Source organism: Alosa sapidissima, chromosome 18, assembly GCF_018492685.1.
Source record: "Alosa sapidissima isolate fAloSap1 chromosome 18, fAloSap1.pri, whole genome shotgun sequence".
Lineage (NCBI taxonomy): Eukaryota > Metazoa > Chordata > Actinopteri > Clupeiformes > Clupeidae > Alosa > Alosa sapidissima.
Window position 1 is genome coordinate 23,706,379 of NC_055974.1, and position 72,089 is coordinate 23,778,467.

General features: G+C 43.7%; 3 protein-coding genes across 7 annotated transcripts in view; 2 read left to right on the top strand and 1 right to left on the bottom strand.

The window, feature by feature from the left end:
- Window positions 1-32,981: 32,981 nt before the first annotated feature.
- On the bottom strand, window positions 32,982-48,797 carry ccnb3 (cyclin B3). Of its 2 annotated transcripts, XM_042070360.1 has the most exons (14): window positions 48,628-48,797; window positions 47,984-48,098; window positions 47,730-47,810; window positions 47,586-47,645; window positions 47,001-47,107; window positions 46,403-46,601; window positions 46,030-46,107; window positions 45,689-45,787; window positions 43,438-43,530; window positions 43,161-43,298; window positions 40,794-40,949; window positions 37,046-37,195; window positions 36,641-36,771; window positions 32,982-33,480 (listed from the first exon to the last, which is right to left on the bottom strand). In XM_042070360.1, the coding sequence occupies exons 2-14, from the start codon at window positions 48,059-48,061 to the stop codon at window positions 33,414-33,416; spliced, it is 1,437 nt and encodes a 478-aa protein (XP_041926294.1). In that variant the 5' UTR covers window positions 48,062-48,098; window positions 48,628-48,797; the 3' UTR covers window positions 32,982-33,413. The 2 variants fall into 2 exon arrangements, with proteins under 2 accessions (XP_041926294.1, XP_041926295.1); XM_042070361.1 differs by lacking the exon at window positions 47,586-47,645 and having other exon boundaries at window positions 48,628-48,794.
- A 109-nt stretch (window positions 48,798-48,906) lies between these two features.
- si:dkey-171c9.3 lies at window positions 48,907-54,839 on the top strand. 3 transcript variants are annotated; one of them, XM_042070357.1, is made up of 5 exons: window positions 48,907-49,257; window positions 50,442-50,541; window positions 51,218-51,298; window positions 51,548-53,647; window positions 54,400-54,839. In XM_042070357.1, exons 2-5 carry the CDS (start codon window positions 50,503-50,505, stop codon window positions 54,640-54,642), a joined length of 2,463 nt encoding a protein of 820 aa, XP_041926291.1. In that variant the 5' UTR covers window positions 48,907-49,257; window positions 50,442-50,502; the 3' UTR covers window positions 54,643-54,839. The 3 variants fall into 3 exon arrangements, with proteins under 3 accessions (XP_041926291.1, XP_041926293.1, XP_041926292.1); XM_042070359.1 differs by lacking the exon at window positions 48,907-49,257 and having other exon boundaries at window positions 50,266-50,541; window positions 51,117-51,298; XM_042070358.1 differs by lacking the exons at window positions 48,907-49,257; window positions 50,442-50,541 and having other exon boundaries at window positions 50,802-51,298.
- A 7,396-nt stretch (window positions 54,840-62,235) lies between these two features.
- Window positions 62,236-72,089, top strand: part of LOC121690414 (tumor necrosis factor ligand superfamily member 10-like) — a 24,211-nt gene continuing 14,357 nt past the window's right edge. For both annotated transcript variants that reach the window (XM_042070950.1, XM_042070951.1), the window contains exons 1-2: window positions 62,236-62,559; window positions 71,530-71,679. In XM_042070950.1, the coding sequence (XP_041926884.1) occupies window positions 62,365-62,559; window positions 71,530-71,679 (345 nt within the window). In that variant the 5' untranslated portion in view covers window positions 62,236-62,364. The remainder of the gene's footprint in view (window positions 62,560-71,529; window positions 71,680-72,089) is intronic.

The following is a 72,089-nucleotide window of genomic DNA, read 5'->3' on the forward strand; positions in this document are numbered from 1 at the left end:
GCGTTATGTTTCGCTGCTGTGGTATTTTCAGTGTGAGGTGAAGGGTAGCCCAGGCCTCTGGTGCTCCTCTCCACTGTGTCCAGCTCTGAGTTTATGCTGTCCCTCGGTTCTGGTTCAAACCTGTTCTGAGCCCATGTTGTTACGTTCCTGATCCTCAGTAGGAGGTGTTTCTGGGTCCTGCAGTTCTGGATTAACCCTGTTCTGAGTTCACACTGTCCTGCGGTTCTAGATTAACCCTGTTCTGAGTTCACTGTCCTGCGGTTCTAGATTAACCCTGTTCTGAGTTCACACTGTCCTGTCCTATTTCCGTTCGGTGTTCATCTTCCGTCCATTCTAAGTACAGTCTCAGGCTAACTAGAATATTCTTCAAATTATATTTCTTTCAAAATGTTGACAATTCTGCACTCAATATGGATATTCTATAATATATGACTGACAGAATAATACACGTTTACTTTTACATGGCGTAGGATGTGTCAACCACTGTCAACCATCACATTAAAATCAATACAACGCAGGTTCTGCCGGAAATAGAAAACCGGATTTCTGAATGATGAAGTGTCATGGCAACACCCATTGTTGGGTCATGAGTATGGTGGATTCCTGATCATCAGTAGTAGGGGCTGCTCCTGTGTCCTTCAGGGGTTAACCCTCCTCCTCACTGGCTTCTCTCTGGCCATCTGGCCAAGCCAGCACTAATACCCCCAGCAAAATCCCAGCCAGACCACTCACAGATAGGCTCACAACACGCACACACACACACACACACACACACATATTTCATGAATACATGAATACGCCATGACCCAAACTCTCTGTTTCTCTTTGTGTCACACATACGTACACACACACACACACACACACACACAAAATCCACAAATATCCACGAGTTCTTCAGGAAAAAAGCAGAGACTAAGGCTATTTATTTATTTCCTCCCTGGAAATAAATAAATAAAACTGCATGTGCCTGATGGGAAAGCATGCACAGCAATGAAAGGTTGTGTGTCAGAAGCACATCGAAGAGGCACATAAATGGGAGAGTGCAAGGCTGTGATCAGCAGCAGTTTAAATAATCGCTGCTGATCTCTCTTTTCAACACACAACACAGGTAAAACAGAGAGAGAGAGAGAGAGATCAAGCTCCTGGCAGGTATTGATCAGGCTGCAAGTCTGTGAATGAACAATAGACCTCCGTGGTCAATTTATACGTCTGCTGGAGCTTAGCAAGAGATTTAAAGGGACACCAGGCAAGCCTAATGCTTTTTGTCTACGAACTCCCCCTCGCTCGGTCTGAAGCTCTTTTCCTTTTCTTTGCGTCTTCCGTCAAGGGTTTTCGCTGTTTCTTCGCCGGCATTTCGTTAGCCTGCCTCTGTGCTGTAAACTGATCCTGCTTCGGTCGGCGAGTAGGATACACCGAACTTGCAAGTGGGATATTCTTCCTACAGGCAGTAGGGGCGGGCGAGAGAGCCTTCATTCGCCCCGTAATGAGTCATTTAACCATATACCAATTTACGAAGATGATTACACGAAAACGAAAACACGTTTTCGTGAACACGAAAACGTTGCCTGGTGTCCCTTTAAACACACAGAGAGAGAGATAGCACACCAGGGTTGGACACTATACACACACAGGCTTGGTGCATCTACCTGCAAAAGACACAGCGGCATCTGGGGACCATTTTTGGGAGCCCTTTGTTTGTTTGTTTATTTGTTTGTTTGTGTGTGTGTGTTTGTGTGTGTGTGTGTGTGTGTGTGTGTGTGTGTGTGTGTGTGTGTGTGTGTGTGTGTTCTTTGAGAGGTGGGGGTATGTATTTGGGTCCTGTAACAATGTTTAACTGAACTTCACATTGCATACCCTATCTCTATATCTCTATATCTCTATCTCTATAGATAGATAGATAAATAGATACTTTATTGATCCCCAAGGGTTCACATTGCACCCTATCTCTATCTCTCCATCTCTAGAGTGTAACACAATGGCATGGGTGACAAGTTGATACAGCAGTATATACACAAGCCTACTCCAGCCACTGCAGAGGTTTTGTGGCATTTACTTAGTGTGTTTTGTGTGTGTGTGTGTGTGTGTGTCAGGAGGAGGAGGTACTGTAAATTCACTGTTATTAAATTAATCAAATGTTTGGGTCAGTAAGAATTAGTCTTACAGTTTGTAAACACTATCATTTACTGTCTGGTGACACACCAATGACAAGTGTGTTTCTCTGGACTTCATGGTAGTTATGATACTGTGTAGCTTGCGTAGCATAAAGACTTAAGCAACACCTTCATATATTTCTGCGGCATTCAATTCCAATGGATAATCTTTACTCAGAGGGCATTCAGAGGCTTTCTCTGTCAATGATCAGACTTTGATCAGACATCAAATTAAATCTGTGATATCTGTGAGCACACTTAATCAATACATAGAAATTACATGATCTCTCCCTCTCTCTCCACACACCCACGCATCTATCTATCCATCCCTCCACCCACCCATCCATCCATCCTCTGAGCTCCCATTCCTCTGCCAATAGGACTCACAGACAACTTGAGATTTGTGGCGCAGTTGCAGCAGAGACTTTCTGATGAAGAGACACAGCACTCAAAAAATCCTCCATAGAAATGCAGTTTGTAACGCCAGTATGGCAATTATAAGTCTACACATATCCCGCCCATTCCGCATCAAAAAAGTCAACATGTGAATACATCGTGCCAATCATGTGGTGTGTTGTGAATACATCGTGCCAATAGTGTGTTGTGATCTCACCGCTGGAGCAAGGTTGGTGTCGTGAAGCCTTGTCGCGTCGTGCATGCGCATTTCTGCCAAAATAGATGCCCGATAAGTGCCCAAAAAGTGTTACAATATAGCCGCTGAGTGGAAAGGACTCTGGGTGCAGTATATCAGTACAAGGGTGTTTGATATACACTACTCACAAAAAGTCAGGGATATTCGGCTTTCGGATGAACCTAAAATCCACTACAACCCTTACAGGTGAACTTAATGTGGCCTTTTCTAAACTTTTGAATCCGCATGTCCAAAAGTTTAATGTTTCAGTACTTTTTCACCCAATATCACCAGATATCCCTAACTTTTTATGAGTATATGTTATATGATGCTGTATGTTATATGACATATAATATGTAATTTTGGCCACTCTTCCAATCAATCTGTCCATTCCACACCTAGTGGTCATTAGATTCATTGCAGTGAGTCAAAAGGAGAGTATGTGATAACTGCGAAAAACATTTATAGCAAGTATATTGGCTATATCATTGAGATATAGGCAAAATTTAATTGATTGCATGTGTCTTCCGAGTGATAATGAGATTATTTATACGCAATTATTGAGTCTTTGAAATATGACCAGGGACTCGCATCTAAAGCAGGCTAACAACCATTGTCACAGTTTCATTACCAGGGATTAGTATCCATTTATTTCCAACCATAAACCTCTGCAAAAAAAAACAGAAATCCTGACCCCTTAGTATAGCCCATATAGCCAGGTCCTTCAAAAGCTCCACAAACCCACCCACCCCACCCCCAACTCTACCGCCTCTCTCTTTTATTAAAACTCCATATCATCGGAGACATCTTCAGACATCCCAAGGTGTCTGTGAGATGATTGATGACATGAGGAAAGACGTGGAGAGGACTTGCGTGTGTAGACATGATGTGATGGGAGTGATGGACTGGGTGTGCTGTTAAAGCCATGTTGGGGATCGGAGGCGAGAACGCACACTCTGGAGGGGAGGGGGTTCAGACAGGTCGTGGTGCGTGTGTGTGTGTGTCAGACAGGCCAATGGTGTGTGTGTGTGTGTCAGACAGGCCGTTGGTGTGTGTGTGTGTGTGTGTGTGTGTGTGTGTGTGTGTGTCTGTGTGTGTGTGTCAGACAGGCCGTTGGTGTGTGTGTGTGTGTGTGTGTCAGACAGGCCGTTGGTGTGTGTGTGTGTTAGGGCTGGGATAAACGATTATTTTTTAAACGATTAATCTAGCGATTATTTTTTCGATCAATTAATCTAACGATTCATTTTTTTAGTCCGATTCGATTTCGATCCGATTCGATTATCGATTATCTCCCTATTAATTCACTAATAGCAACTTATACATGTTTATTTACATATCTGAATGAAAAAAACATGAATTCTTTAACATTGCAATATATGTTTATTGCTCTTAAGATTCCAAAATAAAAGACTATACAAGTGCAAAGTAATGCATTCTTAGTCAGAGGTAGCATTCAATAAAGTTCAGTAGTGTATGTCTAATTGAGTGCCTGTCATTTTAAGACGTTCGTGTGGGAATCCTTGCAATTAACATTAACACAGTTAAAAGGCTGCTGATGTGTGGATGCAATTCATAACGTAGTTAGTTCAAATAACGGTTCGTACTTCTCCTTTGGACAAGCACTTTTGAGTCTTGGAAAACACTTTTCCATTTACATCGGGATTTTGCAAACATTCAGAGTCAATAAAATGAGCCCTGCATAACGAATACAAGCAGCTGCAAGTAAGCATGCTAAACTTGACACCCAAACAGTATTCTAACGTTAGCATTGAGATACAGCTTGATTGCATACTGTAACTTAACTTAGTTTAGTCTCCTCAATGTACTATGTTGTGATAAGACCTTAGCAGAGTTTACTTTAACTTTAATGCAGCAGTTTTGAACAAATTTGCGCAGCATGGTCACGATGCTAAGCGGATTTAATAGCAATTTAGCCTACTGTGTTCTATGCAGTGCTTCTATGTGGCAACAACAATCCTTCAACAATCACATGCAGAGGAGGAGCAGCAGGCTCGTTACGAGAGAGAGCGGGCAGGGCGAGGAAAGGCTGTGTGAGTAAAAAGTGCAGCTAAATGAAATTATTTGATCTTATCTTTAATTTAAATAGTAGGCCTACAACATAAAACATCAATGTGTGGTGGCCGGTTTTGATTTCGTGGGGCCCAGCCACAGATGGAAAACACTGAAGGTGTAAAATTAAAAATATTTAGCAGCACACGTTATGCTTGACGAATCGACGCTCATATTTTGCGTCGACGTATTTTTTGCGTCGACGTCATCGATTACGTCGATGCATTGTCCCAGCCCTAGTGTGTGTGTGTGTGTCTGTGTGTGTGTGTCAGACAGGCTGTTGGTATGTGTGTGTGTGTGTGTCAGACAGGCCAATGGCATGTGTGTGTGTGTGTGAGACAGGTCATTGTGGTTAGAGTGTGTGTATGTGTCAGACAGGCCGTTGGTGAGTGTGAGTGAGTGAGTGTGCGTGTGTATCTGTGTGTGCATGTGTGTGTGTCAGACAGGTCTCTGTCTGACACTCCCCCAGCCACGTCCTAGGAAGGGTCGGAGTTTCTGTTGCTTTCTAATTGGAGAGTCTGGCGTGACCTTGCTCCAGTACCTCAAGTGATGCCTCACAAAACACTGACTGATCGATTTACACCTGCAGGCAGAGACACGGAAATTAATTAGTAAATGTCTAAATAACCCTTATTGAACCTGAGTGAAGTTAATTTGTGTTCATAAAACAAAACACCGTGGCCGTTTGAATTTTATTAAACCAAACAGATACAAACAGCAGACTAATATGATGATGAGTCAGAACTCATGGCAGTTTGGCCAAAATTATATTAGATTAGATTAGATTAGATTAGATTCAACTTTATTGTCATTGTGCAGAGTACAAGTACAAAGACAACGAAATGCAGTTTGCGTCTAACCAGAAGTGCAAAAGAAGCAGAAAAGTGCAATGTGATATACAAAGTATAGGCAGGTGGTGCATAGACAGGACAGTAAATATAGTGCAGTGTAGACAGTAGTATACAGTTGATTTACAGAAGGTGGTTTAGAGTAGTATAAATTACATATAAATATGTGCAGTGTACTCCAAGTTAAGTACAACTCGTGACAATAGATCATATATTAACAGGTGTGCAAAACCTTTCAACCTTTCCCAAAACATAAGAGACGTAACGGATGATAAGGGGCATCACCCCAGGGCAGGATCTCACTTAGAAATGTACATTTCTTTGAGTGGTGTTCATGCATGTGAGATATATGTGTGTATGTGTGTTTGTTGTGTTATGGTTCTCTAAACTACTGGATGCCTAAAATTTCCTTCAAAATGAATAGAATATCTATCTATCTATCTAGAATTAAGAAACAGTGTAAACCAAGTGGAATCACATGAACCTATTACACTTGCTAGCTAGCATGCCTAAGAGACTAACAGCTACCTGTGTGTCCAATTAGCTGCTTGCCCCAACTGCCCACAAACGAGCAGAACAACTGAGAGCTTTTAGGCCTTTCGCTACTCTCTCTCTCACAAAATCAACATCATATTTATCCTTCTCCTCATCAGACCATCTCCATTAGTCAAATATTCCGTTCACCTTTCCCTCAACCTCAGCGTTCCAGTAAGTCGACGCTCCGACTCACTTGCTTCCAGCCATCCATAAGTGCGTTCATCCCAATCATTCCTGGACAACTCGGAACATTTCTTTCTTCCATAATCATCCCAGCTTTCCCTCACATGACTCCTCTGGAAAAGCGAGAGAGGTTGATCATTTCAACTGAAGTTGTACTAAGCAATGATGACTGACAGCAGAGCAGAAGACTCATATAATCAATCTTGCCAGCTGGCCTTCTCAATCAGTCTGAGGGTGTGTGGGTGGAATTAGGTAGCGAGCATCGATGGGACTGCCTCCCATTGTTACATCACAGACCAACCAAAGGCAATTGGACGGGCCAGACATCATTATCCTATGATCCTGCTTTTAAGAGAACCTTCAGAGAGGAAGGACAGATCACATAGCGAACCTTCAGAGAGGTAGGACAGATCACATAGCAAATGCACTTCTGGGCCAATAGTTTAGGTTTTAGGACACTTACCTTACAGCTGAAGGGTACCCAACCTCAATCAAACCTCTGATGGAAGGTTGAAGTGTCAGACACTGTACCTGTCCTTGCGAGTCCTTGCTTTCAGTGCTCTTTGAAGTAGCAGACTGCTGTATAATTGCCATTTGGGCCTCAAGTGGGTGACTCTCAACAGGACAGCTCATGGAATAGAAAATTGCTCCATTACTCTGTCTGGTCTTTGGGAGTTTTGAATAAGGGTACAACATGTTGAACTTAATCGCCTCAATCTGATGCCTGATATTTTCAGATTCCAGAGATGACCTATGACCCTCTCATGTATAAAGTGCATGCAGCTAAAAGTGGCTGCTCTTTCAGAACAAATTCTCTCCCTCAACACCCCTCTCTCTCACCCAATCTCTTTCTCTCACTCTATCTCTCTTATTTTTCATCTTGTTCTTTACTCTACTCCCCACCTCTTTCTCTCTCTCTCTCTCATCCACCAAACCCACATACACACATACTCTCTCCCTCTCTCCCCCAAACACTCTCTCCCTCTCTTACCCAAACACACTCTCTCTCTCTCTGCATGACTGCACCTCCCTCCCACCATCCCCCTTTCCGTGCCTCTGTGTGTGTGTGTGTGTGTGTGTGTGTGTCCTGTGCAGAGCCAGCCGGCCTGATGAGTCAGCCATTAGTGTGCCGGCAGAGAGCGGAGCGGAGCGGAGTACCACCTCCTCTGATTGGACACGCGCGTGATGATGAAACCACGAAGGCCCGCTAATGAGGAAATGAGAGGGGACAGCGGAGGAGAGGAGAGAGGGAGGGAGGGATGAAAGGCAGACGGGAAGAGGAGAGGATATGAAGAGGGGAAAAGGAAGGGAGGAAAGCAAAGATGTGAAATGAAGACTGAGGTGAGAGATGAGAGGAAAAGAAGAAAGGAGAGAGGATTTTGTCAGAGGAGCGAGGGATGAAAGAAAGGAGTGAAGAAAGAAGAGAAATAATTCAGGATGGGAAAGAGAGAGATGAGGGATGTGATGAGAGATGAGCGGAGGTGAGAGGAGAAGTGAAAGGACGAAAGAAGAGATCATTTGAGGAAAGGAATGTATTGAGCAAGGAAAGATGTGGAGAGAGGACAGCAGAGGAGGAATGAAGGGAACACAAGAGAGACATGAGGGATGAGATGGACAGAGGGCAGAGAAAAGAAAGGAGAAATGATTTAAGGACAGGAGGGATGAATGAAGGAGAGACGTGGAGAGAGGACGGCAGAGGAGAGAGGAAGGGGGTGAAAGGGGGCTATCTGTATCTGTAGCCACTATTGTGCCTGCTGTAGGTTTCTTGGTGTTTTATGCCCCCAACGTTGTCTTCAAGGCAGCGCTGCCTGGAAGGCACTAGGGTTAGGAGTAGGGTTGGGGTTAGGTTTGGATTAGGTGCCTTTAAGTCAGCGGTGCCAGCGCTGCCTGGAAGACGACATTGGGGGCATAAAACACCATCGAGCCCTGGTGTAGCCACTATCATGCTGTAGCCACTATCATGCCTGGTGTAGCCGCTATCATGCTGTAGCCGATATAATGCCTGGTGTAGCCGCTATCATGCTGTAGCCGCTATCATGCCTGATGTAGCCGCTATCATGCCTGGTGTAGCCGCTATCATGCTGTAGCCGCTATCATGCCTGGTGTAGCCGCTATCATGCCTAGTGTAGCCGCTATCATGCCTGATGTAGCCGCTATCATGCCTGGTGTAGCCGCTATCATGCTGTGGCCGCTATCATGCCTGGTGTAGCCGCTATCATGCTGTAGCCGCTATCATGCCTGGTGTAGCCAGTTCCATAGTTGATGGAATTTATGTAATTATTTCAGCAGACGCTTGGCAAACGGAACGCTTCAGTTACATGCCCGACGTTGTCTCCCTATATGTCCAAGAAAGCACAGGTATGGTACTGTGAAAAGCTCACTAGTTGTGCTCCAATCTCTCTCTCACTCTGCCCAATGCTGTGGCAACATCTCCCTGTGTTGGGACTTCCGAGCTTTGAAATTGTCACACACTTACACACACACACAGAGCATCAGTGATAATCTCAACCAGTGGCACTTTTGTGGTATATTTTTTGGCCTTTAATATGATAGGACAGTGGAGAATGACAGGAAGCGAGTGGGAGAAAGAGTCGGGGGCGGGATTCGGAAAGGACCACGGGGCGGGAATCGAACCCGGGTCGCCGGCGTACGGCGCAGGTGCCCCAGCCAGTCGTGCCACAGCTGGGGCCCAGTGGATCTTTTCTAACTCAACCCACCATGTCTCTCTCATCACTCCCCCACTTGGCTCTCATTAGTCCACAGTGTCCGCTCGCTCTCTCCCCTCCCCTCTCCTCTCCTTGTGTCCTTGATCTCAAACACTGATGTTGATCCCCCTGAAGGGGCCATGACTCAACCAGAGCTCTCGGTCTGTCTGTCAGCCGTTCGTTTGTTCTCTAGAATTGGCTTTGTGTAAATAGATGATGCTTCTTGTCTCCTTTCATTTTGTTTTTCTTGGCCAGCCACTGGTGTTAAAATGTATTTCACAAAGCAATAAAAAGAACGTTGCTATTTCAACCAAAAAAGTGTAATATCCCTTCAAAAAATTATAATAATGTTGCAATATTTTCAGTAACAATCCGCACACCAGTCCCCCTGTGTGTTCAAATCCAAAATAGAATGTGTACCGAACGTGAGGGTTTGCCACAAGAGTAAGACATGACATAAATTAAAGAGGAAGTTGTCATACGTCTCCTCCGCTAGCTTCCTGTGTTTCCTGTGTCCAAACAGTAATCTCCCTTCAGACAGATGAAATGGGCACTGGTTCTGACATAATGGTACGTGTCTGGCCCCTCAAGACTCTCCTATATGAAAAATTCAGGGGCTGCCGCTGCAGCCTGTCTGTGCCACTCACGTTAGCATTAGCGCATGTGTTCCTTCATTCTGTCTCCTGTCGTGTTTCACATGCCAGTCTGTCGAGCCCAATAACGCACAGCTGCTGTATAGAAACAAACTAGCGGGCAGCAGCGGAGTGGACCGGATATGGGCCCGATCCAGACCAGATCAGGGCCAGACTGCATTCTTATCGAGGAGAGGAGGACCGGGAGTGGTGTCAACACCATTTACAGACAGGCACACTTAAGGGCAACCTCTGCAAGAGATTGGCTGAGGAAGGACAAAGGTATGTTTTTTGTGTCATATAAGTGTGTGTGTGTGTGTGTGTGTGTGTGTGTGTGATCTGAAAGCACATATGTAGGGAACAGGAGAAGAAAAACACAACTAAATGGAAAAGGGAGAAAGATAGAGAGAGAAAGAACGAGATAGAGAATACATTTTGCCCGAATCAGATTGTCTCCCCTTAGAAGTCCGGACGGATTGTGAAAGTGCACTAATGATGTCCCAGCAGACCGCACAAGCCCAGCCTGTGCTTCTGGTTAAAGCACTATCTGAAAAGGTCACATTTTAAAAAGGGCAGGACTGGCGAGGGCTCCATCCTCAAGACACACTTCCACAGAGAGTCTGGCATAACTTCACAACTCCAATAATGTGCTTCGACTCTCTCCCTCCCCCCACCCCCATCCACCCATCCATCACCACCACTTTCTCAGCCGTATACCAACCCTTTTCATAAAGCCCAACTGCCATCCATATTCATAGTCTCCTTTCGCCTTGACGCTTTTGTTGGCACAGCCAACAGTGTCAGTGTCTTCTTGTTTCCCCCCTCAGTAACTTCAGAGAGTTTTTTTTTTTTTTTTTGCGGGACCTCCACTTAGAGAGTGTAACAGTGCATGACTTTAAAAGTTCTCTAAAAGTTTTGAACCTCTTTTCTGGGTTCATAATAACAAGAAGGGAGGAACGGGGTGCAGCCGCGACTGTAGCACGAGGAGAGCAGCGCTGGAAGATTCAGGGGGTCCCCATTTAAAAGGTGGGTAAAATGAAGAAATCTACCAACAAGCAGGGGTGTCGAAATGGGGCTAAAAGTGGGACTGATTACCAGGGCCCCTAGGGGAGAGAGGGCCCTTGAACATCTGGAATATGAGGGGGGGGGGGGGCATTGGGGCCCATCAGGACTGGACTAGGGCCCAGGACCTCGACCAGGACCAGGAACTCGAGTCGCGATTCAAAGACCGCTGTTCGCCAGCAGCAGCATCCATCTTCTTTGTTTTCAAGTAGCAGGAAATTCACGCGGAACCATCGCCGACTCTATACACAATGTGATTGGCCTGATAGAAGTTTTATTTTTCCAGCTTGCAAGCCAATGGAGAGTTGCTAGACTAGTAATCACTGAGATGTTGCAATATTTTCAGTAACAATCCGCACACCAGTCCCCCTGTGTGTTCAAATCCAAAATCAGAGCAGCCTAATAGAATGTGTACTGAACGTGAGGGTTTGCCATAAGAGTGAGACATGACATGAATTAAAGAGGAAGTTGGCATACGTCTCACTTAGGGATGTAACGGTATGAAAATGTAACCTCACGGTTATAGTGACCAAAATTATCACGGTTTTCGGTATTATCACGGTATTTCTAAAAGTGTGTTCAATATGTTCAGAAAGCACTGATAGGCCTACAGAAGCTGAAATAGTTTCAAAAAGTATCCCGTTCACTTTTTTCTTCATGTTTAATTGGCTATGTGCTTATAGCTGAACTTACCCTACCATGACTTGGAGTTTGATATTTCTGTTATTTGGATGCAATGAGTGAGACCAAAGTAAGCGCTCAAAATAAAACTTTAGGCTACTGTATTCCCCTGATAACGTGAGTGGAATGGATTTAATGTGGACGCAAACATAAAAAGACGCCTTTGGTATAAAAAAAAGCTCTTCAGTTTTCACCAGCAGATATACACTTTTGCTTTTGATGTCTTGATGTTTTAAAGAGATATTCCACCATTTGGGGAATTACTCTCATTTTCCACCTCCCCTCGAGTTAAACAATTGATTTGTACCTTTCTCCATGTTCATCCAGCCGTTCTCTGAGTCTGGCGATACCACTTTGAGCTCCAGACTATCGGTAAATGAAACGTGGTGATTTTCTAGATTTGATATGGAACTATACTCTCATTACGGCGTAATAATCAAGGAACGTTGCGAACGTATCATGAGCGCAGCAGCACAATGATATTACGCAGCACCTGAAAATAGTCCCCGTAGGCCAGGGGTGGGCAAGCTGCGGCCCGCGGGCCGGATCCGGCCCGCCAAGCACTTTCATCCAGCCCGCCGAGCATTTCATTTGGTTATCAGGCTGCTCGCTATTTTTTCCTGCGATAGACGGCGTTGGTTAGCTTTACTGCAAACTGCTTTTCACTCTCCTTAGAGAACGTTTACAATGTCAATGTCAAAACATCATGTTAAATAGAGAGAACATTATGTTAAACTAAGTTAACTCTTAGTTATCTCCTTTGCAGCAGATTTAACGTGAACATTATGCGATCCATTTAATTGGGAACGTGTCTGCACTCACGAGAGGGAGAGAGAGCCGCAGGTTCCAGCTGGCTTGTCATTGTCGATCATTGATATCTCCTTATAAGAAACTGTTAAAAGGAAATCATGAAGGCAACAGTAGTTCCCACTACTGACCATTTAAAAACTGTGAGAGGACCCAGCCGTAGGTACAGCACTAGCCATAGCGGAGCAGGCAGAAGATCCTTGAGAAATAAACTTGAATTAAAGCGACTGTCTTAAAGCGACTGCACAATTTATACATTTGTTAAACAGCATAAAATTAACAGTATTTTTAAGTAAGTAATATTTTAAAATTAAAATAAATACTTTTCATACTAAATTATACGCTATAAAAAATGTGTTTGTGTGGGGGGGGGGTTGTTGTGCGGCCCGTCGGCCAATTTTAAAAACCCTATGTGGCCCTTGAGCCAAAAAGTTTGCCCACCCCTGCCGTAGGCTGTAACTTCCAGCAACAAGTTTGAGCTGCAGCAGATTATTACGCCAGATCTTAGTCACTTTCAAGCGTGATTCTAGCGGGCGAGATGCTAATGAAGCTGGTATCCTGGCACTAACGGAGACCTGGCTGAACGACACCGTTCCTGACAGCGAGGTACGGACCCTTTCAACAATAAAAACAAAAACAATGCTTGAACGTTCTATTTGGGCCCCAATCTACTTCCTCTGCATTAAGATAACATATGGAATGTTAAAACGGAAGCCTTCTGGGGCCAACTATGATGCTGATAATGGAACTCTCTTGAAAGGGTCCACAGCTTACAAGGATATAAGGATACAAGGATACAAGGAAGTTTATTGTCACATGCATATAGTTACTGGAAGTAAGAAATGCAGTGAAATTATGTCTGGTGTCAGCCTATTTGTGCATTAATGGGGGGGGGGGGGGGTAAAAAGTGCAGTAGAAGAGGGGTTTAGTAGATTAAGTGGCAAGGGCTGCATAAAAAAGGTGGGGGAGGATTGGGATTGGGTGGGGGGCACCAACAAGGAGCACCCAAGAGCAACAGGGGCAAGGAAAAACTCCCTTACCAAGGAAGAAACCTTGGGCAGATCCACGGCTCAAGGGGCTAACCCAACTGCCAGGGGTCTTGGTGTGTGTGTTGGGGGGATGACAGGGGAGATGGGATAGTGTGCTGTGTATGTGGGGAGAGGGCAGTGTGCAATATGTGTGTTGGAGAAGCTTCCTCATGAGACAATGTGCTGTGTATTGGGGGGGGGCAGTGTGCTGTAAGTATGTTGGGGATGTGTGTTGGAGAAGCTTCCTGATGAAATAATGTGCTGTGTATGTAGGGGGGGGGGGGGACTTACTATTGCAAGCAGAGTACTGTATGTAATGTATGTGAGTGATGACAGTGAAGATGTGTGTGTGGGCGGGAGGGGAGTGGAGCAGTGACTGTGTGTGTGTGTGTGTGTAGTGTGTAGGTGGGTAGGTGGGGGCAGTGTGCTGTAAGTATGTAGAGGATGTGTGTTGGAGAAGATCCTGAAGACAATGTGCTGTGTATGTGGGGGGGGGGGGGTGTGCAGCAAGTATGTAGAGGAGTGCTGTATGTATGTGAAGTGATGACAGTGATGATGTAAGTGTGTGTGTTGGGGATGGGGGTGGGGTGGGGGGTGGGGGGGCAGAAAGGCTAGGCAATCAAGGACATGGGTAGATGGAGGAGAAATCAAAAATAATAAATAAAAAGTGTGCAAAAGTTGGAGAAAGTCAGATATGTGTGTGTGTGTGTGTGTGTGTGTGTGTGTGTGTGTGTGTGTGTGTGTGTGTGTTTTGACGTGTGATGAAATAAGAAAATAAATAAAAGGTCTGTAGCATAGGGAGAGGGATGTAAAAGTGCTAAAAGTCTTGTAGGTGTGTGTGGGTGTGTGTGTGTGTGGGGGGGGGGGGGTCATGAGTGCTGAGGAGTGAATGTGTGCAAAGTCAGTATAGTGTGAGTTCAGAGTTCGGATGGCCTGGGGATAAAAACTTCTCCTGAGTCTCTCAGTTCTGGCTTTGTGACTACATAGGCGTCTTCTTGATTTCAGCGGTAGGAATAATCCATTGTTAGGATGAGAAGAGTCCTTCAGAATCTTTTGGGCTCTTAGGAGTACTCTTCTGGAATAGATATCTTGTAGAGCAGGGAGTTGAGTTCTTATAGTACGTTCAGCTGAGCGCACTACTCTCTGCAGAGTACTACAATCTCTAACTGTGGAGTTCCCATACCAGGTGATGATGCTACCAGTTAGAACACTCTCAACCGCTGAAGTGTAGAAGGCCTTCATGATGGATGTAGAAACTTTGAATTTCCTTAGCTGACGAAGGAAGTAGAGTCGTTGTCTGGACTTCTTCAGAACATATTGAGTGTTAACAGTCCATGTTAAGTCTTCAGTAATGTGGACACCAAGGTATTTAAAACTTGTGACTCTCTCTACAGGTTGCCCGCTGATCATTAGTGGGGTGTAACTGTAGTTCTGCTGCTGCCTTCTGTAATCCACTACCATTTCCTTGGTTTTATTGATATTCAGTGTCAAGCTGTTAGATTGACACCACTGTGCCACCTCATCAACCTGATCCAAGTAGAACTGTTCATTGTTGTTACTAATCAGGCCCAAGATCACTGTGTCATCTGCAAACTTGATGATGGAGGTATGACTACTGTTGGCTTTGCAGTCATGTGTGTAGATGTTGTACAGCAGTGGACTCAAAACACAGCCTTGGGGAGCACCAGTGCTGATGGTTAATGAGTCAGATGTCAGACCCCCCACTCTAACCACTTGTGAACAGTTGGTGAGGAAGTCAAATATCCAGTGACACAGGGTGGTGTTCAGTCCTAAGGCCTTCATCTTTGTGACCAAGGTGAGAGGTACTATCGTGTTGAATGCTGAACTAAAGTCAATGAACAGCATCCTCACATAATTCCCATTCCCCTCCTCCAGGTGAGTTAAGGTGGTGTGCATGAGGTTTGAGATGGCATCCTCTGTAGACCTGTTGGCTCTATAAGCAAATTGGAGGGGGTCGAAGGAGGCAGGGAGGGATGAGCAGATAATGTTTTTCACAAGCTTCTCAAAACACTTCATCACTGTAGACGTCAGGGCTACTGGGCGGTAGTCATTCAGACATGATGGACTTTTGTTTTCGGTACTGGAACAATAACAGACTGCTTGAGGCAAGTAGGAACTGTCTCTTGAGCCAATGATGTGTTAAAGATATAAGTGAACACAGGAGCTAACTGAGCAGCGCAGGATTTCAAAACCCTGTTAGAAATTCCATCCGGTCCAGTAGCTTTTCTACAATTTACCCTCCTAAAGGCATTGCTCACATCGACCTCAGAGACACAGAAAGGTGCATCCTCATTTGCTTGACAACTTCAACATCTTCAGGGCGGACCGGACTGGGAATTCGGGCAAGGAGTGGGGTGGGGGGGGTCTGCATGTACGTTAACAACAGATGGTGCAACAATATCAAAGTTCATGGCCAGGTATGCACACCGAACCTGGAGATGCTGACACTGTCCATGCGCCCCTTCCACCTCCCAAGGGAATTCCCCACCATAGTGGTCAGCTGTGTTTACATCTCGCCCAGTGCGAACGTCACAGCAGCAGCTGAGCTAGTTGTTAGCACCGTTATCAGCATGCAGGCGAAGTACCCCGATGCTCCGGTGTTCATTATGGGCGACTTTAACAGCTGCAGGCTTGACAGTTCACTACCCTCCTTCCAACAATACGTGGACATTCCAACAAGGAGGAAGAACACACTGGACCTGTGTTATGGGAACATTAACAACGCGTACACCTCCCGTGCTCACCCGCCACTCGGTTCTGCAGACCACAACGTCATCACCCTACTTCCGCTCTACAGACAGGCTCTGAAACGAGAGAAGCCTGAGACTTACAGCACCAAACAGTGGTCGGAGGACGCCACGGCAGAGCTGCAAGGCTTTGCATGCACAGACTGGAGTGTCTTTGAGGGGAATCTGGAGGAAAGGGTCCTGTCATCACTGATTACATACAATTCTGTGTTGACACAATCATACCAACAAAGACCATCAGGACATTTCCGAACTCTAAACCCCGGATCACTAAACACATCAAACTCAGAATGAGGGAGAAGTGGGAGGCCTTTAGGAGGCAGGACTGGACTACACTCAAATACATAAACCGGCAAATAAAAAATGACATTTTCAAGGCTAAACTCAAATACAAAGACAGACTAGAGCATGAATTCAGCACCATGAACACAAAACAAGCCTTTCAAAAAATAAGGACACTCACAGGACTGAACAGTAAACACAAACTAGAGGATAAATCAGACCCCAGCTCTTTTGCCATAGAATTAAACACCTTTTACTCCAGATTCGACACAGTGGACCACTCAGACACCTGCAGGACTCTACTGGAGGCCATTCCCACCCTGGAACCAGACCCCCAGGTCCCATTTACAACTGAGGACGTGCGTCAGCAGCTGAGAAGATGCAAGCCTGGGAAAGCTCCGGGTTCAGATGGCATCCTTGCCCGGGTGCTAAGGGACTGCGCAGCTGAGCTCTCCCCTATCTATTCACTGTTTGCCGAGTCATACAAAACCGCTACTGTACCAGTGCTACCAGTGTTGCAATCACCTCAATAATCATGAAATGCCTGGAAAAACTGATCCTCAGAACCCTCCTCCCAGTTGTCAGCCCACAAGCTGTCAGGATAAGTACATTTCACATCACCACTCACCACAATTAACACCGGCGCCCCGCAGGGGTGTGTCCTAAGCCCCTTCCTCTTCACACTCTACACCAATGACGGCGTCAGTCCCACACCCATCACCACATACTTCAAATACTCTGATGACACTGCTGTACTTGCACTTCTCAATGACAATAAATCCATATCTGCATACCAAGACTCCATTTCCCATCTCACACAATGGTGCATTGACAACTACCTTCAGCTTAACATCAGTAAAACCAAGGAACTTGTAATCACCAACACCAGAACACCATCTGACACAATCCACAAACCCCACCTGCATCAACAACGATACCATAGAAATAGTTGAATCTTTCAAATACCTTGGACTCACCCTGGACAATAAACTCAGCTTTGAGCAACACACCACTGACATACAAAAACGCAGTCAACAGAGACTCTATGCCATCCGTAAGCTCAGATCACGGTCTGTTGCCTCCTGTCACCTGCTCCTCCAGTACAAAAGCATAGTCCAGCCCATACTCCTCTACTGCCTTCCCTGCATTTTTCAACATGCTAACTGCTGCCAACAGAAACAGACTCACACACATTACTCATACCGCAGCCAAAGCAATAGGCCTCCCCACCCCTAATCTATCAGACCTCAACAATAAACTCACCAAGAACAGAGCAAAGACCATCGCTCATGACCCCACCCACCCCCTCAATCCCTTCTTCACTCTGCTTCCATCTGGACGCAGATGCAGGGCTATGGGGTGGAAGCGAGTGCGTTTTGGGAAAAGCTTTGTGCCCGCTGCAATAGCAGCACTGAACAACAGGTCACAGCGGTGATGGATCACTGTGCCGCCCTCATTCCTTGTGTAATTGCCAACTGGTGGTGGTTTCCTGTTTGTATCTGTAAAAATGTGATGTATATGTGCTGTATATGTGCTGTTGTGATATATGTGCTGTACATGTGCTGTTGACATCTATGTGGGTGGGGTATGTGGTGACAGGGTGGTGGGTGGTGGGTGAAGGACCGTAACTGTGTGTACCTGTATTTCATGTTTGTGAGGCTCGTACGGTATGTGAAAACAAATTTCCTATGTAAGGACAAATAAACTAACTAACTAACTAACTAACAAACTAAGTAACTAATGGTCTAATCCGATTCAACTCGAGGGGAGCTGGAAAATGAGCGTAATTCTCCAAATGGTGGAACATCCCTTAAAGGACAACAGTGAAGGGTGTACAGAGTATGACATTGGCATTGGCATATTGCAACCACAAAGAGGAGTATTTCATTCCATGTATTTGTCAAACAGGCTGGACACGACACTTTAACAAGGGCTTAGATAGAGGCTGTGTTGTGCACTGACTCAAAACTCACGTGGGCAGCAGAAGGAATCAAATAGAAGCACAGGCTTTCATTTCTTCACAAGCAGACAATGAGCTGCATCAATCACTAGAAACACAGTTGGAAGTCACAATAAGCAGGCTAGAATGGATCAGCGGAACTCTGCGTCAAGGACAATTTATCTCTGTGTGGGGAGGTTTCTAAACGGACTCTGTGGGTGCTCTGATTCCGGAATGACTCAGACAACGTTGTCCCTCTGAGAGAGAGACGGAGAGGTGACTCAGAGGCCGGGTCGGGCTGATGCGAGCCACTGTCTCTCTCCTCTGCCCAAGTCTCGTTATGCATCCTAACAACCAGTGACAACTAGGGTTTATGTTTTTGTTTTGAAAAGTGATGCAGCTATTTCACCCCCATGAACACCCCAATCTCCAAAGTGCAAATCACATCTCCCCTGACAATCATACCTCACGCTTTGTGCACCCTACCACACACACACACAGACACACACACACACACACATGCAAGAATACTCACAGCTCACCAAAGACGCCACAGGGGCTGCCGGTGGTGGTGGTGGTGGTGGTGGGGGATGCATGGGGTGCATGTCCCTTGTTAGCCCACATCGTTTTGGTCAGTGTTCACATGTTGCTCTGCTTGATATGAGGCTGAGAAGGACAAAGACTGGAGGGACAGGTGGGGGGGGGGGGGGAAGAGAGAGAGAGAGAGAGAGAGAGAGAGAGAGAGAGAAATAGACAGAGGCAGGGGAGAGAAAAAGGGAGAGCGAGAAAGTGAGGGTAAAAGAGAGGGAGAGAGACACTGCAAGAAAGAGAGAGAGAGAGAGAAAGAGAACAGGGGAAAGTAGGAGAGCAGTGCTGTTTGAGAGTAAGACAGTGGAGGAGTGTGGGTAAAATACCAATAGAGGCGAGAGCTGGAGAAAGTAAAGCCAGACAGAGTAGAGGGATGAGAGAGAATGACAAGAGGATGAAAAAATAAAGAGAGGAGTGGATGAGTGGGAGAGAGAGATAAAAGGACAAGGGCAGGCCACTTGTAAACAAGATGCAGAGGACCAGCAGTCTCTCACTGATCAATAGAGAGGATTACTGTAGCCACAGCTGGACAAGGAGTGGGGGCTGCCCCTCACCTCACCTCACATACACACACACACACACACACACACACACAACACACGCACACACACACAATAAAAGTGCGGCCATACAGTGAACACTCACACACTGTCACAAATATACACTTCCACGCTCGCATACTAAATCGTACAAATCCACACATCCACACTCGCATGTATGCGCACACACACACACACACACACACACACACACACACGCACATACACATAGCACACATGTTTGTAAACACACACAAACACACATCCATACATATGCATAGACTTAAGTCATACAAATACACACACATACACACACACACACATGCACACACACGCGTGGAGGATTATGCAAGGCCATCCTGTTTGACCCGTCCTTATGTGGCACTGCACGCGTGTTCTCAGTGACATCACATTAGCCATGGGATGAAGCACTGCGATGACCAGCTGATCGTACATGTAATTAAGACTGCAGATTAAAGCTCCAATCCCACCGCAAAGACTAGATTATCAAAAGAGCGAGGTGAGAACACATTATAATCACTGATACTTTAATCATTTCAGTGCTAATCTACGGAACACTGTACTGACCTCAAATGACCTCTAAATCAGTGGTCTCCAACATGGTGCCTGCGGGCACCAGGTAGCCCGCGGGACGGCTATGAGGCGCCCCCAGCGCACTTTCTAAAAATAGCCAACAGGTCGCCTGCAGATCACGCTCTAAAAACACGCTCCATTGTGAAGTTTTCAATAGATATTTAAGTCTAGACCAGAACCATTTTAAGAATGTATGTAGCCATACATCTGTAACATTAAATTGATATTGGTGATACCTTACAAATTGTAGCTACGTTAAATTTTAGCCTTTGGCTCCAAATCCGTTTCCCATTCAATCTTTAAACAACAACGGAAGCGGAGCGCATACACGCTGCTCGCACGCATAGACAGTAAAGGGGGAAAAAACTTGCTTGTCTGGTGTAGCCAATGGAAGCATATCTTTGCAAAAGTTCTGTGGCCATTCCATGTTCGTCAAATACGGTTCTTGCATGATTGTTCAAGGACTGAAAAACAATTGCTTTAGCTCACAGGCCTTTTCTCCTCCGTAGGCAACTGCCGTATAATAGCGCTGAAAATGTTGTAGCATGCATGACTGAGCAGGACTGTGCATTACCCTTTTTTGTCAGATCATGGATCATTTCAGGTGTGCAATAACTTTAAAAGGAGTTTTCATATGTTAGGGTGGTGTGGGCGATTACTATTGAAATGTTAAAACCGAATTGTCCACTGAAATCAGAACTTAAAGAACCCCTGAATTCATAATGGTGGGTGGGTATAAATTGGGTACAATTTGTAAGCCAAATTATTAATTGCACAAAAAGATAGTTTTCTTTGTAAAAAAAAAAAAAAATAGATTAGATTCCCCATGCAACCTTTGAAATGAACAAACTGAACAAAAATGTTGGTAGTGTTGCATAGGTTATTGATATTAAATTTGAAAATACAGTTGCTTAATATATAAAGACGTATAGGCCTGCACAATATTGATAATTTAAAAGTAAAAATCACATAGGCCTATTATTTAGGAGGACTACCCTCGCAAAAAAGGGGTGAGGGTATGTTTGTTTTAAATGAGTAGCCCTCCATATGATTTCGGGTCTTCAGGTAGCCCTCATTCCCAAAAAGGTTGGAGACCCCTGCTCTAAATGATGTTAGCATTCATCATGTAGCTTACGCTGATAAGATGTAAAACATTTTTGGGAAGTTACTGGAATCAGTTGAATTATTTGTCATTTGGATAAAAATAAAGTTCAACATAATTAGACACTGATAGAAAAGTATTTGTAAGGGAACAGGAAATGTATAAAACAGAGGTGGGGTGAATAGAAAAGTATTAAAAACTTCAGTTACACACACACACACACACACACACACACACACACACACGAAAGTATTCACAGAGCTTGATTATTGGTAAAATTGGTCTGGTATTGCAGACACACAGAGCGACTCAAATAGACATACGCAGCCTGTAGCAGTGGCAAAACAAAACAAACACAAACTCACAGCAGGCCCTAAAGATCTAATCTCCAGCAGTCGCAACTACCCTCCAATCACATCCTTCCCCAGAGGCATTACACGCTTTCAGACATACGTGTAAGACCGGAGGTTCTGCCGATGTTAAACGGTGGGGCCGTATATCTGAACGACATAACCGGTCATATGGAAGTCTGAATTTAGCCGGTTGTTCTACTACTCCCCCCCTAGTGTTTCCTACGGACATTATGTAAATGTGCTGTGTCTGAACGAGGAGTAGAACATGCGGTTAAAATTCACACCTAGTGAGAGGGCGTGTTGGTGACGTTTCTTTTGTGCGTCCATGTGGTTAGATCTGACTTAAATGCCAGTGTTATGATGGAGTGGCATAATGCTGTCCAGAAAATCTCCGACCTGGAAAGATGCAGACATCACGGAGCTACTGTCCATGAGGGCATACAACATTTTGATAGAACACATGAAGCGAACGGCAAGAGACGTTGTAGCCTACAACTGCATGGCAAGGCCAAACTAATTCAAAAGACTGAATCACCATAAGCAGAAGGCGCTGAAAAGGCAGTAGCCTACAGCGACGTCGTTGACGACAATAACAGCAGAGCCCGTCTACGGACATTCTCTGATAACAGGAGTATTTAATAAATTGTTAGCCAACACGGTTTTCTGTTCATTGATACCTCGCTGAGCTTGCTGATATTTGTTGAGCATATATGCCTAGAGAAAATGAAAACGAAGAAAAGCCAACTTTGTTTCAAGCTCCTTACGTACAGTAAATGAAAGACACATGGGAAGAGGATGCTCAAATAAACCATGAAAAAACGAACAACTTCACTGTTATGTTAGTATTTTGTTTGTTGCTTAAAAACGTTGTATGATGGCCTTGAAGTCTTGAGTTAGCCTACTGAATTGGCTGGTAGCCTACCATAAAGTTTGTACATGCTCTCTCTCCAACGCAAACCAGATGTGGGGTTCTATAGCCAAGTAATTCTGGTAGGCTATAACGCTGAAAACAGATAAATGTGTTTATTCGAAGCACACATACAAATACTGTTTGCTTACTTGACTAGCCTACTTCAAGTATTAGCCTACGCACAATAGATTTCTCTTCTTTAGCCTACATAATGCATAGGCTACACTTTGTAAACAAAAAGCAGCTGTGACAGGCAGCGGCCGCATATATTCTGCATGATATCTCGCATCTTGTGAACTCTACAAGCCCCCACCCCTCACTCGACAACCACACGGAGATTCTGTAATGTGCGTATGTCGTTCACACATACGTCCGTATAAGGTCAGTATTAGGTCCGCAGGTTAGCATCATATCTGAATCATCCGAAGGGTAGGACCTCCGTTTGACAAACCTCCGCATGTACTCTGGAGGTTATATCTGAAAGCGCTTATTACTTCACACCACAGAGCCCAGGAGACTTAGATCACTATCACACAAACACAAATATAGAAGACTATATGTGAGTGTGTGTGTGTGTGTGTAAGAGAGTCTTAAGTGTATATCTGTGTTTCTGTGTGCATTTGTGTGTGTGTGTAAGTGTATATCTATGTGTATATCCATTTGTGTGTGTGTGTGTGTGTGTGAGAGAGAATCTTAAGTGTATATCTATGTTTCTGTGTGCATTTGTGTGTGTGTGTGTGTGTGTGTGTGTAAGTGTATCTATGTGTATATCCATTTGTGTGTGTGTGTGTGTGTGCATAAGTGTGTGTGTGTGTGTGTGAGAGAGAGAGAGAGCTAGAGATAGAGAGAAAGAGAATGGAGAAAGAGAGTGATGGAGGGAGGGAGGTGAATGACACTGGCAATCAGGACAGACCACTGAGGGTGACTATTACAATCAAAAGGAGCTGAGAAAAAGCCCTCAGCCTCAATCTCTGTCCTCTCTGATGGAGTGAGGACGATATGCTTATCGGTCTGCTAATCACCGAGGCATGGAAACGACTCCAGACAAGGCTGCAGGAGGCTGCTGAAGAACCCGGAACACAACAGAACCCGAATCTCGGAACACAACGGAACACGCATCTCGGAACACAGAATATGGATTATGGAATTTAAATGCTTGACAATAAAAGCCAGCCCCATGAAGATTCCGGTTCCATTTAATACAATCTGCTAAAATGAAATGTGTCTTCTATTTGTAGGGTACTGATGTGCCTGTCCTAGAGTCATACATCATACTGTGCTCTGACAAATGAGAGATGAGTAATGTCTCTCCCAGGCGTGGGAAGGTGGGTAAGAAGAGAACAGGGTCTCTCAGATCACAGCATGATAAGCTGCATCTGCATGGGAGGGGGGAGAGGTTGCTCATTAACATCAATTTCAAGCCTCTATTAAAAGGCTCTCAGTAAATGGCTGCATGGCAGCACATGGTGAATAGACAGAGTGCAATCACTGAGGTAGGACACACACACAGCAATGAACCAAGCCATGTCCTCCACAGAACACGCATGCACTCGGATGACCTTTGCTTTAAACCTTTGCATTAGTTATAGTGAAATTGACATGATTTTCTTACATGTACATAGACACACACACAGTCGACATTCTCATATATATTTAAAAAAATCTTTGATTAAAACTATACTAAAATATATGAAACATATACATATATGTGTAAACTACACTACTGTACAGCCTTCATAATACCAATAATACTGACAGTGGCAGTTTTGACATGCTGCGATATAGATCCATCTTACCATACACTCCTTTACCAAAGAGCAATATGCTGATAAGCATTCAGCAACATATTCAGCAGTATTCTTTCAAAACTCAATATTCAGCCCAGGCAGGCAACACCTACTCATTTCTGAAGGACAAACACATTAGGGCATTGTAATCTACTGGCATTTAAGGAGATAAAACTTAATGATCGGCTACATCTTCCATCCAACACGTTAACCATCCCCGGGACTGGATGAGTCACCGGCATTAACAAATCATTGGTCCGCTCACATCACACATTCAGTCACGAGTCCAATCCCTCGCTCTCAACTGAAGGCCAGATTTAACACTACTAAAAGGAGAATGCTTTGGCCTAGTGGTTGTTTGCTGAAATCTAATGTAAAGGAACCCCAGGACACAAAACCCATCGGGAAATAAAACATGGCTCATGCACCACACGCCTTCCTCTTAAGGGGAAGCGGAAACAGGAGCTCACTATCTAAGCACTGTGGGGGGAGGAAGAGTGAGTGTCCAAGAGGAAAACAAGATGATGAAATATCTGGCACCTACGAAACAGAGACATTTCTCACTTTGCTTGCAACACTTGTTCTTGTTCTTGTTGTTTTTAAATCTTCATCAACTACTTACTTACCTTATACTAGTCTTTAGATTCATTCTGGATAAAAGCATCAGCGAAATGAAAAGGTGCCCAAAGTGAATGTGACTCTAACGAAATGATAACACCGTAGTCACAAAACAGACCATAGAATGAAAACAGACAATCAATCAACCAATATGAGGAAAACAAAATCAGGGTTTGCAGCACTAGAACTTTTTGAACAGATGGATGCTTGAAAAATATAGAGCACAAGTCTTCAACAAGATGAAAATGATATAAAACACGGGACATGAATACAACAGCTGATTTACCCTTATTTTGTTCCACTCAAATTTGCCCAAAATTACAGCTTCTTTTCACTGGTAAATTTAGATGACATCCTCTGCCGTCAATGGCTCTTTGTGACATTCTTCACACTTGTCATATCAAAATGACAGCAAATTATGGGCGCTTTATTCAACTTCTGTGAATGTCAGGAATGGGTGAAGACAAATGACTAGGGCTGTCAAAATAACTGATTAATTTCGATTAATTAATTTGAGAAAAAAATAACTGATTCAAAGGTCATACGGAATCGATTAATCTGCCCTAATTTTTTTATTAGTGCAGATTAATCGATTCCGTATGACCTTTGACCCCGAGCCGTTCTAGTCAGTAAAAATTAGACTGTAAAATGAAGGAGAGAGAAGAAAACGTGCTGCCTGGATCATTGATTGGAACATTTACTTTTAAAAAATGGCCTGATGGTGTTGATAAAAAATAAAGTGTTGAAAGTAAAGTCCTCTGCAATGTCTGCAGCAAGGAATTTGCATATCACCGGAGTTCATCAACTCTATAGTCGCACATCAATGCAAAGAAATAAGTGTTGACATTGAGGGGAGTGTTAATTAATTTTCATTGTGTCCCCTAGGTTATATCTGTGGCCTGAAATGCCTTGTATGTGAAAAAAAAACTTCTTCCCGAAGCACATTTGAATTTATTTCCTCAGCATATTAGGTCATATCATAGATTATTATGGCAATTATTTGAACAGTGAAAATAATAATAAAAGAGTTTTTGAACTTTAATGTCACTAATGCTGACTATTCCATGATTCAGTTGAATTTAAATATTTAAAATACCTTCACAGCAAAAATTATATATGCGATTAATTTAAATTAATTTATCACAGAGTATGTAATTAATTAGATTATTTTTTTTAATCGATTGCCCTACAAATTACATATTCATATTTGTATACATTTGCGTAGACGAATGTAAACAGGAAATGTAAACAACATGGAGATCTACAATTTCCACCCGGGATGAATAAAAAGAGAATTTGCATTATGTGAGAGAAGAAGTGTAGTAGATCTTTGCTGATCAAAGCGAGTGGCACCCTGGAAAACAATTAAAGCTAGTCTTTGAAGTCTACAACTTCCGTTCCTTTCATTACAGTTTTCTCAGTTGCTTTGGTGATTTTCAGAAAGTCTTTTCAAACTCATTCTTCTCATTGTTTCGAGAGAAAAAAAACAGCAAATGCTTTCGCACATCCATCCATTGCTTGTGTACAATTGTCTGCCGTTTTCGTTTTCAATTGAACACCTCCAAGTCAAAAGAGATGGTGGAGCACATCCAGAAGTGCAGACCCCCTGTGCTATACCCGTCTCCATTAGGGGGGTCATTGCCAACATCCTCTGCGTTTTTTTTATTGTGGTGTACATCCTTGTTTTGTATTTGTCACAAAATGTGTAAGCCAAAATTTCCTTCAGGTGGATGAATGGATGGATGGATGGATGGAGAAATATCAAGGCTAAGCATTTTGACATGAACTTTTCATTCCGATGGCACTGACATGTTGATTGGCATAAATATTTACTTTTGAGACATAAACTAAGCTTTTACAGCAAATTACACACTTTTGCAGGTAACCCACTGTGTGGTGCAATTTGCACAAACTGTTTCGAAAAATGCATTTACTGTTGTGCAAATGTTAATGATGATTAGACAAATTCACCCAAGTGAGAAAAATGGCCATCGTTGAAAGTTAAAAGCAGCTGAAATTAAGTCAAGTCAGGGCTAAGGTAAGGACAGATGGGATATTTAACTTGTCAAGAATACAAAAGAGTAGGACAGACAGACAAAGTGCCAGTGAAGTAGCCTAATGGAACATAAAGCAGAGAATAACTTTAGCTTGCTCGAAACTAACTGAAGAATGATGAAAAGCAGGGTTTAGAGCAAGGACCATTGCTATGCCTGAAGTTATCAGAAACTTCCAGCGACATTGTACATAATTATCTACTTTAAAATCTTAAAAGGCATGGGGCCTAAGAGGCACTTTACCATGGAAATGCAGCATTCTTTGTCGGTTCGCAAAAAGGGTTTTTCATAGCAGACATAACACACTCTATTTACATCTGCCTATTTATTTCCCTCAACCACAACAAGTTCAGAATGTTCTTGAGGTTCTGGGTTGCATTTATTTCCTGGGAGGTCACCAAATATCCCACTGCAAGACCGAAGGCTAGTTTGAGCTCCTGACCCTTGCTGGGATTTGATTGACCGTAATGAATGGTGATGTCATAAGTGAAGGTCAGCCATCTTGCATCAGGTTTCAGCCAAGGACAGACACCTTTGGCAGCTTGTCACCACCGGCACTCCTACCCACAATGACGAGCGAGGACATGTCCTGCATTTCAAAGGCCTTTTATGGTCCGGCCATTTTGTGATTTTGGGCAACAAAGGTGAAAGGTAAACAAGTGATGGTCACCTGTTATCAGGCTGTTGGAAGATCATTCCAGACAGATGGAGGCTTCTGGGCTAAAACTGAGCCAAACGGGAACAAGGTCTAACAAGGTCAGCAACAGCAGCACATTGCATTATAGCACTTCTCTGTGGGGAGTTGGACAGGGTCACCCCACTACAACCACCACCAGAGGGTAGCACCTACCTGCATAATGTAGACCTAAGCTACAACAGCCATCTTGCACCAAAACACTTACCAGGTATAGGCTACCAGTTTGAAGTGGACAGCGATTGAATCAATCGATCCGCCGATTAGACTAGGGGGATGCTTAGGTGGCACGATGGAATGTGGCAGGTTTAGAATTAAGACAGGACACAGGGAAGCCCCTGATCTTGGAATAAACTTGGGGCAGCCGTGGCCTACTGGTTAGCGCTTTGGACTTGTAACCAGAGGGTTGTCGGTTCAAACCCCGACCAGTAGGCACGGCTGAAATGCCCTTGAGCAAGGCACCTAACCCCTCACTGCTCCCTGAGCACCGCTGTTGTTGCAGGAAACTCACTGCGCCGGGATTAGTGTGTGCTTCACCTCACTGTGTGCAGTGTGTTTCACTAATTCACGGATTGGGATAAATGCTGAGACCAAATTTCCCTCACGGGATCAAAAGAGTATATATACTTACTATACATATACTATACTTGATCTTTGTGAAGACAACCAGGGGATCTTTTATGACCTGGGTGAGGTCTGGACCTCAGTTTTTACGTCTCATCTAAAGGATGGCCTTTCCTATAGGCTAGAGCAGCGGTTCCCAAACTTTTCCCACCCGCGTACCCCCACCACCCGACACATAAACACATAAAAACGTAACGCATTCTATAACCCCCCCCCCCCCATTGACAATATTTGTCCGTTTCCTGGTTAGGTACGTGCATTTGGTTAGTTAAAAAGTTATGAAAAGTACCCTGCATAGTAGCCTAACTACATCCACATACACACATACACATATATCTTATAATAGGCCTACAACAACGCCTGACAAGGATGTATTCATTTGGACAACATTAGGCTATAGGCCTACAGCCTAGAAAGGCTAAACTTAGGCTACCTTTAGTTTGTTAAATGTAAAGCCTAGCTTAATGTTACCTTTCTTGCCCATCTGAAATAACTCCTAGCTTTGCTCCTTCCCTCCTTTCTGTTTTTGTTGTTTTCAAAAACCTGTTATATCCGCAAAACTTTCCCCCCCACGGACCATCCAACGCATTCAAAAGTAACGCATTCTATTAGCTATTCCAGGTGTCAAATTTAATTAGCTGCCCTTTTTTTCATGAACACATACAGAGTTTATAAATGATATCCTTTAATTTTATGTTTCCATATCATTATGACCTGATTCGAAATTATGTATTTATTCATGAATTAATTACAAAAGATTTAAAATGTTCATTTTACACCTGTCCGCCATAGCCCTTTTCAGCTCGCGTACCACCGGGGGTACGCGTACCACAGTTTGGGAATCCCTGGGCTAGAGTCCCGCATCACTTCACTGGGACTTTGAGATTGTTCTGTGACCACCACAGAGAAGACTTAACCTGACTCTCGCCAGATGAATTTCGTTCCGCCTAAGAGTGAAGCTAGGCGGAGCTAAGCGGAACGAAATTCATCTGGCGAGAGTCAGGTTAGAGAAGACTAGCCCCAGGCCAAAGATCTATTTGCATACGGAGAGGAGAGGAGAGATGAAACATGAGGGCATCCTATGCGGAAGTAGCCTAGAAATCTAGACGCGCCCCTAGCGGCAGCAAATTACATTTGGCTACTCTAGCAACTCTCCATTGGCTTGTGAGCTCCAGAAATCGAAACTCAATCAGGCCAATGAAATCGTGTATAGAGTCGTTAGGTGAGCTTAACATAGGCTAATGATTGATGGCAGAGTTGCAACGGTTTGGCTTGAATTCCCTGCTACTTGAAAACAAATAAGATGGATGTTGCTATTGGCGAACAGTGTGACACGAGTTAAGCTTTTATTAAGTTGGCAAACGTTTGAACTAGCCAACTAGCTCCGCTGGTGGGAAACGCATGGGACTCATAGCGCTGCCGCTGTCCTATTGCTTGCAGAGGGAATTTGATAGACAACTGATTATCCCGCCCCTCGGACTGAGCACTGCGAACGGTGAGTGCCCAGACCCAACATTTTAATGTGTTTTGTTCACACATTCTAGCCTATATTAAGTAGGCTATTTATTCATGTCTCAAGAAATATAAAAAACATTACCTCATTATCAGGATCAATACGTAGGAAGGGTCCATGTTCATGATATTTTTAGGCTTTGGTATAAGTTCATTTTCTGCAATTTGCGTGTCTGTTTATTCTAACCCATGCGCCGCGCCATCAGTAGGATAGCCAGGGGTCGGCAACCCTCAGCTCCGGAGCCGCATGCGGCTCTTTGATCCCTCTGATGCGGCTCAGCTTTTGAAATTAATTAATGAGTATTTAATTAAAATGTATTTTATTTTAGTTCTATTTTGTTTTAGTTTTAGTTTAAAATGTAATATTGTAAGTCTATCTGAGTAATTTAGCCTATAACTTACCTCACTTGACTCCGTAACTGTAGCTGCACAAATATTGTTACATTCGCGGTTCGTTGCCATGTCAATATCAAACAAAATCACCGATTTCCCTCCATTTCAGTCACGAGAACACTTTAATTGTGATTGTTGATGTGTGCGCTTGCTGTAGCCTAGGCTAGATAAGGAAAATGCCAAAAAGGAAACGTCAGCGACCACAGCTTGCGAGCGCGAACACAAGGCTGAAATGGTAAAGTTCATCCGAAGACTGATTCTGAAAACGCGAAATTAACTGCCCGTTATAGCCTATATCGCACACTGCAACGAGTTAGTATTGCTGTGTTAACCCTGTTCGGTTCCACTTGCATGTGAGAAATCTTTCTCACTTATGAAAAATATAAAGACAAACCTGCATGCACTCACGTTTGGGGGCCATTCCGCGCAGGGCTGTCACATCCATAACGCCAACACAACGCCATGGTAGGCTATTTAGTTGGCGTTATGGATGTGACAGTTTTGCATGGAGTTGCCCTTACATTACATTACATTTAGCAGACACTTCTTGACCAAAGTGACTTACATATGTCAGCTATATTAAGGGATCACATTATCCCCGGAGCAACTTGGGGTTAAGTGCCTTGCTCAAGGGCACAACGGTGGAAGCCGGGAATTGAACCGACAACTTTCAGGCTACTGCACGCTAGCCCAGCTCCTTAACCACTACACTACCACCCCCCTTAAATGGTGACAGCCTCAATTCTTGCATGACACTTCACCTCACTGAATATGAGCCAGCCAGACTCATCCCAACCTGCAAAAAGTCATTTCAGGGAGGTATCACGAACCCCCCCCAAAAATAAAATAAACTGTAGCCTACTTAAATACAGATTAATATGTTCAATAATGTCTAGTCAGTACACCAAATAAGGAAGGCATAGAAATTGTGAAAATAAAATATGCAGATTTTGGTAGTTGGTCTTTTCATGTAGCCTTGGCCACTAGCCATCTAGTGCCAATATGCACATGAATTGACACTTGTTAAACTCACCTCAACATGTCTTTTGCCATCATTTAACCCGCCATGGGCAATGCTAAAGTCACTGTTACAAACAGTACAGCGTGCAAGACTAGGCCTATCATTATTTTTTACTCTTATGAGACAAGGGTAGCCTACACTTTGAAATGGGTCTTACATTTTCCTTTTTTTGAGGCACTGACTCTGCCATGACGCTCCTGTTATACACTGAACTGATTAATTAAATTCGGGAGAAAAGAGATAAAAGCCCGCCTACACTGGAAACTGATTGGTTGATTTAGCGAAACAGAACGCTCTCTGTCTTGGATGCGCTCAGGCACACACATACCACCCCTCTCCCTCTCTCCCGTCGTGTGGGCGCTACACTCACATGCGGTCTCGGAGATTGTATGTAATTTGCGGGCGTCAGGGAGCCGATCAATATGCGGGAGACTCCCGGAACTTCCGGGAGACTTGGGATGTCTGCCAAGGCCATCACCAAATCTAATCTCTGGTAGACGAAAATTGAGTGTTGTGTTGTTAACTATGATGTTACTTTGCATACCAAAGGACACTGGAAAAATAGGGGGTGTTTAGCCTACATGGGAAGCCTACTTCTGTCATTCCACTTTACATTTCAAGTTACTTGCACATTAAAACTAGTAGAAAATGTAGGCTATTTAAAAATCCTCTGTTGAATGAAAGTAACTGTACGTTAAATATCCAAACTTTTTCTTGTAACCGTTTTTATGTGGCTCTTCTGAGATTAAAAAAGTAATAGGCCTACATTTGGTAAAAGTGGCTCTCCAGGCAAAAAAGGTTGCCGACCCCCCTGGGCTAGGCTAATTCTTAAAATGCGTGAGTGAGACATCAGTCTCTCCTTCATTCCTCCATCCTCCTATCGTTCCTTCACAAAAAATAATTAGGAGGGGTTTGGACAGAAGGAAGGACAACAAGACAAATGATCTGCAGCTAATGTGATTGGAAAGGCTGGACCAATAATTTCAGTTAGTGCCCGTCGCGATGCAAACGTTTAACAGTCGAGTCTCCAGACTCTATATTCACTTCGTGAAAATTTGGATTTCTCCAGACTATCATTCAGAAGCTTCTCCTGGACCTACAAAGATGATACTCCGTAATGCCTGTAGAGCATGGACAAAGCAATCATCAGTTAATCAATGAAAGATGTTCACAACTCAAGCATCAACTGATGAAACGAGAGAAATGAATCAACAATTTACTGCTAATAAGGGACAGATTTGGCATGAAGGTGCCTCTGACACCCATAGGACCTAAACAGACATTTTGGCAAGGAATTTGCTCCCTAAAAACCAACCCCATTCCTATCAAATCCTTGAGTGGATTTTAGCACCCTCTCTCTTTAAATCTACAGAAACACAAAACCCTTTAAAACTTGACTCTATACAATCACATAGGAAGATTAAAAAGATGGATCAGCCACTTCCCGGTCATCTTTGGTAGGCCTAGTCTGTGACTGTGGTATGCCATAGTAAGGTGTTATCTGAAGACAGGGAAGGTAGTTTGGGCAAGTGGGGTCTAATCATGCAAGACCTGACCAAAGATCCTTGATTACTAGCTCCGCTTTAACCCTCTCTGACCTGACCATTGTAAAATGCCTATAGCCACAGTCAAAAATACTCACTTAACCTAGCGCATTTGGCCTTCAACGGCGTCACATAACCTACTACAACTTGGCTTTAACAGCCATGGCAACTGCACAGTCTGTTTTTATGACCTCATTTTAAACATGTCACTACATCGCCACCTTCTGGTTAAACTGTGGAACTGAAGAAAAGGACAGCCTATTCCCACTGAGCAGAACACTTGTTTTTTTTAAGTCGACCACACAGAACACTTTGACATAACCAATTTTAAAACATGCATAAAAAAAATGGTTTATTTCTCGAACAGGACAATTTTCACACTAGAGTGAACATGATCAACTGTACAACATATAAAAAGACAAAACAGAACACAAGGAACATTATATTATTTGAAACGACCATTTGAGAATTATTAGAATAATTACAGCAACTTTCCATCACACTAGTATCTTTTAAAAATAGCTCACTGTAACAATTTTTTCCACGTCCTACAAGCTTACTAGGATTTAGTATTCTGAACCACAAAAAAACAAAACAAATGCATATCAACATCAGCACAAGACATATACAAAAAAAAGCTTTTTTTATTTTAAAATGGCTTCAATATACATTATAAATAGAGTTTTATTTATTTTACAAAGCTGGGGTGTGATCCACAAGTCCTCTCCTGTAGCATTGGAATGGGGGAGTCACCGCATCACTGCAGGAACTGCTCCAGCTTCTCCAAACTCACAAGTGGCATTTTTGCAACCTCAAAGAACACTCTGTAGAGAAAATAAACATATACACAAATAGATAAACAAACAAACAAATCAAATAACAAAAACAACCAAGAGGAGGACATTTAGACAAACCAATCTAAAGGGGGAAAAGGGGGAAGAGAAACAGAAAGTCTGATATGATGAGCTTCCACCCAATGCTACCCCTCTGGCTTCAGTACAGCCATCTGTAGCTGACGTGTAATAAGTTCATGATGAATGGGACTCCTAAAAAAGGCCAAGCGCAAGACCTGTTTGATCCAAGACTTCAGAGGCAATCGGTCAGAATGTCCCAGCAAAAGAGGAACATGGAAGGAAGGAAACAAAGAAAGAAAGAAAGAAAGAAAGAAAGAAAGAAAGAAAGAGAAAGAAAGAAAGAACATGCAGCTGGAAGCAGTTAAGCAGTGATGAACACGATGAAAACATAACACAAAAAAGGAAAAGGGGAAAAAAGGTATTGATTCAAGGTGATACTTCAAGTGGTTGCAAGACCCTCGAGAAATGTGCATGGTTACCATTCCCTAGTGTTCCTGTGTTATCAAATTACAGACCCAATGATGACGACATGAGAACACGTAAACGCACACACATAAACAGTTGTTGCGTCATGGGAGAGAAATTCCTGCCCTTGGCTGCAATTCAATACCGCGTCTCCCGACAGTACTTTAACAAGGGCTTTAGTCTGCTCTGCCTTGGGGAACAAGCCAGCAGAGCTCCAACGGCTCTTATAGGCCTTTTCATTATTCTGTCTAATGACAGAATAATACAGGGCTATTGTGAGCCACATAAAATTTAAAACGTGAGTGTGCCATTGATTTGTTCAAATTGCAGCCAGATTTGACACACAAAGTGCTTTTTGGAGGAATGGATGTGTAATGAACAGAGCATCAGGTTTGGTCAGCCCAGAAAACAACCAACATTTCATTAGTTGCGCTCCATGGGTTCTTTGGGGTTCCCTTTAGGGTGTTTAGCGTTCCACACACCCCCACTCCACCCAAAGCCAACCGTTTTTTGTGGCCGCCCAGATACCAAACGCTGGACCCTGTAACGTGTCTTTTTCCAGAACGCTGCCTTTTTTTTTTTGTATGGCTAAGCTAAAAATGAGTCTAAAAATCTCATTACATTTCAGAACGGCGCTTGTGTTGTCACTAAGGGGCTATGCTAGTTCACCACACCATAGCGGTGGGGACGTGGTCATCCTCAAAATAAACAGCACTGTGGGAGCAATTTCTTGCAATGAACCATTCCCCCAGACGCTGGCTAGCACTTTCCTGCCAGCGGAAAACGCTTTACAGTCACACTTTTGAAATGAGCTTACAATGTTGGTGTTTTTCACAGTCCATGAAACCATCCATGATAGTTTTTGAACATTCTAACATAAGATTCCGTTACACAACAATTCAAGATTCTAAAATTCTATGTTGAATAGAGTCCCAAAGCCATGACGTGGCGTTGCCAAGGCAGCAATTTCACTGGCTCTAAACAAATCAATCTACCATTAGAAATACCACACAACACCATAGCGGTGGCTTTCTTTATCTATTTCAATAATTTTACAATGTTTCTAAGACGTTAGTATTTTTTTTTACACTGTAGGAATCACATACTACAACATATATTCATACCAACACGATCAAATTCGTGACTACAGAATTTTATTTTAGCATGGGTTTCCTCCGTAAAAGAGACCTGCATGTAACTTCACAGCATGCGGTTAAAATCCTTAAATTCACGGACGTGTTTTGCCTTTATTTTTTTGGCAAAAAAACATCGCTCTTAACAGCCGCCAGTCTTTGAGAAGACATGAAATATCCACTGGAATTTTCTTTCTTTCTATTACACCTGCCATGGAATCCGTGTTATGTGGTTAAGCTGCTGCCTAGCAGGTAAAACACGTTTAAATGGATATATTTATTTTTATTAGCTAGAAATGGTGCCACATGTCTACATTCAATGCCATTTATGCCACTTCGAAAGTTTGTTTAGATCCAGTGATTCTACCGTCATGGAAACGCTATGTCACACTTCGGGACTCTTTAATGAACCCAAATATTCTTTGGAACGTTCATTTTCCAACATTCCCATTGAGGGTTCCATTTTTACTGACATGTCAAAACTTTTCCATGACTTTTCAAGGAACCCCTGTAGGCTAATGACATTTCTATGCCATTCCTGTGTCGATTTCAAGTGTAAATTGTATCGCGCTGCAGTAGCAGCTGAACAGTGTGTGTAGAGGGGACAGGGCCAGATAGATACCAATTCTCAAAATAAGGAAGGTGTAATATTACACTTAAACCATTGGGGATTTCATCATGGAAAGAGAAGGAAAAAGGTGTACTGGAATACAACCGTTTACTGTACAGAACCAGAGCCAAGCCTGTCTGTGAGTGTACACAGAATGGTGATTTGACACAGACACACACACACACACACACACCTCCTTTAAGGCCTGCTCCTTTAACAGAAACCCAAAGGCCTGTAGAGCAGGATGGACTGCTGAGTCAGTGCCTGCGGTAGTACGTCTGTGGCCCCGTCAGTCATGACTGACCCTGACAAACCGAGGGAGGTAGTCCGACAGTGCAGTCATGACTGACTAAGAAACAGACAGTGCAGTCACTGTGTGTGTCTGTGTGCGCGTGCACCCAGAGAGAGAGAAAGAGAAAGAGAAAGAGAGAGAAATATTTTGAGATATTTTTCGTTACATGTTACGGTTTCCCTTAATGCTGTCAATCTTCTAATTGTTATGCTGTTTTGCTTTTGCAAATAGAAACCATCCATTTAGAAGTAGTAATGGCAGTTTGTCGCGTGGCGGAAAGAATTAGTTAGCGATTCAAACGTTTCAATTATAACAGGAAATGAACACAACGCAAGTGGCAACAGTGGAATATGCGGGATAATGGACTCCACGGTGCTCGGCTGTGTGTCGGGGCCGTTTTACAACCTCGAACGGCCATTCATTTCTGTTAACCGAATGCCGTGTTGTCCATTATCCCTTACATATATATCTAATTTAATAATGTTATGTGGGATGCTTCAACTCATGAGAGGAAATATACAAACATTATTATTCCATTATACCAAAACAAATCCTATGCAAACTGTGCCACAGCATAATTTGCATTAGGAGGTGGGCAGGGTTTGTGGGTTTGTGTGTGCAGAAACTTACTGGTGGGAGTATTTGCTGCGGACGGCCTCTAACTTGTTGTCGCTCTGGCCCTTGAGCATGGCGTGGAGCTTCCTCACGACCGGGGCCACCTCCTCCACGCTGTACCCAGAGTGGAACACCAGGATGGGGCTCTGAGGGGCAACAGAAGGGGGGTGGGGGGGGTAGAGGGGATGATGGGTGGGAACATGCATGCGTGTGCTTGTTTGTGTGTGTCTGCGCATGTATGTGTGTGTCTGTGCGCGTGTGTGTAAATGTCAGATGCAGACATAAATTAATCCTGTAGGTGCTGATAAGTGATAAGATGAAAAAGTACAGAGAACACTATGGACACTGCTCCCAAACAGAGAGTGTGTGTGTGTGTGTGTGTGTGTGCTGAGTCCTCCAAAGGGGACAGTATAAACTCACCCATCCGCAGATGTCCTTGGTCACCAGGGCGATGAGCAGGCATGCGCAGGCCAGGATGGAGCCTCTCACACTCACAAAGCTCATCTCCTGCAGGCTCAGCTCACACACGAACCGTGCCAGCGTCAACGTCTCCATGTTAGCCCCCACACACTGAGGACACACACACACCACATACACACACACATTAGATGAGTTGCAGAAAACAATTCTGCTACGACTGAAGCGAAAGACATCAAACAATCCAAATACATCTAAGACAAGATGCATTAAAACTGCTTTGGAATATCCAAAGCAACACACACTAATCTGTAGGAAGACGACTTCTGCATGGGAGAAACAAGTTCAAGAACAAGAACAGAGACATTTAACGATCGTGAGACAAGACATCAAACAATGATGGGAAAGTTTTCAACAACAGAGCTCATCGTCCTGTGCAGAGATGATTGAAACCAGTCTGCATACCTTTATTATACATTATGTGATAGTTAGATCCAGTCAAACTATTCATTAACTTCTGATTGGACGAGAGGCATTCTATGAGTCATCATAAAAGGATGACCTCGTACCTACAGCTGAATTACAGCCGTAGCAATGTACTTCACCAACCCCACTCCCACTCGTGTCATACTGCTTACAGTACTTACTGCAAGACAATCTCAATACCTTAAAGGTTGCATCCCGAGGGTGAACACCAACTACATCCACCATTACATTCTCAGGTTAGGTACCACCATAGCATTCAGCAAAGGGGGGTGGGGTACCATGTAGTGACCTTGTCCTGCGAGTGTTGGTCTATTTTAGACATATTTACGTGTAGTTTATTTACATTCAATTTCAAAAGAAAACAAGCCAAAAGAATAATAAGAGGTAAACCTCCCATCCGCTCCACCCAAGGGCACCGAGTCGGGGACTGTGGGAATTTCCCCTGCCTTCTGAGGCGTCACACGGCCATCCTGTTTTAGTTTTTTTTCCTGGACAGGATTGCCTTTTTTTAAACTGCACGCAAAACACTTTCTTTAAACATCCTACTACATCTGGAGGTAATGGGACCGGACCATGGAAAGTCCGCTGCACCACACAGAAACGCTGTTCTGTTTCACATTAACAACACACATCCCCCATGTTATAATATAATAATCATATATAATAATATAATATAATTAATGAATTATTTTATATTGTAACATATAATATGGTTATGGTTACGCTTTTGTCCAAAGCGACATACAAATACAAAACAATATAATACTTAAATTTAACAGGGAATAAATGAAGATGTTGGTCAGACTATAATAAGGAGAATAGCCATAAACAACAATGTTAATTCAATCAATAGCCTAATGAAATAAACAATAAAAATGAGGGAAAAAAGCAATAAGTAAGGGATAATGTATAGAACGCCGGTCATTATGGGGAAAATAAGTCCCGACAGGACGAACCGGTCTTGTTTCGCCCTGAAGGGACTTATTTTCCCATGATGACCAGCGTTCTATACATTATCCCGCTTATTATACGGCTACTTGCCAGAACGAAAAAATAAACTCCATGATATGTCTCTTTACACTTATTTGTTACCGTTTCGTCGTGGCTTTTGCTGAGAAACAAATAGTTCGCAACACACGCTGAACTTGAATCAAACATTCTTTAGAACACAGCTGATCAACCGTCTGCTTTCACTTTTGAATGAAGTTCCAAGCACAAACTCCGTTGCCATTGACAGCGGTCATTCTTGTTTTCAGAGGTCCTTTCCCAAGAAATAATGACCGCTAGAACTTTCGGAAATCCCATTCAAGTCAATGGAGCATTCTACTTACATTGTGAAGAGACGTAAGGGCTAAGTTACCATCTTTGCCCACTTCAAAGCCACACAATGTAGTTGTTTTATGTAAGGGCTAAGTTACCATCTTTGCACACTTCAAAGCCACACAATGTAGTTGTTTTACGTAAGGGCTAAGTTACCATCTTTGCACACTTCAAAGCCACACAATGTAGTTGTTTTACGTAAGGGCTAAGTTACCATCTTTGCACACTTCAAAGACACACAATGTAGTTGTTTTACGTAAGGGCTAATGGACATGAGGCCAGAGACTTTCTAATGAGGAGACACACCACTCAAAAAATCCTCCATAGAAATGCATGGGGTTAGTTTGTAACGCCGTTGTCTACACACATCCCACCCCTTCCTCGCCAAAACGTCGACATGTGTATACATTGAGCCAATCATGTGGTGTGATGTGACTACATTGAGCCAATTATGTGCTGTGTTGTGCAGACATCATGCCAATCATGTGTTGTGAACTCGCCGCTGCAGCACGGTTGGTGTCGTGAAGCCTTGTGCACGCGCATTTCCTGCCGAATAGGATGCCCGATGAGTACCCAAAAAGCGTTGCTATATGGCCGCGGAGTGGAGGGACTTGCCTAAAAGGACTTTGACGGGGCTAACTAGGGGACAAGCGGTCTGGATCTTGACAAATTCCTACATAAGACCCTAATTTAAAAGGCAGGCATAGTGCAATGGCTTAAGTCTAACTAAAGCTAACATAATTTAATAATGTGGCAAAATCTATTTGCAAATTTAATTCGATGAGCAAGATCCTAAGCACACACATTGGTGATTCAGCTCCATACTCCCACAATGCAACACAGGAGCTTAAGTTCATTCACCAGACACTTTGCTCATTGAGTGACTGTCATTTAGTGACTTTCAGTCATTTAAATTAGTGCCCGTTGTGTTACTATACGGAGGAGTTAACCTTCAGACAGTGAGCCTACAGACGGTAATCATTGTGTAAACACAAGCCCCAGTTTTATTCACGTACATTGATCTGCACCGCTGAAGTGCTTTGGGTTTAATTAATGGGAACACAATGGCTTTTGTGCATAACTACCATAGACTGCATATATAAAAAAAAAGAGATAACTACACTGATCGCCCCAGTCTGAGTTAATTAGGAGCTGAGAGAGCTGGGATGTGAGCCAGAGGCCAGAGGAAGCACTCACACAGCATCCCATAGCATCTAACACAGAAACAAACACCTGGGTGCGTGCGCACACGCACACGCACACGCACACACCACTCTGGCACCCAGGTGCAGCTACAGAGATTTCATCTTCAGCAGAGTAATGAATTGTTGTAGGGCAGGCGAATGAGGAGGTCACACAGACACACACAAGCTCTCACTCAATGACATAAACACACACAGAAACAGCACTCAATCACTGGCACAGACATACACTAACACAAGGTTACATCCACTCTTATCCGCTCAAACACACACTCTCCCTGGACATAGCCACACACTCACACATGACCATACACTCAAACATACCTTGCTTGGTATAGACACACACACACAGACACACACACGTGCGCACACACACACACACACGCACACACACACACACACACGCACACACACGCGCACACACACACAGACACACACAGACACACACGTGCACACACACACACACACACACACACACACACACACACACACACACACACACACGCACACACACGCACACACACGCGCACACACACACAGACACACACAGACACACACGTGCACACACACACACACACACACACACACACACAGACACACACAGACACACACAGACACACACACACGTGCACACACACACACACGCACACACACGCACACACACACAGACACACACACACACAGACACACACGTGCGCACACACACGCACACACACGCACACACACACACACGCACACACTACCTTGGCGAAGCGGCGGAGAAAGCGGTATGAGATGGGGATGTTGATGTCAAAGTCGAGTGCCTTCAGGATGTTGGCCTCCATGGCGATAAGCTGAGGGCGCTTGTAGGCGTCGTCACAGATGTACAGGAAGTCATCGACACACGGCGGGCATCGCTCCTGATGGAGGGAGAGAGAAACGTGTTTTTATTTATAGCATTTATAGAGGAATAGGTGCTGCTCTGGGGGGTAAAAGGAAGTTAAGATGCCATTTTACACTCTCCAGTACAGGCTCTGCAGTGTTTCCCATACATTGACTTATTTGTGGCGGCCCACCACAATATCAACATTGACCACCACACAATGACTTTCCAGGTTGTACTAAATTGTGCTTAAATCTGGTTAGCATCATAACCACGCTGCGCTAATTTGTTAAAAACTGTTGCATTCAAGTTAATTCTGCAAACCTACCACCACAAATAGAATTTAATTCTGTGGGAAACACTGCTCTGCTGAATGGGGGATGGACTAAAGTGTGTCACTCCAATTACTAACCAGCAGTTTATATAGGCTGGCAGCACTGGAGTCAGATTCTGGCCTACTACATATACATATAATAACAATCTGTGCATTTGGGCCGGAAACCGTAATAATCCTTTGCAGATAAAACTGGCTCTGCTCCTGCACTGTGAAACAGGGGGAGTGCCACAAAGCCTGCATTTTATCACAGTGCCACAGGTGTGACACGCAGGACACCATTTGAGAGGGAAAAAAAATGAAAAAGAGGGAGACAGACAGAGATGAGAGAGAGAGAGAGAGAGCCAAAGACAGAGAGAGCGAGAGCTAGACAGAGAGACATACAGAGAGAGAGAAAAGAGTGGGAGAGAGAGGGACAGAAAGAGTGACGGAGAGATAAAAAGAGAGAGCAAGAGACAGAGAGAGTGGGAAAGAGATAGAGAGACAGAGAAAGAGAAAGTGACAGAGAAAAGGAGTGACAGAGAAAGAGAAACAGAGAGAGAGAGAGAGAGAGAGAAAGAGTGACGGAGAGATAGAGAGAGAGCAAGAGAAAGAGAGAGTGGGAAAGAGATAGAGAGACAGAGAAAGAGAAAGTGAGAGAGAGAGAGAGAGAGAGAGAGAGAGAGAGAGAGAGAGAGAGAGAGAGAGAGAGAGAGAGAGAGAGAGAGAGAGAGAGAGAGAGAGAGAGAGAGAGACTGCACAGGGCTGATTCTGGTCCACTGCCTACCATTTTGGACTCCTGCAAACAGCTACATTTTCCCCCTCATAAAATGACAAATACTACAATAAAATCTTAATAGGTCTGGCATGATCAAGTACTGGTTGTTGTTTTAGGCATTGAGGGGGAAAGCCAATTTGCAAAGAAAAATGTTTTTATTAAATTAAAAATACCAACATGATTTATGAGTTCCTAACCTCACAGACCAAATGGAACTACAGCTTTCCTGTGTGCATCAGAGGTAAAGTTTGCTCATGCAGTACAAGAGCATTTGCCCATACAGTGGTGCATAATCAGTGGGCAGTAAAAGCAATAACGAGGCATACCAAAAAGGCCTGTAGGCTTTCATGGTATACACTTTTAAAATCTGATGGTTCTCATGTTCTGTCTCAATACTTGACTTTTACTCAATTTTGTTCGTTATATCCACAGTGAAGATTTAGACCCCAAAAATATCTTAAAGGGAAAGGATCCCACTGAAGTAATTTTCCAAATCACCAAAAACCCAGGAATGTGTATTTCCTTTGAGTAATCCACTGCATTTAAAACCTTTGTTTACAAGAAAGATCGGTTTGATTTCACTGCTGGTTACGCCCCTGGCAGTCTAAAACAGGAAGTTCGGAAACGGGCGTCAATGGGACCGCTTCCAGACCAACTTGCAGAGCAAAATCAAATTTGCTAACAGGTTTGTCTGGGTTCACTCCGGCTATAAAAACAGGACCCAGCTTAGAAAAACCTGGAGCTTCCCTTTAATGTTTATGCTAAGCTAATTAGCATGACTATGAGCAGTCAGGGCATTTTTCAACCAACAGAGAACCTCAGAATCCTTTGAATCCTGGTGCTATCTAGTGAACCAGCCTGCATTTCCACCAGATTTGATTTGAACCAGGGATGCGTCAACAGTCACATGCATAACCTTTATGCATAAACAGTTGACTAACACGCCCACTCCGGTTCACAGAGAAAACAAAAAAATAAAAAATAAAAATGGTGCCAGCGCTGAACCCACTTTCCAGGTTCCAAACTGATTTATTTCGGGTTAAAATGGTCCAAACAGCTCAACATCCGGAGCACGAACCGAACCAGTTCGGAGACTGTTCCCCGTTGGTGGAAGAGGCCCATCAGTGTTGGGCAGAGACAGGTGGTGCCAGGCTCACCTCGAATTTGGCGGCAATCAGCATGGCAGTGGAGCCTATCAGCTGCAGCAGGTCCCTAGTGCAGGGTGCGGCCGCCAGGTAGTGATCCGTCAGCTTCACCGCCAGGTAGAGCGTCTCGTGGTTCAGCTCAAAATTCTCCTACGGGACAAGAGAGACACATAGTTGTTGTTTTGAACAATAACATTTCATAATTTCTTTAAACAACAAAACAACATCATCATAACGTGTTTCTTTAAACAATAACAACGTGTTTGTTAAGCATAGCAGCACAGCATACCTGGACCTCCACCATCCAGTCCACGAGAATGGCCCTGATGTTTTCAGTTATGCTTGGCTGCACGGGCAAATAATCATCAAGGACAAATTTTTCCTGTTGATGAGAGTGAGAGAAAGAAAGAAAGAAAGAAAGAAAGAAAGAAAGAAAGAAAGAAAGAGAGGGAGAGGTCCAATGGTCAATCTTGAAACAATCTATTAAATTAACTTGCCATTGTGTGCTGTGTAGGGCTTAGAGACAGATGAGACGTTGCAAGGCCTAAGGAAACGGTCATTTTAAATTACTTGCTTTCTGAAAAAACAAAAAATAAGTGAAATGAATGATACAATGACAGGAGATGTCATGAGATCCTAACATGTGGAAAATATTGCTCTTTGACAATAGGGGTCGAAAAAAATGAGTCACTCTGAACTTGTGCGTTTATTTCCCCCAAAACATTCAGAACAAACCGTCTGCAAGTTCAGAAAGAAAACTCTTCAATATAGTTTAGCATTGTTGACGGATTGTTAGGACCAAAACGCTTCGCCTTCCTGCACCTCAAGTCCAAGCTTGGATCGTCTACGGACCTGCTTTAGTGAAACTTAAGCTCTGTGAACAAAGATGGCCTCCACAAGGCATGATGTTAGTATAAATTTATCTGAGGCGTCTTTCTGCATCACCAGACTGGACTGAGACCAGATCAGTCTCAACAAGGCAGCATCAAATGGCTCGCTGAGTGAAGGCTTAGCAAGACAGTTAAGTAGACAACCCTGAAAGGCATCAGAGCCAGCTTCGTTCCAGAGAGAGAGAGGTTGTGTTTTATGGAACGGGTTCATTCATACAAATAACCTAAACATACTTGCCAGAAAAGGCTAATCCAATAAAAATTTCGACAGTCACCTTAAAACATTCCTTGTCCTCTTTTCAGTGTGGCACAAGCGCTAAGCGTATAATGAGACTAAATGTTCAGAGGCTTGAAGGTTAAGTAATACATTACAATAGACTTCTTGTTCGGCAAAACATTAAAAAAAATTAGCACAATGCCTCTCCAGAGTCCATACAGAGTCAAGGCTCTGTAAACTACTCAACTAGGCGCCGACATGAGTGCTTGGTCACTTGCCATGCACATCAGCGCTGAAATTTTGGCAAACATTGGATAAACAATGGATTTTTATTGAGCAGCGCGGACAAAATAGAACAGACTCGTAATCTACATGACGGTGGTGGTGGCAAAGTTTGACGCTGGTGTGCGGAGTTCTATTGAAAACAATGGAATTTGATGTAATCGAATGTTGAAAGCAGAGTGTGGCACACTCATTGTCGGCACCAATGTGCAGAGGCCTTTAATGAATCAGACATGGCTTCGGAGGAGCCATACTCAATTCCAGCCTACAGTCACGGCATTGCTTCAAAAGCACAGACAGGAAAGGTGTCAATTTGATTGTCTTGAACTCAAATAGAGACAGAATCCCCCATAGAAATGTATAGGGTTAGTTCGTAACACAAAGATGGCAGTCGTCTACACATATTTCGCCCTTTCCGTCGCCAAAAGTTGACATGTGAATACATCGTGGCATTAATGTGGTACATTGTGAATACATCGTACCGATCATGTGTTTTTCCGTTTGTGTCGTGAAGCCTTGCGCATGCGCAGCTCTGCCCAAAATAGATGAGTGCCCAAAATGTGTTGCAATTTGGCCGCCAACTTTGACTCAAATCTCAACAACCTTTAGGTAGAATCGCAGACTGCATTTTTAGAATAGCATTCCTATAGTGGCTGACCGTTTACTGAGGCTCAGCGTGACCTTTTTGCATTCAAACTACAGAGCTAATATCCCCTAATATGTGCCTTTGAACTAAAAGCAATGTCATACGATGCAGTAAAGGCGACAGACGCCACAGCGTATTCCCCCGTGAATCTTCGGGTGATTTGTAGTCGACACCACCCACCACAAACACACAAAAACAAAATCATACCCTGGGCCCCGAGTTCAGCAGTAATATAGGTAGCAGGAAGCTAGGTCAAGGAGGGGACACTGAAATGGGCGAGACTTCTCCAGTGAAGTGAAATTGAATAAACCAATCACATCCAACCAGTGTTAAATTCCGATCTATCTATCTATCGATCTATCTATCTATCTTTTATTAATTAACTTCCGCCTGACTCTGCCCACTTCGTGTGTCTGACTTCACATGCACTCTCAGCAAAATACGCTGCCAAACTCGCACCCCTATGTCTCAACAGACTTTTTTTTTAGAAGGAAAATGAACTCACCTCTCTTTTCTTGAGGTAGTCGAAAATTTCTTTGGCGTACTCTGGTGCCAGCGTGCAGTCATCTTGGTTTGCAGAATCTATGTCAAACTCAGGAGGCACCTAGATCACATCCAAACAGGCAAGCTGGTTTTAACATCTTTTACTGTGCCTCCCATAACCACTTTACACACACACACACACACACACACACACACACACACAAATCACTGGCGGCCACAGATTAATGGCACAGGTAAGATGAGGTCAGAAAGGCTTACTTCTGTTCAAAATTAGATTTTAAGAAAACTCAAGATGAAGTTACTTTAGGGTTTAAAAAAGACCACCCTACGGAAACACATTACCTCTGGAGGGAGCAGATGAGCGGGCTTTGGTTCTTTGATAAAGGACTCTTCCACTGGTTCTTCTTTCTCAGGTTTTACCTGGGAACGAAAACTATTTAGCCATGATGTGGCACCGTGTGCTAGCTTACTTTCACATGGGAAGGGCAGCATATAGTATGCAAATATAGATTTATCGACACATTCTCCTCAGCTACAACTCTGACAAAAACATTGTAATCTATTTGAGGCTTGACATAAACCACCAAAAAGGGTCCCCTTAACCTACTGACCTTAGATAACAAGCCAGAACCCCCCCCCCCCCCCCCCCCCCCCCTTAAAACACCAGCCATGTCCTCATCTAGGCCTCCATCTGGTTCTAACTCTTTGCAGTTACCTCTGAAGGCTGAAGCGGTGATCTTGGAGGGACATCACTGGACGCAGGCTCGGTCACTGGTTCCACAGCCAGCGGCTTTTCCTGCTTTACCTCCTGTTTTGTCTCTTGTTCTAGCTCTGGTTTTATTTCCTGCTTAATTTCTTGTTTTACCTCCTGCTTTATCTCCTCTAAATGGCCCTCGGAGCTCACCGACAGGGTCCTGCAACAGACAGAACGGACACAGATTTCAATGCCATAGACTTGAACATGTGCAACATAACAGTTAACAGAAGCAAGTGAAATAATAGATATCAGCTCAAGAACATTAAAAACATCAGCCAAGCTAACAAACCATAGTGGTTCTTGAACCACTAACAAACCATAGTGGTTCAAGTTGGCTGATGTACAATCACTTGGAGGTTGAGGTGATGAAAATGTGATGGGGAGGTTGCATACATTTTACTTTACACATTTGCTCCTTTATTCAACAAAATGCCAGTAGCCTGACTTCACCGGCTTAAGGCCAATAACAAACTAATGAACTGCTATCTGGACAGTACAAACAAGCAGCAAATAAAATAAAGAAAGATGGAATAGGAACAAGACATTGAATTCCTACTTTTTCAAGTTGGCTTGATTTCTTTCCGACAAGGACTGCTTTGCCTGTGCCTTTTTGGTAGCATCCTTCTTTTTGATGCCAATGATGCTGTTGTGGATCTTGTGTGCCTGAAAAAATAAAACAAGACAAACTCAGTGTGTCTTAATCTTCAGCTGGGCTGGATAGGCCATGATTTTAAGACTGACCTTCAAACAAACACCCATCACCCATCAACAAAGGAGGGACAGCCAAGAGAATTGTTAGTGCTTATGGTGTGTGTAGGGGTATAGGTGTGTGTAGGGGTGTAGGGGTGTGTGTGCAAGTCTGTGTGTGTATGTGTGTAACCGAGTGGGATGGAATAGATCCTCTTCGAAGAAAACAAAAATCCTCCAGAAGCTGTAGCTCACAGTGTGCACACACACACACACACACACACACACACACACACACACACACACACACACACACAACCCCTATTGTGCAGGGATCAACACCCTCATTATGAAATCAACCAAGTAAAGCATTGTTGTGAATTTGCCCAAATTTCACTGTTTTCATGGGAAACCTCTTAGTTAAAAGCTGCAAGCCACATGCACTAGCACTTACTCGTTGGACTACCTCATCATCTTCATCGATATGAGTATCGGACAGACACTGAGAGAAGGCCTAGCTTGAGCAGAGGGGTAATTGTGAGACATGCACAGTAATGTACATTTGTAGCAGACCTTATAAAGGACACATTGGGCTTACATTGGTTATGTCAATGAAGGCTGTTCTCTTCTTAGGTGCACCCTTCGGTGGAGAGGAAGACCTTTTGACCTGAGTCACCTCCTAAATTCAAAGGAAGGCAAAACACAACAGTGAGAATCTAAGGTAATGTCAGTAGTGGCTAAACACTTAAATCGCTCATATCTAGTTTATACAAAGTAAAAAGGCCTTTGTGGGGATTGAATGCAACTCGAGGGCGGTTGGGCGAGAGATGCTGTTTTGATGAGGGGACCAACCTGATTCTCTGTTGCTTTCGAGTGGATTTTGGGAATCTTGCTGATTGCAACTGGTTTCTTACCCCTTGAAAAAGGCATATCTGCAAGCTGATGTGTTCCAGTTAGAAATATGATCCTGTGGGGAAATCAGGCAACCGTTGAATGGATACAAAGAATCTCTAACATTAACAATGTTCAACAAACAAACGTTTGGCGAATCGATTTTCTTGCTAACCGTGAATACAGACGCTGAAAAGAGTATCCACTAATTCTGCTCGGTAAACGTTAGATGAGAATAAGCTAGCATTCTGTGACGTTAAGAATAAGACATTGAAAGAAACTCAGGCTTGGTAAGTTAACTCGGTTTACTCGGTAACGTTAACGCTAACAAATGTCTCGATGGGAAATTCTCCCAGTTAATCCGTTTAAGAGACAAACCTGGTCCAAAATTATGTTAATGCATCTGTATTCTTGATGAATATGCTTATTAACAAGTTAATAGAGTATCTAATAAAGATAAATCCAGCGTTAAATGCCCAACTCAGGGAAAACCTCATCCTCCGTACACGTGAATCACTGTGCGAAAACGTTAGCGTTACTCCTGTACATTCAAAACCAACAATCTAATAAAACACTTCAGTTGATAATATGGATTTATCTCTTACCGTTTACACTGCAATTCCTCCAGTGAGTTCAAATATGTATAGCCTCTTTAACATTTAGATAAATGCCTTTTCTTTTCCGACAGAATCCTGGTTGGAGCTTTTTGCAGAAAACATGAATGCGCTCTCGCAAAATCCAAAACATGCACGCTCTGTGCTGATTGGCTACAATGCCTCACAAACGCACCAATGGCCAGTCGGTTGGGATGCCGTTGTTAAGGGGCGGGGTCACTCGAATTTTTAAACTTCATAGCAACCAATAGCAGCGGGATTTGAGAGTTGTTTTTATAATCGGGGAGCACTCTGCTACTACAACAAAGACGAATGGGGTGTGGTGTACCAAAACTGGACTGAATTTAATTTGAATTTAACGGCTCTCTCACTGTGCGTCGTTTATTTATGTGGTGTATGCTCAGATCATCAAAGTATCGATCCTTCTCTCATGAAAAGTCTCATATCTCAGTTTTGGTTTAGAATCACGTGGATCTGTGAAACATTGTTCACGTGGCAGAGATTGCCTGTTAGAGATTCAACTTCATATCAACAAAGTAATGTTAATGAATAATTGAAAAATAGCTAAACTCTATAGAAAAAACTGAAGGGGCAATATTATTCTACAGACATCAAACATAGGCAAGTAGCAAACATTTGTCAAGCTACCACATGTATCCTAACTATAACAGTTTCCTTCACACACTTCTACTTTTGTCCTTATGCAGGAAGTTAAGTTGGTCTTTAAATAGCGTGAAGTTATCCCGCTTCCTTATTGGTGTTCACTGTTAGCCCTGACTCGCCTGTGTATCCCGCAGAGGAAGGTAAACCAAGTAGGCCTACTGAACATAGGCCTACAGCCTCATCCAAGAGTCTGTAGAGTGCCTCTTAAACTATGCACCATGGCCATGCAGCAAAAGAAAATGTCTGGACATTAACCAGTAGGCCTACTTTGTCACTCACTTTGTCAAATGTAGCATTTGTAGCTTGTGAGATATCTGATATAGACTGGAACAGATCCCTGATACTGGCCTACACAATTTATTTAATGAGTTAAATCTAATGGGCTGTCCATGATCACGGAGCATGATGAACAGTGCAAAACATTGTCATTCAATTGTTATTGAACAGACCAAAATAGCCTTGCTTATCTGCCACCTACTAAGACATACCAGGCCAGAAAATGTTCTGCTAAGGTTTCCTGATTGAAGGACATGTTTGGCAAGTGCGTGCACATATGCAACAGGTTTTTGAGGCAGTCTTTTCCCGTGGGTGTCAGAGGTGCTATCCCACCAGCTTCGACATGTAGACCTATTCAAAACCTGCCATATTAAAAAGGCAGTTAGCCTAAAGTCCACCTTAAAAGTCATTTACAGATGAAAGACAAGAATGAAAAGTTGAAAAGAAAATGAAACCTACAGTATATTGATTTCATCAAGCTCAGAAAAAAGTTTGAAAAGAAAACAAACAATGGCCTTTTCAGAGATCTTGCAGGAACTAGAGTGCTCAATGCACCACTTTGATTTGTACACTTTGCAACCTTTTGACAGTCTTGAACTCAGCAGTGATCAGAGAATCAGTGTCTAGGGTAGCTCACACCCTGAGTCACTGAAATATTCAGCCATAATGTAATTAAAGATAGTGTGAGTTCATCAGTGTTGGCACTGCATGAGTTTGAAATATCAAACAGGCCACAATATTCCAAGTGCTTATAACCATGTGAAATAGAGTTCTCACTCTTGCCTGTCACGAATACAAAGAAAACTGTGCTTGTGTGTTTTTCTATTGATCCGTTCCACATTCCTGTACTGTTCTTAATATTACAGCCAGCTTCAGGGCTAAGGGAGGGTGAGGCTACAACATCTCTCTCCACCTTGTGAAGTTCACATGTGTGTCCACTCCAGAGACAACACTGCTGCATTATATGTGAGTGACGATCAAGTCTGTGTTATCATTTCTCTTGGCGGGTCACAGCGCATCTTTTTCCCACCTAAAGAAATAAAGTTTCACATGTATTGCGTTACGTTTTGGAAGACATTTCAGTCCAGGCCTTGTAAAGTAAACTCTTCAGGACTTCAGGAAAAAAAAATACCAAATTCATCATTAGTGAAGAAATACCAAAATGCAGGCCAAGTAATCAAGCTATTGTTTCTTTTTGTTTGGGAATAAGGAATGTTTTTGAATTGTCAGACCATGACATTTTGTTGATTTATTAAGAAACCATAATGTCAAACTAATCCCATTATTTGTAAACTGTAGCTTTCACATGACACATGTCTAGATTATTTCATAACATTTAAAGTAATTCCGTTCTCACAGAGAGTCTGTTTGCGATGGAAATTTTGTAAACACCCACACAGCCTAATTTGGGTTTCTCTTTCGCTCACCTCTAACTCTCCACTTGTCTCTTGAGCGCACATTAAAAACCAACTTCCTTTGTGGTGCATCACATGTTCTGCTTCCTGGAACTAACTGGTGATCAGTTGTGGGTTTTTATTCAGTGCATTCAAGCTTACAGAAGAAACTGCGAGGCAAAGCAAAGTTTAAGAATACAGAGACAGAACTTCTATTAAAAAAAAAAGTTAGATTTTGTGTTGCTCAGATCATGGATGCACAGGACTGGATAAACAGCAATCACACTCTCTGTGAGCTGCAGGCGGTTTCTCAGGCAGACACCACTAAGGTAGGTTACATTCCGATGTATACTCCCTCAAAGATGACAGACAACTCACACATTGCTGACATTGCTGATACTGTGTGAATCTGTTAATCACAGTGATTGTTGTAAATAATGTTTAAGTAAGAAAACAACTTAATAACTATGACTGATGATTATGTAAATGTTATGTAAAAGCCTTATGGATATACAAATATTTTATCATTTGTGAGAATCTATACACACCCCCTGTTATACTGTTTCGACTCTCTGCAGATGCCAATGGAGATTGTTTTTGACGTCCCTTTAAGTCCTCCGCCGTCATACGATCAGGCATCCATTTTGTGGTCTCTTGGGTTGTACTCACACACCCTAGATGAGGCTTTGAAGAGAGGTCATGCTGCAGATCAACAGTCAATGGACTTTCTCCAGCGGAAAAGCTCATCAGTCACAGCAGCTGTTCATAACTTTGCGCAGGCCTTGGCCAGTGATATTATAAGTTCAGCCACACATCCCAGTGTTGGAGATACGGAGAGTGAGAAAGTCCTGTCGCCCACGTGCGGCACTGATGAAGGCCGATCCACTGCTTCGCATTGTTTCTTTGATCCGAATGCAAATGTCCTTTGGGGAGACGACCAGGAATGCAAAACTAGCAGCTACACTGATGAGGAAAAGCTAGCCGAGTATTTAACGTCCATGATTTTTCGAATGGCTTTGAAAGAGGTGGCTGAACATGGCAGCCCAAGGACGTCTGTTCTGAGCACAGCGCAATCTACGCATCACCGCGAGACTTGCAGCAGACATCCATATGACGAGAGAATGCTCTCAGAACGTGGGCAATCACAGGAAATATGTGACGAAAACATGGACACGCATTGGGAGGAATCAACGTTTGAACCACCAGCATCCTCAAGGGCCCGTGGTGCATCTGGCTCCTCACGCACCATCGGAAGTTTGCTCTCACAATCTAGCCTGGCCAGTAACCAATCCCTGGATTACCCCGATGCCCCACCGACCACGCCGTTAATCCCCGGTGTGACTCAGAGCAGAGCCAGCTTCTGCAGGAAGTTGAAGGGGGGGCTTGCGAAGGAGTTCCTCCCCTCTCCCCCACCACCGACTCCCAACAAGAACCCGAACCCCAGCCAACAACTACTGAGGGGCTACAAGGAGACGGACAGGGATACGGCCGAGTTTGTCCACCGCCTGATGCGTTCCTTATCGCTAGAGTGCTCCGACGAGGCAGGTTTTGCAGACATCAGTGGAGGACTCTCCAGCCAAAGTCCATGGACCAACTGCCCTGAACTGTCTCATTATGCAGACCAGCTATCGGCTGACATCATTAAATATGTCACCACATCAGATGAGGGAGAGGATTTCGTAGACCGGCTAATGTGGTCCTTATCTCTTGAATACCCAGAATGCATAGAGGATACACCGGTCAAAGAAAATAATAGCGGACCTCTGAACAAGGCACATTGTGATTCAGATGCACTGAATGACTTTGCAGATGAACTAGCCACAGATATCATTGGATGTGCCATCGAGAGCTACTCATCACTGACAGCATTCCAAAAAAGCCTTCTTCCTACTGCTGAGCGCTGGGCCGAGGAGATACTCCAAGCCTCCTACAGAGAAATGATTGATCCGGACAGGACAAAAGACATCAACACGTCGGCCCAGCCAAACCGACGGAGCGTGAAAAGCGAGGCAGGCCTCACATCATCGGATGTGGGAGTCGAGGCGAGCACTCGGAGCCAAATTCGCAGGCCGACCTCGGAGGTTCACTCCCTGCAGAGGACGGGGAGCCAAGAGGATGACCCCACGGGTGCGGGGAGGCTGAGAGACTTAGCAGAGGCGCTGCTAGCCACTGCATTTATTCAGGCGCTCCCAGAGCTACAGCGCGCAGTTTTACATCCTGGAGCTGGTCCAATGGCTCAGGGCCCGCCAGACTATACTTCTGGCTCCCTTAGGACCTCCCTCCAGCCTTCTAAAAGAGTCCAGGCCTCCCTAAGCAGTGGGAACCCAGGTCAAGCCACTGGTGCTCTGGCCCAAGTTGACAATGCTGCGGACTGCGCGCTAGACAGCTATGCAGAACACGTTGCCCTCGAAGTGATTGATGGCTCCTTGAAGCTTGCCTCGAAATATCTCGTTGGCGATGGGAAAGCATGTAGCCTTCGGCGTGATGGGAACGGTTCTTGGTATTCGGAGGGTGAAGTTACACAGAGACGCCATGGCCCAAGGGTGAGGGTATTGCTTGGGTCTCAGATGTGTAGGACCACAAATGACCTGAAGGGGGTGCTGATGTGGGCTGCAGCTTCTCAGCTCGGGATCCAGACACTCACGCTCGTGGTTGCTGACCATCAGCTTCAAGCTCAAGTGAGTAGAGTACATGATCAGATGTATTCTTAATATAATGTTAGACACCAGATAATGGTGAACGCTTGTACATAAAGGTTTCAAATCGTAAAATTGTAAATCAGGTTTATAGGCCAAGTATACTTGCGTATACAAGGAATTTGGTCTCTGCATTTATCCCATCTGTGAATTAGTGGAACACACAGAGGACAGTGAACACACAGTAAGGTGAAGCACACAATGAGATGAAGCACACACTAACCCGGAGCAGTGCTACAGTGGTGCTTGGGGAGCAGTGAGGTGCCTTGCACAAGGGCACTTCTACTACTACTACTCCTACTACTCCTACTTTGGGCAGCCGTGGCCTACTGGTTAGCACTTTGCTCCCCGAGCGCCGCTGTTGATGCAGGCAGCTCACTGCGCCGGGATTAGTGTGTGCTTCACCTCACTGTGTGTACACTGTGTGCTGTGTGTGTTTCACTAATTCACGGATTGGGATAAATGCAGAGACCAATTTCCAATTTGCAATTTCCCTCACGGGATCAAAAGAGTATACTTATACTTACTTATACTTATGCCGTGGATGTGGGCATGGGAGAGCAGTGCTCAACCACTTCCCCCGCCCACAGTTTTCCTACTGGTCAGGGATTGAACCGGCAACCCTTCGGTTTCAAGCCCGAAGCCCTAAACCAGTAGGCCACGGCTGCACTTTTCAATATGGTGATGTTTTTGTTCAATGACTAAAAACAACTTCATTAAATTCTCTTCATCAGTTCAGCAGTGTGGCACATGATAGCCATCTCCTGGGCTTGACTGTGGGGGACCTGATGACATCACTCCTGCAGCACTGCACGCACCTGTCCCAAGTGGCCAGTAGAGGGAGCTCTCTCAGTGGTGTTCACCCACTTACTTACCTACAGGAGCTGAGTGGAGTGAGCCGCAAGGAAATCCAGCACGACAACCGACCTCATCCACACAGTCCTCACCATCCCTCTCCCGATAAAGAGCACGATTAAAAAGAAATATGGACGCAATGAAAAAACATAGACACGCTATAAATATATTTTATACTGATTTTTTTTATCTGATGTTAAATAGCCTAATCGTATTAGTGGCAAAAGGGAACAATTTATTGTAAATCCCAGCAGAGATTTTATGACTGATTAATTTAATATAAAGCTTAATACAAATAAAAATCCATTGTTGCTATAAATTTCTGTAAGTTTCTCTTCAATTGTTGTGAAATCCCTTCATTCTTAATGCAGATAAAACTTCAGTTACATGAGACTCCCTCGTAATCTCTCTCTGTGATTGAAAGGCCTGATTGTTGTAAAAATAAAAAAATGAAGAGATAGAATAAAGGAAAGAAAAAATAGGGCCACTCAGGGAAGTACATCAGAGACAGCTTCGACCTCCCTATGTTTTACAGTTCCCCATTAAAGCTCCCTAAGTCCTGATACCTAACATGGCAGGAATGCGTTTTGTGAACTTTTAGCCTCCCACTCTTGGCAATGGCTCCACTCAGCAAGTCCTCACACACACATAAACACATACACACACACACACCGATAGGAAAAGAGAGAGAGAGGTCCGGTACATGTATGCGCTGGACTGACAGTGCAGCTGCAGAGGGGTGTCAAGGAGGACATGCTAAGACCTGCTGTTACACACATCTGCAGAATCATTTGTTCTCCATTATCATGGATGGGGTGATTGCCAAGAAGAGCGAGGGAGTGAGTCAGAGCAGAGAAAGAGACATGAGGGAATGAGGGAGAGAGAGAGAGAGATAGAGCGAGAGAAAGAGACATGAGGGAGAGAGAGATAGAGCGAGAGAAAGAGAAGATGTGATTGCAGCAACGTATGGATTATGTGGATTTGGTCCCCTCCGCTTCCCCCCCCCCCCCCTGAAGACATACACACACATATGCACATAAAAAAAAGAGATGGAAAAACTATAGATCATCAATTCATTCCCCTCCAGACTCCCACCAGCCAAATTCTCCTGCAGTTCACCACAGGAGGAGAAGAGGAGGCGGGACAAAACATGTGTTTTGCACGGGCCAGTTTTTACAGTTACCATTTTCAGGCCAAACAAGTCCGGCGAAAAATCCGACTTAAGTGTCTGACGAGTGGACTTAATGGGGCTGTGAGAACTCTGACACGCGATATGAGATGGAAGTGTGAGGCTATGAAACAGGAGCCCAGAACCAGAGGTGGAAAGTAACGAAATACATTTACTCACGTTACTGTATTGAGTAGTTTTTGTGTGTATTTTGTATTTTTTAAGTAGTTTATAAAATCGGTATTTTAAATTTTACTTGATTACATTTTGAGTGAAGTATTGTACTTCGCTACATCAAAAATCCCATCCGTTACTTGAGTAAAAAAAAAAAAAGTTAAGACTGACGAAAATGGAAAGGGAGAGAAAAACAATCGCGCCCTAAACCACTAGCCTAGTGATAATGATCAGCGTGTAGCCTACAACAGGACATGAATCAAGCTGGCGCCATGCAGTCTTTCTGAAAGTGATGGAGCTGGATCACGAGATGCATCAGATTAGCCTAACCTATGAAAGTGTATGAAAGATTTCGTGTTTTGACGTTTGTGCTCACCTTTCTTTGGAAAGAAGTTTATTAGCAGTTGTTGTTTCCCCTCATTTTGATGTCTCTCTTTTTCCTGTTTTGGCCTTTGTTTTTAGTAATCTGACTTGGCTTTCTTGGAGAAAGACATTGCACCAGCAGCAAAACAATTAGCGGTCCACTACTAGCGATGCTCAACTAAATAAACAAAAGATAGACTACCTTATGAATCTTGCAGGCGGACTAAACCATTTAGCTCTTTAGCAAGGGAGAGTGAGAGTGACCTTACACAGTTTCCACTATGTTTTGTATACAACTTTAAATTTCGTCTGACATTCATTTTGACATTTAATTTGGAAGTTAAAATATTCAGGTAAAATAAATATATGGTGGAAATAAGTATTGAACGCTTAATTTTTTTTCAGTAACTAGCCTAAACTTCCAGTGAGTCTATTCGAAATTTTCACCACACATTATATTAACACACATATAAAAAATCCAAACATAAGAGTTTTATGTATTAAAGTGGAATGACACAGGAAAAAAGTATTCGTGCCTACTGAAATTTCTTCAATACTTTATGGAAAAGCCTTTGTTTGTAAAGACAGCTTCAAGACATTTCCTAGGCCTATATGACAAAACTTATTAGTGATTTTGGCCCATTGTTCTAAACAGTTTCCAGGGGTCCCTCTTGTGAATCCTGATCTTTAGTTACTTCCAGAACTATTTAATTGAATTGGCTGCCTTCAAGTCTTTCTGGAGCTTTGTCCGAGTGGTTCTTGGCTCTTGGAATTGACTATCCTTCTGACTCCCTGGTCAGAAATTTTGCGAGGAGATCCTGTGCATGGCCGGTTGATGATGCAGTGATGTTTCTTCCACTTCCAGATAATGGCTCCCATGCTGCTTACTGGAAGATTCTGATGTTTTGAAATGCATCTGTAACCAGTTTCATTGATATGTTTTGCAACAATAAGGTTGCAAAGGTCTTGGGAGAGCTTTTTGCTTTTATCCATCATGAAATGTTTCTTGTGTGACACCTTGGTAATGAAAAACCTAGCCCATTAATATGTAGGCTACTAACCAAGCTTATATTAATTTGCACAGATAGAAAGGATAACTACTCTTTATACAGATTCCAGCTCGTTCCTTCCCTTTCCTTGCCTTAGTGCTTTTTCTTAGCGTGTTCAATACTTTCCCCCTTTGTTATTCCACTTCATTACATGACTCTACTTATGGAGTTGTTTGGATTTTTTATGTGTGGATTACCTGAGTTATTACTAATGCCTGGTGAAAATGTTGTGCCCCCTGTATTCCACTTTTCACGGGCCCTCTCCTCCATTGGGGCCCTATACTTCCCACTTTCCCCCCCAGTACGACGCCCTTTAATCTGCTGAACCTTCTGCTCGTTTCCAAATATAAAAAAAAAACTCTCTGCAACTCAATATTGGCCTGCCTGCCTCAGCTGCCTGTGAGGGGCTTTTCAGTTGTGCTGGATTACTGTTCACTGCAAAGCGACCCAAGGATGAGTGCAACTAACTTTGAAAATCAACTACTGCTCAAACTTAAAGGAGAACTCCGGTGATTTTTCACATAGATCTCCATTTCTCAACGTCCTTTTCAGGCAAGTACCTCCACTCTGCGGCCATATTGCAACACTTTTTGGGCACTTATCGTGCATCTATTTCAGCAGAAATGCGTGTGCGTAAGGCTTCACGACACCAATCTTGCTCCAGCAGCGAGATCACAACAGATGATTGGCACGATGTCTTCACAGCACACCACATGATTGGCTCAATGTATTTTACAACACACCACATGATTGGCTCAATGTCACATGTCGACGTTTTGCCGCGGAAGGGTTGTGATATGTGTAGACATATGATGTGTAGACAACTGCCATATTGGCGTTTGGCCCCATACATTACTATGACCCCATACATTACTATGGAGGATTTTTTGAGTGCTGTATCTCCTCATTAGAAAGTCTTTGGTAAAACTGGTTGTTCTGGTACCCCCCCCCCAAAAAAAAAAGTAACTAAGTAACTTTTACTTAAAGTACATTTTAAATGAACTACTTTTTACTTTTACTTGAGTACATTTTCAGATCGGTATTTTAACTTGTACTTGAGTAATATTTCATCAAGGTATTGGTACTTTTACTTGAGTACAATATTTTCATACTTTTTCCACCTCTGCCCAGAACTAAGCAACAGTATGACAATGTCATACCCCCCCCCCCCCCCCCCCCCCCCCCCCCCACCACACACACACACACAGACAGTGTGAAAATTATACAATATTACCTCACACTCCATGGCCACACACTGATGGCCTTGTTTTACTATTTAGCCATAATTTAAATACAGCAGTCATGACACTTAAAGTCTTGTAGTAAAAATGATAACAGTATACCACAATTATATAGTTATTTATATAATTATTAGACCTAGTGCTACTGTAACTACTAGTCCTACCACCAAAGAAGAAGATGGAGAAGACGAAGATGATGCTTCTTCCTGTATTGAGCAATGTAATCTATTTTATAACCGTGTTCAATGCAAAGTTTTCACGTAGCCCAGCAGGTACATATGAATGAATAGCAAGGTACAAAGGAATCTGTTCTGTTTTTGCAGAACGTTTCAGAGAGGTGACGTCATGGCTACGCTGTGGTATGTTTTCTCATTGTTTACAGCCATTATTCCAACATGAATCCCACCTCAAGGAGATTAAGTAAGAATATCTACATCCTCTGAACTTCAAAAAGGCGATAATTACTTTAAGCCACTTGCTTCCTTGAATTGTACTTAAGAGCTGCGTATACATCCCTCTCTGCCTTCCATCACTTTACGACAGCGCAGAAGGTGTTAAGGTGTCAGAGATTTGGCAGGGGGCCCATTCTGCCATAGTCCAACATCTGTCTTCTATCTTAAAGCGGCTGGCAAGGACAACAACACACATCTCGCTCACCTCACACATGACGAGCCAGCTGTTTGTGGGAGTGAAGCAGTCTAGCCTGATATTTATGGTTCGACAGAGGAAGAGTGAAGGGAAGTGTGCTTAAGCAAGCTGTGTGCATGCGTCCACTCCCTCTTATCTCCAGAGGCCCATAGTGTTTCAGTTATGTGTTGTTTAATATTCGAATGAGGGCTATTTACAGTAGATTAACATTTATATTCTAACAATTTACAATTAGTTTAGAATTTATAATCAAACTGACTCCATTAATCCATCACATATTGAAAATAATACTGTATGTGGCGTGCTTCAGATTGTTACCGTGTCCGGCATTTGATAGATATGTCAGCTTCTCTTGTTAAGAGCCAAGAGCCTACCTGTACCTTTACGATACAGGAAGTTGTCGCAGCACATATCAAAACTCCTCACAGACAGTCAAAGTTTCAAGGACACAGCATGTGCAATGAAACAGACTACTGTACAGACAGTTATGATGGATATAAAGACATATATTAAAGTTGGCTAACATACAGTACGCTCCAGGGTAACTTGCTTTATAGATTGGTCAAGACAGACCATTTTATTTTATGCACGGAGACCTAAAAAAACTACTTCAAAGGGGGGAGAATATGGAGCGCCCCCAAAAATATAAAGTCAAGCACTGTGGACTATTCAGGGCCGAATTAGTAATGGAGGGAAGAGATAGGCCCTCTAGGCCCTTTTTTCTGGACATATGAGTATGTCGAATGAAGCCCCCCTCCACACACACACACACACACAGCCTTGGCTACAGTCTTATGTTGAAAACACAAGACACATGGGGACAATCATACACACATCACATCAACATCTCCCATTTTCATGTGTACCAAATATGAGATTGGTTACATAAACATGGGTTTGTGGGGCGATCCAGTTCTGCAACATGTTTGAGCACACAGCACATTCTTACTTCCATGCGGGTTGACGTGCGTTGGTTTGCTGCTCATGATATGCCCTGCATGATGGCTGCTGTTGTTTGAGATGCCCATCAACTCAGAGTTCAACCGCTGAGAACAGGGAGTCTTTTTTTATTTTGTAAAAAATAAGAGACAAAATTAGAAGTTAAACTGAACGGGATCTTTCTCATCTATCTTAGGAACAACAACGCCTGTTCTTATAAATGTTCTTCGCGTAAGTGGTAGAGCAACTTGTAGTAGAGTAAGTCAAACAAAACCAGGGTTTAATGCCTAGTGAGCACCCTGGTGAAATTGCTTTGGATGACAGTGTCTGCTAAATCAATACAAATGAATGGGAACAGTACAGATAATGTCTGATGCATGGAAGTTGGTGTGATGATAGAGTGGTGTTATGAAAGAGTCAAAGTCTATCTCGTATTTTTAAAGGTGATGTTTATTCTCAAGGTTACTTGTTGTTCTTCACTTGTCAGTCACTTTGGATAAAAGTATCAACTAAATGAATAGATGCAAGGTAATGTCTTCATGCTTTGGGGAGGTGCGTCTGAGTGCGTATAGGATTGGACGTGTGGTACGGGGGCTTTATGTTTACCTTCTTATGACCTTTGTCTCCTCCCAAATCCCCACATAGCTGTGATTGTGTTGACTGTTTTGGGTGTGGGTGTTTTCCATCACCATTGCACTGCAGGGGAATTGGAAAGATTTCACCACATTGACAGTTGTGTGTCCTTGATTAATGGGGGGAGGGAAGGGGGTTGCTGGGGATGCCTTGTCTGAAGTCTGTTATCATCTGTAGACATAAAGCCAGCCTACCAAAGGGAGTGGAGTTGTTTGGGTTTTAAAAGTATAAGGAGTGGTAAGTGAGTTCACCCTTCTCTTATTTACAGGAACTGGAGTGTTTAATCGAACTGGAGACTTTTAATCGATTGACAGCCCTAATTTATACATTTAAACCTTCTTTGGTGGTGTTCCTGATATCAGCACATTTGGTGGAAAGACCCAGTCAGATGGGAATAGGCTATACCTAGGCTACAATATAATAGGCTATAATAGGCTACACATCTACAATTGTGAAAACCAATTTACAAGTTGCAAATATGATTTTTTTATTTGTGGATGTCAAAACACGAATGCAAGTCAAGAAATATTTGTGGATGTCGCCATCTACTGGATTGCGATTTCTGTGTGCCAGTGAATTAAAGTAGGCCTATTTATGTGTGGATTTGTGTGACTTTCATGTGAAGAACGTCTCAAAAACATGTAACTTTGGAAAGCGAAGAATGCGTGTGCTGGTGATCCACAAATGCAGAATCACATTTCACAAATTAAATTTTCGGTTTTACAAATGGCATTTTATTTACAAATGCACATCTATATTTGTAAAAATCAATATACGAGTTAAAAATATGATTTTTTTATTTGTAGATATCAAAACACACATGCAAATCAAGAAATATTTGTGGATCCCCCTCTGCGGATATACAAATATTATTGAGACAAATAGCTCCATAGGGAGACAACTTTGGGACAATGAGATCGTGGGAGCGCATTCCAAGGTGTGTGGCGCATTCCATGTGAATGGGCATCTGATTATGCACATGGTTAAGGGCTGTGAAGGTGGTTTGAATTACAATGATCTAACCGGTGTTCTTCCACCTGGGGGGCAACGCATACAAATGTGGCCATTTATCCGCTTTGACACAAAGGTGTAGACTTACCTAGAAAACAGCACACAGGCTATTGGCCATGCTAACATAACACATAGAAAATATAAGACATTTCTTGCATTCATAGGCTACATTTAATTTTGAACTTGAAACTTCAAATATTTTAAACTAGTCACACTGTCGTTTTAGATGTGTCTAGTCCCCATACAATACTAGACCAAAGTGATGTAAAATATTGTATTGTAATGTAAAATATTAAACTTGCATGTCAATATCTTCACCATGTTCATGCAGCTACCTACTGAGCTAAATCTCAGTTCAAATATGAGTTTATAAATCCAGCACGGAAGGTGGTGGGTGACGAAAAGGTTAACGCATCACCGCCTACGGGAGGGATGAAACTTCACCCTGCGCTTGGCTCGTCGTCACAGCATATAACTCCTCATTGCGGAGTAGCTGGCCAAGAAATACGAACACGGCCCTCCCACGCATCTCTCAATGAATGCCGTGCGGACGCAGATTTGATTTGTAATCATCCACGCCGCTGTTGTTGCTTTCCAAAGTGAAGAGACAGGAATGCCATGGCTACTCAGAACAACCAGGATTATTATAGATCTGTTAGCAGCGAGTCCACAACATACATGATGGTCCCAGCGAACAGTCGACGAGACGCACCTTCAAAGTTATGGATAGCGATGGTCGTTATCGTGGTGGTGGTTCTTCAGATAGCCTCTACCACCGGACTATTTGTCTACCTTAACATGTCACTGTCACAGGTACGTGAGGATAAGAAAATGTTTTTCTGACTGACCCAGCATAAAGTTTTGTGTTGTGTGAAAGTTGAGTCGATGGGAATGCAATGGCATGCAGCGACTTGATCCAGATAGCCCAGTCGAACTCCGTTCCCTGTGTAAATACCATGAGTGTTTTCTATTAGAACATTGCTAATATCAGTAAGTTATCAGTTAATCGGTCTAAGTTAAAGTCAATATTTACGCTAGAGGCTAGTCTGTTTCAGTGCAGTCCTGTCTTAACAGTGTATTTACACATTGGTGAAGAGGTGCACGCAGCTGTTTCAAAACAAGCAACTTGTGGGAAAATGTCCTGCTTACTTCTTAAAAAAATAAATCACAACCATTTTGTAAGTTTTTCTCTAGCCCATGCAGTGCGCTAATTAAAACAGACGGACATAAAATAACAATAATATAATAATAATAATAATAATAATAATAATAATACATTTAAAATTTGCCCCCAAGCCATTTTCGACCACAGAGCTGTCAAGCCGAGAATAATGTCTTAATGTGTGCCGTCACGTTACTTTTTTTGTCTTCATTTGCGCACACTTTGATGTGGTCTGTCTTGGATGAAAATAATGTAGGCTGCACGTACTTGATGAAAATGAATAGCATAAGATCTCTCAAATTCAATTTCAAGCTTACACTGCATTACTTCCCTGTGTTGATTGTGGGTCATGACCATTTCAAAAGAGTTTGGCACTGTCACTTTTTTTTATGCGGAAAGCGTGAACTCGCTCGCGGCTGTAAAGTTGACAGAGAATTCTCTGTCCATCCCTGATCCCTCTAAAATACGTAATAAAATAAAACTAAACTTTACGTAATAAAATACAACTTTTCCATCAGATGATATAACTTTCTTGCCAAATTGGGAACACGTTCCAGGTGACAGCTTGCCAAGGCAATAAGGTTAAGGCGCCTGACGAGGATAAGTCTATGCGTGCGATTTTCCCAGAGAGCTGCAAGTGGTTTAAAGGTTTTCATTGACGTGTGGTTTCCCCTAAATGCAATGAATTAGACAATCTGGAGAATGAAATGGGCGAAGTCTGCGCCACACAATGCGCCTGTCAAGGACAATAGAGGACCAACTAAGTAATGTTCTGTGTGCTGTCCTCATAATTAGTCATTAGACTGAATGTCTATCAAAAGATTCAACCTCTTCGTCATGAGTCTCCTTACACAGAAATACATGTCTACACAAGAACAGGTAAGCATATCGTTAAAATGAACCGAGTGCACTGCGCGCACGTGTGTGTTAATTCAATTCATTACATACGTTTTAATTCAGAGAGGGAATATGTGTAGGCCTATGCTGTGTCTCATTCTGATAAGCAGTTTTGACTCAAGAATAATGAAGTAAATGTTTGATTTACTCCGCACACTCCTAGCGCTATAGTCAGCGTTTTTTTCCACTAAAGAGCGACTCCATTGTTCAACTCGGCCCCAGGAGGGAATCAAAGTCATTCAGGCAAGTCATCAGTCCATGTAAACAAAGACTAGAATGCAGGTTGTGGAACAATGTGACTCTTTAAATGAACTATGCTGAGCACGGGCCGCTGGTTCGCTTTCGACATCGCTCTAGAAATGACCTATTTATGTCTCCCGCGGTTCCCAGCCCAAGCTACATTTGGATCTTTCTTCATTGTTTTGAATCAGTGAGTGACTCAGCTTATGTGTGTGTGTGCGCGGCGCGCGGGAGCGCAAGGAAAAGACATGTTAGACAGAAATTCAAAAAGGGGACAAAACTGAGAGAGCATAGATAGACAGAGAGAGAGGGAGGGGGAGATACAGAAAGATGGAAATATACAGGAAAAAAGTCAGAGAGAGAGAGAGAGAGGGTTCAAAAATAAAGGATATCAAGTGGAGGCAGCAAGAAAGAGCCAAGAGTTAGGGGAAGACAGAGTGGGAGAGGACGAAAGTACAGGCAGATAGAGAAAGTATGGACAGATACAGAGGCAGAGAGGTATTGTTTGATAGAGTAACAAAAGACAGGAAGATAGCAGAGCTGGAAAGATAGGCAGAGGAAGAATGTGTAGAGAAGTGAAGAGGGAGAATTTGATTGAGAGAAAGACAGAGAGAGAGAGAGACAAAATGACAGAAAATGTTAGAGGAGACAGACAGAGACAGAATGTTGAAGAGACAGAAACTCATAGATGGAGATGGAGAGTTTGAGAGAGAGAGAGACAGGAAACAGACAGATAGAGGTCCAGAAGGTTAAGAGATAGAAGCTCATAGATGGAGAAGGAGAGAGAGTGAGTGAAGAGGAGGCAGACAGACAGAGATAGAAAGAAGCCCGCAGACAGAAAAAGAGAGTTTGAGAGAGACAGACAGACAGAGAGACACAGAGAGAGAGAGACAGGGAAGGGGACATGTCCTGTTTAGTGTTTGTTCTTTCTCCTCCCTCGTCTGTGTCCTCCGTGTGTCTTGAGGCTGCCTCCAGCGAAGCGGCCCTCATCAAGCAGAACAACATCTTTGTGTAAGGCTATACCCTCCCTGCTCATGTTTAGATTTCTCCCAGAAACAGAGACTCCCTCGCATGCACCTCCCGCGACATTCTTCAATGCCAAAAAACACAGTCTCCTCTTTTTTTCTCTCTCTCTCTCTCTCTCTCTCTCTCTCTCCCCCTCTCCCTCTCTCCCTCTCTCTCCCTCCTTCTTCTTTGGTGCTTTCCAGCATCTGAAGCAAGCATTTTCTTCTGGGGGGTTTGGGCAGACTGCTGTGCTCAGAATGGCAGCTAGCCTAGTGCTCTTTTTTCCCCCTGCAAGACGTCTCATTGTGGCTTCATGTTCTGCCATGCAAACTCAAATCTAGGTGGAATACAAACCCCCCCCCCCCCCACCCCACCCCTGTCCTCTTTCTGTCTCCATAACCCAGAGTGACTCAAGTTCTTCTAAGAACTCTGAGAGAGGGAGAGAGAGAGAGAGGGGGGGACAACTGGCGTAGGAGAGAATATGAGAGAAAGAGAGTGAGTAAGAGAGAGAGAGAGAGATGCAGATCAGCGTCTCCAACTTGGGATGACTGTGAGCCATTTAAATGTGGCAAAGCCGTGTTTGTTCCTCTCCTCCATCGTCGGGGAGAGCCCCGGCGTCCTTACATTAAAATTGATAAGTGGACAGAAGGAGACTTGTTGTCTTTTCGTTTCTAAATAAAGCGGACACTGCCAGCCTGCCAGGCAACCACTCCGACACAATCTCCTCTATTCATCTCCGACACTGGCCTGTACGGTCGTCACTGTAGATAAAGCATCACTTTCTATTCAAATCAAGGAGCTTTAAGAGCTATCAAACGGCTTGGCCTAGCAGGGGGAGGGAGGAGGCCTTGTCACAGTAAAGCTCAGACGCTCCGTACGCAGGGAAGGGGGGGGAAAAAAAGAAACACCTTGAAAGAAAACATTTTCTTGGAGCGGACAAGGAGAGGTCGTTTGGAGGGACATTAGAGGCCTGAAGGGCAGAGGGAGGGGAGGAACCAGTGAGCATCAGTGAGAGAGAGAGAGAGAGGGATGGAGAGAGAGAGAGAGAAAGGGATGGAGAGAGAGAGAGAGAGAAAGGGCTGAAAGAGAAAGGGTGAAGCGAAGATTGATTGTGTAAGCATGTGCCAGAAATGCAAAACAAACACATACATACACACACACACACACACACACACACACACACACACACACACACACACACAAACACACACACACATACATACACAGACTTACAGATGTGTCCACATAGTAACGAAAGTTCTCAGTGTTAGTGTAAATACTTTGTGCTCACGCAACTTGCTCACATCCAGATGGGATCCTGACTGAGCTATTCTTCTGGAGGCTAACACCACAGAAAGAGAGAGAGAGAGAGAAAAAAAAGAAACAAGCCAATCTATAATACAAAAAACGCAGAATATAGTACCGGCTGACGCAGCCTCTCTCTCTCTCTCTCTCTCTCTCTCTCTCTTTCCTTTTCTCTTTGACTGACACTAATGCAGAGCTCTACCATTTTGCCAGTGCTTTTGGTTCTTCGGCGGTATTTATGTATATACGAAGAACCCAAAATAACGGTGAGTCACATTCCCTCTCTTTCTCTACTGGACTCTCCAGCGCATGCCATTTGGCCTTTTATTTTGCCAACGTTTCGGCCAGGCAGCTGTTACGGTCAGTGGAGCTGTTCTGCCCGGGCCAAAGGCGTCCATTCTCTACTTTCAATATTTACACAAGCACCATGGGCCCACAGGGAAAAAAACGCATCCATCCAACACGAGAAGGATTATGTCATGTAAACAATGACGATGATTGGGGAAGGACGTCGGAGCACAGAGAAAGATGTGACTCGGTCAAACCTGCATGTCTCTCTCTGTCCTTAACAGTCTCCTGTGACTTTGATTGGTAGCAAAAAACAATGATTGGTGTTTTGGTAGCAAAAAACAACAGCGTTCAAATCATGTGAAGACTGTGCTTTAGACAAAGCCCTAAGTCTTTGTTGGTATTTTGTGGAGGGCTTTCCCTTTTCTTGGACGGTAGCAACTGGTGTTATTGCAGCTGACTTGACACAGCCTCCATTGTCCGGAGCCTCCTGTCACTTCAGTGTGGGAATGAATAGAGAAGGTGGAGGCCCCACAGGCGAGCTTGTCTCCGGCGTTATCAGATTAGACACAATCCTGTGTGGGGAAGTTCCTCTCAAATCTAATAAAAACCTGGAGGGTGAGTGAACCATCATGTCCACCAGCGATACTAAAATCAATTGCGGCAGCGCTAGCCAATTACTCAGCGTAAAGTCGTAAACCGCGTCCGTGGAATGTGCTGACTAGTATATGACTAGGTTTGGTCCTGTCAGCATTCATCCTCATATTCGTTAGATGGGCGGCTTCCCTGCCTCTCCAGGAAGCTTCAGTCTTACTTGAGTGGGTTTTCTTTTATATTTATTTCCCCAACCTCTTTGGCTCTGGCAAAGAGGGAGATCCACCAATTTAGCCAGACAGCTGTGTTGTTAGTCATGTTGACCGCAAACGCCTCAGGAGGCTCTCAGGAGAGTCCAGGGCAGAGGGGTAAGCTCCAGCAACAGTTGCCTTGGTGACCCCAGTTCTGTTCAACTGAAACATCACAATGACAACCCCCTTCCCCAACAATGCAGCCAATCCTCTGATTGGTCAGTCCCATAATTCCAGGAGATTTATGAGCCAATGGCAAGAGCCCAAACAAGGAAAAGTCTTTGTGTGCAAACAGGTAGTCGTTTCCCAGAAAGGCCTCGTAAATGTCTGTGTGTGAACTCTCACCCCGCGGCACAGAGGCATGTGGCAACAGGTGTGTGCTTTTCAAGGAAGGGCTAGTGGGCAGAGTCAACGTTATCAGTGACAAGAACCCAGTGCTTCAGTTGAGTGATGGAATCGAAACTCCTGCCCTCATGTTGTCTTCCTTATACCTGGTATCTGATAAGAACACAGCCCTGTTTGTACTCATGTGGGTGTATTTGAAAACCCTCAGACAGTCTAAGGTCAAAAGTGGACTTTTTCCTTTTTTTTTGGTCACATTAGTGGTATTGTACAAAGTTGACGTTTTTTTTTCTTTTCTTTTTTTTTTAAATTTCATTTAATTTTTTCCTCCTGCAATTTCTCCTCAAGACCTAGTGCCCTTGAAACGCCACAAGTGTTTGCTTGCTTTAGCCGGGCCAAGTGGGCAGACAAACACGACCGTAACCATTTGATCCGTCCAGATCCCGATGGATAAAGCCAAACCTTGCCCTGAGTGACTTCCAAACTGAATATCTTGTTTTACTTGGACATAAGTCACCTCACAGACACAGACAAAGGCCTGAGTCACACAGTATGCGATTTCACACCAGCCCCATGGGTTCACCCTTGCTCCCTCAAACCCATGCACATGAACTTCTGCATCCAAATGAAGTTCACGTTGAAATGATTTCTTCCGGACTGTGGACACCATCTGTTGCTGCAGTCTCTGCTGATGAGTGGCACCTCAGAGCCAACAATTAATTAATAAAACCACAATTGGGGGATTTACCGTTTAAATATCCGTTTGGTTCCATGAACAGCTGGGCCTTTGGGGAATCTGCATACAAGTGAGCACTTGTTTTATAGGCCGTGAGGGAGGCTTATGCTGCTTCAGCAGGTCGATCATTCCTCCCCGACACTAACTCTGATACATGCACATACAGACAGACAGACAGACAGAGAGACAGACAGATTGGGAAATACTCAGTAGACTAGTAGCAGAAGTGCGGACGTCTTTCTCCCCTCTCCTACTCTCTGGCCCCAGGCCAGGCCAGAATCAGAATGAACTCTGAATCGACTCCCTCTGTCTGTTCGCCCCATCTGTCTGTCTCTCCTGCTGGGTCTCCTCCCCCCACTCTCTCTCTCTCTCTCTCTCTCTCTCTCTCTCTCTTTTTTCTCTCCACCACCCCCGCCCCCCTCACTCTTTCTCTCTCGCACGCGCTTCTGGTACCTTACTGTTTCCATCTGTCTATCAGTCTGTTTCTGCCGTGAAGTTTCTGTCTTTCTTCGTCTCACTCTTGTCTTGCCTGTCTATCTGTTTCTCTCTCTGTCTCTCTCTCTCTGTCTCTCACACACACACACACACACAAACTTCTGGTATGGATATAAGTTACATGCCTGCTTTCCCCATTTTATAATCCCCTGTCCTTGCGGAAAGAAAGCAGTGGGATATGGAGCGTGACGCTCAGCAGTGGTTGCAAGTGACTCCCCTTCCAGAAGCCTGGGGCAACACTGGAGCATTGTTCCCGATTCCGGTGCTTCTCCCTGGGATTAGGATGGCTTTGTCGGCCCCCTCTGGATTTTCTGTCTTTTCCTCCACATCCCTTCAGCACTCTCTCTCTCTCTCTCTCTCTCTCTCCTCTCTCTCTCTCTCTCTCTCTCTCTCTCTCTCTCCTAGTAGCACCTGGTTTTAGACATCTGCTTATATAGTGTTTTATCTGCTTTCAACATTTACAGGGATTTATTGCTGCCGTCCCTGCTTCATCTTCCTCCTCTCTTCTCTCCTCTTCTCTCCTCTCCTCTCCTCTCCTCTCCTCTCCTCTGCTCTTCTCTTCTCTTCTCTTCTCTCCTCTTTTCTCCTCTTCTCTTCTCTTCTCTCCTCTTCTCTCTCCTCTTCTCTCTTCTCTCCTCTTCTCTTCTCTCCTCTTCTCTCTCCTCTTCTCTTCTCTTCTCTTCTCCTCTTCTCTTCTCTTCTCTTCTCTTCTCTTCTCTCCTCTTCTCTTCTCTTCTCTTCTCTTCTCTTCTCTTCTCTTCTCTTCTCTTCTCTCCTCTTCTCTTCTCTTCTCTCCTCTTCTCTTCTCTTCTCTCCTCTTCTCTTCTCTTCTCTCGTCTTTCTCTCTGTGTGTCTGTCTCTACCCCTCACTGTATTGCCCGTTCTCTCACTTCTATTGGTCCTTAACTGTCTGTTTGTTTTTTATAGTGCTTTATGTCTGGTATTCTGTTCACTAGAAGTTTGTGTGTGTGTGTCTGTGTGTGTGTGTGTGCATGCGTGCGTGTGTGTTCTGAACCTATATTTAATTTCACATAGCTTTTCAGTGCCTTGTGATGTATCAGGCCTCTTTGGGCATGTTCAGCGTGCCACCGCTCCACAGTGTGCTCAAGGTCTGTCATCATAGTCTGAGGTTCTGTTGCAAACACAAACGAGAAGAAACTAGCAAGGCTCTTTGTGACCCACAGAAAAAGACTTTTTTTATTGAATTTTTATTTAATAATAAACATGGCAAAACAATTTAATCTTATTTTATGAAAATTGGAAATTAGCAAAGATATGTGGCTGGTAATAGTGATTGGTTTGGTTTGCATGGATAAGGTCATAATCCCAAGTGACTCATTTTTCCGTGAACCGCCAAGGCGCCCTTGTGTGCAAGCTGGTTTCTCGGAACGCAGACTCCCCCATCCAGACGGGGAAAACCCTCATTAGATGGTTGATGTGCCATGCTTGCATTAACATCTCTGAAACACACGTGTGCACACACACAAAAACAGACGTACACACACAGTCACACACACACTAACACCCACGTACACTAGCCCGCAAGAATACACATACATTCACACACACACATTCACACGCACACACCCACCCACCCACACCCACACACACACACACACACACACACACACACACCCACCCACACACACACACACACACACACACACAACCTCAAGTGCCCCCAGTGTCATGCTCCAGTGGTCTCAGTTAATGACTCATTAATAGCAGTCCTGAACCGTGACTCATGGCGATTTGCACTCACACTGCACGCAGATCTTTGGTCTCGGCATGTAAATTGTTTTGCAAACACTGGAGGGCTGGAGTTTTGAGAAGTATGAAACAACAGAGCAAAGACAAGAAAGGTCAGAGAAAAGAAAAAAAGAGAAGGGAAGAAAAAAGGCAGTTAATCCTTTCTCGGAGAGGAAGGGTCCATTTAATTGGTCCTTAAGGGAGCGTGCAAAACATTAAACTTGGCTGTCGGACAACCTTCAATTAAACGAGAACCTTTTTGGCCTTGCAGGACACGGTCCAGAACAGACACTCAAGACAGACAGACAGACACTGTCCGGTTCCTGAGCCAAAACAAAAGACGAAAAAGGGAAGAGGGGGGAAAAATAGGCTGATTAATTCGTGGTTGCCTCACAGGCAGAAAATCCTGTTTATAAAAACTTCTGACGCTACTCACTGTCTCTCTCTAGATTGAGAGGTCAGTGAGGACAAAAAAATTGGCAAGGAACAAAACCCTTGTTCTGGTCCATGTGTATCCAATAATATAACCTGTGGTTGGTTAGCACCACCGCACCAGTACGGCATCATCCTATTGGCTTGGCCAAGGGTTTATTGGAACATGGTAAAGTGAATCATTCTGTCAGCAGAATCACTGGTCCAGTGAACCGGCCTGGAGGAAATTGAATGGTCATTGGTCACTAAATAGGAAATGGAACTGACAGATATGTTTCTATTGGCAGGTGAAAAGCCAAGGCGTCACCGAGGAGCTGCGTTGTCTGGGGCTACTCAACGCCCTGGACAAAGACCAGGACATCCCCGAGAACCTGGCCCAGCTTTTTGGGGAGCCATGCATCAAGCTGGCCGAGGGCATCAAGGCCTACATCTCCAAGGTGAGAAAACATGTGGAAACGATTGAGACACACACACACACACACACACACACACACACAAGAGGAAGAAAGGTCTCTCTAGCGTGCTGGATGCAGGTGAACTGAATCTGACATGAGCTGTTTCATTCACAATCCTTGTTTGATTTGCGTCACCTGCGTAGACAGGCTTAGTTGTTGTCTTTGTCCAGACTGCTGAGAAATGATAAGATTACAGTCTGGCCCGAAAGAGAAAGAGAGGAGAGAAGAGAAAAAAACAAGTCTCCCAAGTTGGTGGTAATAAGGAAGTTATTATGCTACTTACAGCCTGGAGTGGAAAGATCTAATTCTGTAACAACAACACGGTTGATGCCTTCGTATACGTTCCGCAGCAGTGACCATATGAGTCAGTCTCCATGCCCTCCGCGTGAACC

Bases quoted from the DNA above. Each gene is read 5' to 3' on its own strand.
- ccnb3 (XM_042070360.1), bottom strand. From the start codon at position 48,061: ATGCCTTTTTCAAGGGGTAAGAAACCAGTTGCAATCAGCAAGATTCCC. The intron at 47,108-47,585 runs GTAAGTGCTAGT...TTATTTTTTCAG, and splicing joins ATGATGAGGTAGTCCAACGA to GCACACAAGATCCACAACAG. The intron at 40,950-43,160 runs GTGAGCCTGGCA...TCCCTCCATCAG, and splicing joins TGATTGCCGCCAAATTCGAG to GAGCGATGCCCGCCGTGTGT.
- si:dkey-171c9.3 (XM_042070357.1), top strand. From the start codon at position 50,503: ATGTGTGTCCACTCCAGAGACAACACTGCTGCATTATAT. The intron at 51,299-51,547 runs GTAGGTTACATT...GACTCTCTGCAG, and splicing joins CTCAGGCAGACACCACTAAG to ATGCCAATGGAGATTGTTTT. The intron at 53,648-54,399 runs GTGAGTAGAGTA...TCTCTTCATCAG, and splicing joins ACCATCAGCTTCAAGCTCAA to TTCAGCAGTGTGGCACATGA.